The sequence below is a fragment of the Nelumbo lutea genome, chromosome 6, assembly GCF_056320005.1.
Source record: "Nelumbo lutea isolate HS-2025 chromosome 6, American lotus-T2T, whole genome shotgun sequence".
NCBI classification, from domain to species: domain Eukaryota; kingdom Viridiplantae; phylum Streptophyta; class Magnoliopsida; order Proteales; family Nelumbonaceae; genus Nelumbo; species Nelumbo lutea.
Genome location: NC_142689.1, coordinates 40,528,044 through 40,600,132, shown reverse-complemented (window position 1 = coordinate 40,600,132; position 72,089 = coordinate 40,528,044). Strand labels below are relative to the sequence as shown.

Here is a 72,089-nt window from a genome sequence, read left to right as displayed (position 1 = left end):
AAATAATATTTAAAATATAGTAATTTTTTATTTAAATTTAATTAATTTAAAGTTAGTACATAGTAATAAATATTTTTTTATATATTTATTTAGATATTTTAATATTTTTTTATTTAAAATATTTAGTCATTAAAATATTTAAATAATATTTAAAATTTATAATTTTTTTATTATTTTAAAACATTTAAATAATTTTGTTATTTAAATTTGAAATTATTATTTAGTTATTAACTTGAATAATCTATAAAATTATAGTTTATATTCTTATTACATAATTTCTCTATCTATACTATATTATATAGCGATATAGGCCATGTTAGCAGCCCTCTCCTTGATCAATTACCCCAATTCTGCCTTTTTCTTAATTCTCTTTCCTTCCTCCCTTTTCCCTTCCCAACCCCTTCATGTGGCCACGTGGCAGCTCTCTTCTCTTCACTAGAATCCCACTCCAACTCCCTCTCTCTCTTACGTTCCTAACCACTTAGTCGATCACCTCCTAAAATTTCTCCTAAGCTATATCTCCCAACTAAAATTCCTCCTAAAACACCTCTTAATCTATCTTACATAACCAATAAATCCATGTGGCACCACTATTCCCTATTTTCTCCAAAATTATATATTATTATCTTTAGTTCATATTTATCTCATAAATTATCTCTAATTCCTATTTATCCTGTCCCCCACTTTTCATTTATATCTATCTAAAGAAAGTTTGTTAAAAATTTTAATAATTATTTAAATATTGTAACAAAATTATGTAATAACTTTGAAGCATTTATTAAAAGCAAAAAAATAATTATAATAGATTTAATAATGTTCAAATTATTAATAATTTTATATTTTTTATGAAATTTATAATGAAATGATGTAATAACAATATAAGTTATAATTTTATGGATTAAAAGTTTTCAGTAATAAAATTATTTAAATAATATAAAATAAATAAATTAAAACATTATTTAAATATTTTAATAACTAAATACTTTAAATATAAATATTAAAATATCTAAATAATTATATAACAAAATATTTAATATTATGTAATAACTTTCAAATGAATAAAATTTAAATAATGCAAAATTTAAATATTTTATTATATTTATTTATTGTTTATTTATTATTTATTTATTTTATTTTCATTATAATTTTTCCAATAATTGTGTATTTTCACTACAAATAATTATTAGAGATTTAACTATTAATTTAGCTAAAATTTGGAGTCTTCATGAGGTGGGTTGGTTTGGTTGTAAATTGTTTGACCAACCAAAGTGACTTGGTCGTGTTAGGGAGTTGGTCACTCGAATGGACCGAGCATTAGTGAAAATCGACCAACTAGGGTTACATCAGTTTGGGTCGGTTTTTGATTTGGTCGGTCAATTCAAAAGATTTAAACTTAAAAAAATTAAATTTAAATTTTAAAAATTATAGTGGTATTATCAAAAAAAATAAATTAAAAGTTTTAAATTTACAATATAAAATATTTTATACTATGAAATATGAAAGTTTTCCCACTTCCTCATATTACAAAATTATATTTAAAATATATTATATCTATATCTATACCTATCTATCTATCTATCTATCTATTTATATCTACAATATAAATATATTATGTTTTATGAAAAAGGTTTGCAAAAGGTTTTAATTCCCGGGATCCATCCAAGTAGAGAGTACAACACTATACCTTGTAACCAAGAGAGAGGTCCTCTCTTGTCGAGTAGTGTTTGATCATTATGGGTTGAAAGGTTCAGTGTAAGGCCATTTAGGGCTTTTATACCTGATGGACTAATCTCACTTAAAAACCATAGTCCTTGGGCCTTCATAAGGTGGTTGGATTCAATGACCATTTAGTGTAAATGTGGGCCCATTAAGAGCCCATACTGATGGACTCAGGGGGTCGCTATGTACAACAGTGAATTCCGCCAAGCCTTGTAACAGAGGCTAGGTTGAACCCATATGCCTTTTGTGAGATCAATGTTAGGGTCCTACGCCATATATAGAGAGCCAAGTTAGCTAACAAATAAAAGGGAGGTGAGCCCACTTACTTAATGGGCCTAAGGCCCAAGACTAATATGATTAATCAGGGTGTCACATGACAGCTTAAGCAGTCATGTGACATGGGGTGAATATGGGTATGGATATCGGTTTGGATCAACAGATAAGAAAAGGAGATAAGCCTTACCACTTAAGGAGTTCAGATCCAAATAAAGATTTGGATTAGGAGAAGTTGATCCTTAAGACTCATAAATAGAGGGGGCGGATTGCTTCAGTTTAACCTTTCTTTCTTCTCTCAGTTCTCTCCCTCTGATCTTTCTGCCCTACCCTATTCGATTTCCAGTTTCTTGGATTGATCAAGATTGGATTTTGATTTTGATTTTTGCAAGAAAAATCAGATTTAATTCGTGCTCACCATCCCTTGCTTGATCCTTGCTAAAGGATTGCAGTTCTTGCTGAATGACGACATTGTTGAACCTTCTTCATCTGAAGTTGCGACATCTTCAGTGGAAGCGGGTTTTGGTTCCCTCTTTGGGCATGAACACCTTTGTTGGGAGCTACATGTGTGGATTCTGTATCAAGTATTGCTCTTCCATTCTTTTGGTTTCAGATCTAGTCCACTTTGGATCAAGAACGATCATTGAAAAATACAGTTTTTCTAAAACTAGGAATATGATTTCTGGAAAGGAGAAAATAAATTTTTGAAATTTTGCCCAACCACCCTACATGGTTCGGCCATCCATATGATGGATCTCCCTTCCTTTCAAAGTCCACTTTGACCTAGCATCCAAACAAGCCTAAATCCAAGTCCATCCTAACCTAGGGCCCAACATAAGCCTAAATCTAAACAAATTTTGATCCAAGTTGACCTTAACCTAGTGTCCAAGCAAGCCTAGACCCAAAGCCCATCCAAGCCTAGGGCTCAACCTAACCCCCAAACCCAAGCAAGCTTAGATCAAACCTACCCTAATTTAGAACCCCAATTTGGCCCAGGCCTTAGTAGACTTAGGCTCAACCCTACTTTAGCCTAGAACTAAAATGAAAACCTAGGCTAAACAAACTAAGGTTTAACTTCCCCTTAACCTAAGCCAAGCTAGATACAAGACCAAGGGAGGTTTGAGCCTAAAACCATGCCAACATAGAACCCAACTTAGTCCAAGGCCAAATTGGCATAGATCCATGACCCATGTCTTAGGATCCATGACATACGACCTATTAGGCCACTCCATAGGCCCACTTCTCTTGGTCACCCTTAGTGTTAGGCATTGAGTGCTTATTATGATTGTTGCAATCTATTGTTTGTGAATATGTGGTTTTTCATTATTTGACTCTTTGTGCATTCACTTGCATTGCATATCATACTAGATTGTTATAGACCCATATCCTATACATGAGGATTTGTACAAGTAGGCCACTAGGACCAATGTACCCTATGGACGCTTCGAAAGCCAAAAACTAGCCACCAACCTAAGAAGTCCACTTGTTCAGTGGGTGGATGTTTGAAGGTCAGCAGCCATGTTAGAACCTTGTGTCTATGTGTCACCCCCAACCCCATGCATGGCATCTTGTATGTCCACCCTAGCTTAGGTGTATAGCCACCTATGACCTTCTTCTTGTACGCAAATGTTTGTTTATCAAAAATGAAATAATCAAAAGAGGGAAAAGTCTAAAAAATGAGAGAAAACAAATAAGCATAAAAAGATAAAAAATGTAAAATGTATAAATAAAAGAGGAAAATCCAAAATAAAAAAAAAAGAAGAATAAAGTCATTATATGAATAAAAGAAAGAAACAAAAGGACAAAAAGATAAAAAGTCCAAAAAAATAAAAATGGAAAAGAATTATAAAGAAAACATAAAAAATAAAGGAAATTAAAAAGTAGTAAAAAAGAAGAAGAAAAAAGAAAAAAAAGGAGTCAAGCAAGAAAATGAACTGGGGGTGAAATGTCCTAACCAAAGACTGGAAGTTGAAAAAAACAAAAAAACAAAAAGAAAGAAGAAACAAAGAAGAAGAGAGAGGAGAATAAAGGATTCACAAGATGAATATGTCAAAAGTAAAAAAAAAAGAACCAAAGAAAGAAAATAGTGGTTTAAAATGGAAATTAAGAAAATGATGGATAAGAAACAATAAAAAAAAGAGAAGGAAAAATAAAGAAGAAAAAAAGAAATGAAGAATATATGCAAGGAAATGAGGAAAGAAAAAGAAAGAAGACAGGAAAAAAAAGAAAATGATGAAAAAGAAAAGATGATACACAAAAGAGAAGAAGATGAATAAATAAAGAGGAATACAAAGGGAAAACAAGGCAAAAAGAAATCATAGAGAAAGTATCCTTTATACAAACCTCATTTGTTACATGAAAAAACACTTATTCCTCTTCTTTCTTTCCTATTGCAGATGTTTCAAGATCTTTCAAAGTATCTTGGGTGTAATCACCATCTCAAAAAAATCATCAAAGAAAAAGGAGATAATATGTAGGATTTAGATAACAAACTTTGTTGGGAAAATGCAACGAGATTCTCAAAGATCGAGCTAGATTGGCTCCTACTAAAGGCAACCTTCTCATTATGGTACCCTAAGGCCATGGTATTCAACTTTTGCCCACATCAGATGTGTCTAGCATTAGAGGAAATCACATTCTTGCTACGTATGAGAATTCATGACAAAACAATTTTTACCATCACCCTACATTGGGATAAGATAGAGTTATCAGAATTCCTTGCATGTAGAAAGAACATGATAGAGATGCCAGATGCCAGATGAACAATTTGTTAGCTTGGGATATTTACTGTGAAGGAGCCATACTATTTACCCTAGAGAGAACCTAGAGAAAGCCTAGAAGGGTAGGAGGAATGTGCTTTTATGTGTAGTAGTAGGTCATTTATTTGCCCATCCTGATCAAAACTAAGTGCACCCCACATGGGTGTCAGTGTTACAACAGTTTGAGGAAACAAAGTGCACCATGGTTCCACTTATTCTAGCGCAGATCCTCTACAATCTCACACACTTACATACCAGACAAACTTGGCCATTCTAAGTGTCCCTTCAACTATCTTTGGCTGATATTGCATATCCTTATAGTAGTTTCCCTCTAGCAGTTAATCTAGTGGATGTCTTACTACATCTCTAACATGATAACTTCTCAACCTTAGCCAACCTGGGGTACCTCGAAGCAGCACCTTCAATGCATCACCTCTCTCTAAGAGTTTAACATCATCTGGAAGATTGGACTCCTTATTCAGACTGACTATGACCAGCCTCAATTGGCTAGTTACTTTTGTTACAACATCATGCTCACTAGATTGACAGGATTTGTGCCATACATACCCTTCCGAATACTTAAACATTTCGGCTATTAGCAAATGCTCCCCTTCATAGATGACATCAACAAGGATCACGATGACTTCGTAATTTTTTATAAGTGTGCAAAGACAAGGTACGATGGGCAATGGAGATCTGCTAGGAAAGAGTTTGCTTACCTAACAGCCACCACACTCCCCTTTTGTGATAGCACCTACCTCGATTGAATCCAAGGGGACGAAGTTAAATTCCTCCTTCCATTGCCAACAGAGTTTCCCACTCTTGTTAGGCCACCATCTTAAAGGACGTTGTGTTTCTTGCATAAAACAACCTCACATTGATTGTTTCATGCAAGCTACTATTGACTTGTCTAAGGGAGAGAGAGAGAGAGAGAGAGAGAGAGAGAGAGAGAGAGAGAGAGAGAGAGAGAGAATCATATTAGAGAATAGAATATTGCCAAACAAGCAGATAATGCCAGATCAATGGTCTGAACCATAGAGAAAAATAGAAAGAAGGCAGAGGTTGAGGTTCAAGTGCTCTTTAGGGAGGTAGAGAGGTTAGATTGTGGTTTGTAGGGGCAGTTGTAGGAGGTCCATACCCAGTCAATGACATATCAAAAAGAGTTTAACCACATGAGGTATCAAATGAACGAAATTTCTGTGAGGATTAGAAGATGGGATCCGCCTAAATATGGTTGAGAAAGATTACCAAGACTTGAGCACTGCTATTGATGACACAATGGACTAGATGCAAACCCACATTATGTAGTTTGAGACCTTTATCCGGGAGATGGGGATTTAGCCCCCACCACCAATTTGATATTTCTCTTATGTTTACTTTTGTTTAATATTAATAGAAGTTTCCACCCTCTTTTTGCTATGCGTATCATTGAAATAAGAGATAAGGAGGGTGAAAGGAGTACACAATTTAGGAATCATTGATTTTTAGGAGCTATGTTTATATCCTGATGCTAAGTTGCCAGAGAAGTTTAAAATCCCAGACTTCGAGAAGTACGATTGTAAAGGCTACCCCCAGACCCACCTAAAGATCTTTTGCACAGACATGTTCTAGTGCATGTTTAACCAAAAATTTCTTATACCAATGGTTTTAGAAGAGTTTGACCAGTAGCACTTGTACTTAGATTGCCTCAATGGATGTGGAAAAGAAAAAGAACTGGAAAAGTATCTCTGAAGCTTTCTTCGGCCATTTTTCTTACAACATGGAATTGCTACTTGATAAGTCAGATTTAGAATCAATGACTCAAAAGACTAGAGAGACCATTCTAAAATATGCCTACTATTGGACAGAAGTGGCTTCAAAAATTAAAGATCTCATGTCAAAAGAAGAGATGGTCAAGACTTTTATCAAGACACTAAGAAAGCCCTATTACACGCTGATGATTGGACAACCCATGAAGGACTTTAATGATGTGGTAAGAGGGGAAACAAAGATTGAAGAAGGGATCCGACAAAGAAGGTTAGATCCTTTGACACTACATGGACCCGAAAGTTCTCAGGCTCCAATTGGAGGTAAAAGGCCCCTCCTAAGCATAGTGAAGGAGAAACCCAAGCCATAATGACATTAGTAAACTTGCCTATAGAATGGCCCCCTCCTAAGTCCACTAGCAAGACTCACCTATAGAATGGTTGTATTCGTGCATGTTGTGATCTATGCCCCATCACCTCTACCACCACCTATGTAACATCCCACTCATGTACATCCCGCACAGCCTCACTCCCTTGCCTTACCCACACTCCTAGATTTTGCCCCTTTTAGTTAAGGAAGGTTACTTGAAGCTCTTGACTTGGAGCCCTCTCTAAAGCCGAAACTAAGATATTATGATAAAAATACTTACATTGTGTATCATTAGGGGCCTGGCCATGTTACAAATAATTGCATCCAACTTAAGTATGTCATATAGAAGTTAGTTGATGACACCTTAATTACCTTCCAAAAAGCTCCAAAACCATCAGTTGTATCTATTGGCATCACTCAAAACCCTATGCCCAACCATGCAGCCGGGCCTAGCAATTCAATCAATTTTATTGAGGAAAGTGAAGTGTTTTCATTGATCCCAATAGTCTCATCATTGTGCTTAAGGCACCATCAGTAAATCCTCCTTTTGTCAAACCCAGTTTCTTCTTTGATTACTATATGCACCCTGTGACCCAACAGGCCCTTTGTCATAACTCTCCCTAGCCCCGAAGAAATTTTCTACAGCCTTATACCATTGTCTCTACCTACCTGGCCTATTATTTGCCCCCAAGAAACCCATTTGTAATTCCATTCCCAATGTTAACTAAAGATAGTGCCAGTAGCGTCCCATGCAATTACCAAGTGCAACCGACAGTGGCCTATACCAAGAAAAGCGGGGAAGAGTGTTAGACTTTGCTTAGATCAGGAAGGATTCTACTAGTAAGGGAGTTTCCAGGAATTGATAAGGGAAAGGCCAAAGCTCGGGAGTCAGTAGAGGTAAAAAAAGAAGAAAAGCTCAGAAAGGCCATTGAGAAGTCCATATGCAATGTTGTGAAGCAGTTAGCAAAGATGTCTATTTGGATCTCTATATTAGAACTATTACTTACCTTAGAGATGAGAGATCCATCGTCAACAAGTCATGGATGTTTTCAAAGGGCCTATGTCCTCCCAAAAATAGAGCCTAGCAAGCTAGCCCAGATGGTGGACATGATCTTGCCCCTCGAGCGAACACCTTTATAGATGATGAGATTCCTATGGATAGAATGTTGCACAACTTGCTGCTATATATTACTGTGATCTGTTACAATGCGTGTTCTGACAGTGTTGATTGGCAATGGGTTAGGTTCGAATTTATGCACCCTGAGTACACTATAGCTATGTTTGGTTTGAAGGAAAACGTAGGGTAGGGAAGGGAAAGGTAAGGAGACCTTTACAACCTACCTTTCCCTACTTTTTCCTTCAAACCAAACATAGCCTATATGCATTAGGTTTGGGAGAAACTGACATTAAAAAGAAGCCCATGTCCACTTAGGCCTTTGACAATTTTGTGAGGCCTAATCTTAGAGATGCGTATCTACAATGTAACCATTGCCAAGGCCACTAATGAAGTCTAGTTTCAAGTGCTTGACATATAAGCATCATTTACCATGCTGTTGGGTAGGCCATGGTTACATGTGGCAGGTGTGGTCATGTCCTCCCTCCACCAGCATCTAAAGTTTATTTGCAAAGATGACTTGGTCAGTGCTTGGGGATAGCCAAATATCCTGACTTGGTCATAGTGCTTGGGGATAGCCAAATATCCCCAACCCATCATTCGGAAGTACAGAACATGGATGAGGCTTTAACTTTTTCTCGTATCAATTCAAAGAAGTGAATACTCTAGAAAAGGTCCAATGTTTGAAGGAAGCTAGAAGAACATTAGCCCCATCATTGAACATGATGGAAAAAATGATGTTCAATCTGGTAGGAGGTTTGGGAGCAAAGTAGGAAGGGAGGAAGGGCTTAGTAAATCTCAAAGATGCTATTTGTATATTCAAACTAGGGTATAGACCAGACAAACATGACCTATTTGGAAAGAAGAAGAAGAGGAAATAAGTGTCGTTGATCACACCCATTAAATTTGTAAAGGCCGAAAGGACCTGGTCCCAAAGCCCCAACCTGAACCTATCCCTATCCTAAACCTATCTATACTTTTCTTGGATGAAAAAAAATCTAGTAATGAAAAAGAGGTGGCTCCCCTACTCATCAAATTGGGCATTCTCTTGCCTATAGTCACAAAAGAAGGCAAAGGATTGCTTGACCTAGTCGTCTGGGATGCATCAGACATAGAGGATTGCATGGTTAGTTCAGGAATGAGGCACGATCTAGCATCATTTATCCTCCCCGGTTAGGGGTTTCTTAACTATTAGAGGACTAGGGTAGCCAATGATCCAAGTAGCCATCTAGCTTTTGGAGTATCGACCTAACAACTTGCATGATAGGCTGACCTTATCTGGAGTGACATGCTTATCGGTTTCGTGTCAAGTAGTAGCATGTCATCCACTTGGCGTGAATGAGCCCCGTCTGCATATGACTTGGAGAGACTGGGTGAGGATCACCGCAAGAATGGGAGGGACGCGCCCCGATGTAATAGGCCAATAAGGTCCGACGTCCCTAGATATCTTGGACACAAAATTTGAACCCCGATGCCTATAAAAGGGACTTGACCTCCTTTACAAGGTACACACAATTTAGTGCAAACACAACTATAGTTTTCTTGCTCTCTTGCTCTACTAGCTTGGCTGACTTAAAAATCGAAGTACTCACCCCATGTCTAAACCCCCAAACACTCTAATTCCCTCTCACTTCTATAAATTGGTACACCGACCTCAATACGCATCGTCTAATCTGTCCTCCACAATAGGGAAGTAGACGATTTTGCGCATCATCAATTTGCATCGTCTATGGGAAATATTAACAAAAAGCCAGTTCAGCCTCTCACCATACTAACCACTTCGAAAACAATGTCTACACCATCACCAAAAAAATGCTCAGAATGAAGGAACGCCCATTGGAGGAAAACTACCAATGGTTAAGCCATCTTTGATTTCTGTCAGGGTTGACCAAGACTAGTTCTAGGAGCTCATGCAGTACATCATGAACATGGGCCTATGCAAGCAGTCATAGGAGTAGCATCTCACTGCCCTTGATCCAATGTTGGTGTAGGCCCCCCTCAGAACTAGCAGTTGTCGATGATGCAACACCAAACACAGAACCAGATGGAGAACCTGACACAAGATGTCAGTCAAAATGTGAACAAGTTGGTTAGACCCCAAAGGACAAATGCTAGCTAGTCAACCTTTCGATGAAAGTAGGAAGAACCCAGACCTCTGATTTGTAGGATGCGATGTATGCCCTTCACGAGGAAACCAACAGACAGATCACCTCAGTAAGGACTAGTGACATCACATTGGCATCTAGGTCCAAGAGAAACAGGTGCAGAAGATGCCCCAGATGCGAGTCTGCCAAGAGATAGCACAATGCATGAGTAAAATACCCTAGATGTTCCTGGTGAAAGACTAGGAGGTCACCAGGTCCAACACTCCGATCATAGCCCCATTCTCTTGGGTCTTACCCCTCGCAGTCAAGATCCTTCAGGCCCCATGGCCCAAGGACTTCAAGGCTCCAACTCTAGGGACCTATAGTGGTTCCACCAACCTTGTCAACCATGTAGAGAGCTTCTAGGCTCTCATGCAATTACATAGAGCTACCGAAGCTAGCCTGTGCATGAACTTCCAAACTACTTTTCAAGGTATAGCTCGGATGTGGTACTCTACACTGGCTGTTGGCTCCATTCAAATGTGGAGGTAGTTCACAAACCTGTTCACCATGCACTTCACCACTAGCAAATTATGTCCCAAGTATGCCTCTAGCTTGATGAAAATCATCTAAGACCGCAATGAGTTGTTCAGAGACTATGTTTAGTGATTCAACTTAGACATGTTGCAAGTTCCAAACATTGACCCTGCCATTCAACTCACACAGCTTAGAGACTATCGGGGAGGAATTTCTTGATCAGGCTAGCTAGTACGTTAAGGTTGAAGAGGTAGTCAGATCCCAAAAAGACCTAATAGAAAGCAATAACAAGAGGCGGAGAGTAGAGGATGACGGATGAGGATCATATTAAAGGAAATAAGAACCAAGGTCGATAGGATCATAGGTCGTCCAGGCATTCTAGATCACCTATCCAATGTTCCCGATCACCTGCTCGGCATTTTGGGTTGTCGTCCTGGTGATCTCGGACTCCCTTGTTGAAATACTAGACTACACACCATTGAACATGAGGAGAAGGGAGATCCTGATGGAGATCAAGTCGGTTGGCTACTTGAAGTGACCACCTCATCTGAAGAACAACCTAGTCAACTAGAATCAAGACTGGTATTGCCATTTACATGGAGAACAAGGTCACGACAAGGAGAAATGTTTTAACCTCAAAGACAAAATTGAAGAGCTAATTCGCATAGGGAATCTAAGGCAATTCATAAAGAGAAGATCGAACTGCCAACCAGTGAAGGAAACAACCTAGGGACTAGCCCAGAGAGCAACAGAGACTATATATATATATATATATTTAATATTTTTTTGCAATACAAAAATAACAATAATTAATTTCAATTAGGGTTCATCAAAGTAATGAAACCAACCAACTCGACCTAAGTTGGTAAGCTTTCTAGTATTTTCGATCAGATTTGGTTTAGCAATTTCCCAATCTGGTTTTTAGTTTGATCATTTGTAAACTAATCAAAATCAAACAAACCTAACCATATAGATATTCATATAAATATATTTTGCAAAACAAATCTCAAACACAGTTGAAATCAATTGCCGGTAGTTTTGGTTTCCATTAGAGAAAGTGCAGTCCCCGATCATTCACTTTGTTCGACAAAGGGGTTGATCCTGTCACTAAGATCACCCACTCGAGTGAATTCTCAGACTGCTCCAACATACCTAGGTTTTGACCCCCTGCTAAGGATCTCACTGGTTGGTATATCAAAAACAGACCAATCCAACACCTAGTGCAGTACCATAATCGAGTCTAGGGGTTAGGTGTAACTTTCTAGTTTTGCCCACCAGCCTCCAAGGTCCAGGGCATAACTGGAAAATGGTCCGGATTTAGTGTTTTAAGCAGACACACACTACATGTGCTTCGGGTCTAACCCTAGCAGCTGAGACTACCTATCCCAACTAACTTGGCAGCACATTAGTATCAACCTTGGTAGGATAAACCTCCCTAGGTCTATCCAATGACTGAGAACATTCTAAACTAACACGAGTCTTATAAGTGTCCAGTTTAAGAGTAATTGCACAGAAGCATACCAGATATAACATGAATCAATTATGTACTTTTATTCATTTGCAATAAATGTATAATGTATATCAATTTGATTGAAGCTAAGGGCATACATTGTCTAACGTCTTCCACTTGCACTTAGGTCCAATCGGTTACAAGCCTTAGTCCCAAACTATCCATGTGTTTCTCAAACACTTTCTGTGTCACTAGCTTAGTCAATGGGTCAGCCACATTCTCCATTAATGCTACCTTCTGAATCTAGACATCCCCTCTACTAACAATCTCTCGTAGATCCAATGTTGTCACAAGCAGTGGAATGGTTGACATAGTAGGATTCTAAATTCCAGAATGAAAAACTTTATCCATTAGGTAGCCTCACTTACGACAATGTGCTTGGCTTGGGTCATGGAATATTTTTCTTACTATATAGGACCCCATCATAAAGATGTAATTAGATGTAGACTTTCTATCATTTGGGTATGACTAAAAATCGGTATTAGTATACCCTAAGATCTGTAGTGAACTACCATCGAATGCTAGACAAAACTCTTTTGTCTTTCGAAGGTTTTTGAGTATATTCTTTACAGCTGTTTAGTGCTCTTGTCCTGGGTCTGATTAGTATCTACTTACCACACTCACAGCCTAAGCAATGTTTGACAAAGTGCATAGCATGACATACATGATGCTCCCTACGACTGAGGCATAGGGAACCTCTCTTATGCCCTCAATCTCTTCAGGAGTCTTGGGAGACAAACCCTTAGAGAGAGTGACTCCATGTTTGAAAGGGGCAAATACCTTCTTAGAGTTCTCCATGTTGTATTTTTTGACAATCTTGTTAATGTAAGTAAATTGGGATAGCCCTATTATCCTTTTCGATCTATCTCTGTAGAGTTGAAGTTCCAAGATATATGAGGCTTCTCCAAGATCTTTCATAGAGAACTGCTACGAAAGCCATACCTTCACCAAAGTCAATATTACTACATCATTCACAATGAGTAGAATGTCATCTACATACAGAACCAAGAATGTCACATTATCTCCCACTGCCTTCCTGTAAACATAGGGCTCATCCGTACTTTGCTCAAAGTCAAACTATTTAATGGTAGAGTCAAATCGGATGTTCCAACTTCTAGAAGCTTGCTTAAGTCTATAAATGGATCGATGAAGTTTACACACCATGTGTTCCTGACCTGCAACAATGAAACCTTGCGGTTGCTACATATAAATATCTTCAATAAGATCTCCATTCAGGAACATAGTTTTGACATCCATTTGCCAAATCTCATAGTCATAGTGTATTGCTACAACTAGCAGGATTATGGATTTAAGCATGGCCATTGGCAAAAAGGTTTTATCACAATCAATTCCCTCTTTTTGAGTGTACCCCTTCGATACAAGATGAGCTTTATAGATCTCAATCTTCCCATCAAGGCCCTTCTTCTTCTTGTAGATCCATTTGCAACCAATTGCTTTCACCCTAGGGGAGGGGCTACGAGAGTTTAAACCTTTTTGGTTTCTATCGAGTCTATCTCAGGTTTCATGGCATCTACCCACTTCAAAGAATCTGTCCAACATAACTTCTGTATAAGTCAGGGATCTTCCTCACTAATCATGGCTTCCATCAAGTAACTTTCTTGATCATTACTGTAATGAACTGGGGGCCTAGAAGCCTGGGTAGATCTTCTAAGTTGGGTATTATTTGGAGCATGTAGGATATCTCCCACTATTCCTGAGCCTTCCTCATCAAGAACAATTTATTGAAGATGATTGTCCAAGATGTAATCTTATTCCAAGAAATAGGCATTTCGACTGCAAAACACCTTTTGCTCTCTTGGGTCATAGAATAAATATCCTACAGAGCTTTTGGGGTAGCCTATAAATAGGCAACGACTGGTATTGGGTTTCAATATGTCAATACTTGTTCTTTTAACATATACTGGACAACCCCAAATCTTTAAGTGTTTTACACTTAGTTTCTTACCAGTCCAAAGCTCATAGGGAGTCTTAGGAATAGATTTGGTTAGAACACAGGTCAGCACGTATATCGCAATTTCCAATGCATATCCTCAAAAGGATATAAGTAGTTATGAGTGGACAAGAAGTGAACAGACCATATCTAATAGAGTCTGGTTTCTCCTCTCTGATGCACCGTTTAATTATGGTGTAGCCAAAGGTGCTAACTATGATATAATTCTGTTGTCCTTTAAGTAGTCCCTGAATTCATTGAAGAGATATTTGTAGAAAAGGACAGGGGATATAGAGACCATTCTCAAGTTTTCTGTAAGTGAGGAATTTGTTATTCAGTTTAATAGTAATCGTATTACTAAACAAAATAGAATAACCATCCTTATACAGTTTTGAAACATAAATCAAATTTCTTCTTAAAGTAGGTACATAAATATAATATTTAAGCTTAACAATTTATTCTCTGAAAAATAAATCTACAATTCCTATGGTTGTAGCTACAACTGTTGTAGAAGTCCCCAAGTAAAGTGTTGCTTCATCTCACTCAGTCTTCTGCTTATTTTGAACCCCTGCAATGTATTACATACATGAGTAGAAGACCCGGAGTCAATACACCAAGATGTAGAAGTGACTAACATATTGGTATCTATGACAAGAGATTCAAAATTACCTTCTTTCTTCTTAGTCTCCAAATACTGAGGATAATTCCTCTTTCAATGTTTAGCCTTCCTCTTTTTCTTGCTTGACTTGCCACTTTTAACAAGCATGGCTATCGGCTTATCATTCTTTATCAGTTCTTCGACCCTCTACAACATATTGTTAAGTTCTTGAAGGCTAACTTTTAGTTTACTCATGTTATAGTTCATGATAAACTGATTGGAGGGAGGCAGAGAGTTTAAGATCGCATCAGTTTTAGTGTTGTCATCTAGCCTAAAACCAAGATCCTGTAGTTCGTTAATGTAGCCCAACATTTTTAAACAATGGTCATGGACCTATTGTCTCTCAGTCATCTATGTGGTCATCAACAATTTGAGGACCTTCTGTCGGGTAGAACGATTCTGCTCCTCATACATTGTCCTCAGACTATCCATGATATCCTTGGACACTTCAATCTTATCAAACTGTCTCTATATCGAATTGTCTAAAGATGCAATGATGTAACACCAGGCAAGAGAGCAATTTTCCTCCCATTCTTGATAGTCTTTCTTATGGGCCTCGGAAACCATGTCACCTAGGTGTTTCGGTGCACGGTTTTTGACAACCTTGTCCAATTTTTTGGATGTTAGAAACAACATAAGGTTACGAAACTAGTCAACATAATTAGGTCCCTTAAGATTATTGTCATCCAACAATTTGGTGAATTGTTCGTTTGCCATTTCTAATAAAAGACAACACAAATAATTAGTCCACGACATAAAATTGATTCATGTTATCCACATATAAAGGTCTTTTATCTATGTTCTATTTCCATTTCTTCTTCTTTAAAATTTTCATTTCCATTTGTTTTATCTCAGTGACAAAGACATGGTTATGTCTCTGAAAATGTGGGAAATCACATAGGTGCATGGAGCCAATTGTTTCAGTTACAAAACCCCACAACTTTCTATGAAGGATTTCATCAATTCATCAAATGAGCTTTCCCTTTGGCCTCTATCATACAAGGTTCATTGCCATTTTAGGTTAAACCTTTCTATCCAATAAGTGCTAATCCGTCATATTGTGGACCCCAAGGCACTATGAGAGATTCTTCCATTTTAGGATAAGCTCCTCCCACATTAGTCTATGGCGCCCCTATCATTTTATGAAGCAATCCAATAAACTAGATCAGCAAATGGATAGCCCAATTTTATGGTGCATCTCTTCATTGCCAATTTAGCCCATCTTCATGCTAATGATAGAAAGCTTTTAGAGAATTCATCATATGAAATTACCTATCACTTGCACTTATATTAACTGGAGGGAACAAATTAAAACATCTCTAGATCTGATTTAGGTCAAACCAAAGTAGCTTCCACTAACTTGCATAAGGTCAGATTCAAATGGGCCCAAAACGGGTAGGGTTTTGCATGGTTCCTCTTGGGGAGGAAGCTGATCTGGGGCCCATTGAGAAGGGAGATCATCCAATGATCTTTAGGGCACCATGGCAATGATGTGCGTTCAACCATAGTGTTCGTAGAGAGCCACTAACGATTAAACATGGGCCAAGTACTTATGGCCCATGTACAAAATCCATTCAACACATCACACACATTCACATGCATAAATTGATCAAATCAATTAAATAATTTATAAAATCCTAATTAATTAAAATTAACACATTATCAGCCCATTAAGGTCCATGTATCATCAATTAATATCACCTAGCTATATGGGCTAAACTACAAAAAGCAGTTCGGCCTATATAGTTGTTGTGTTGAAAATAGTTGATTCTACTTTAACTTAGCAAAACTGGGTTTTATAGGGGTGGGCTGAATTGCATCATGTGATGGGCCATCAAACCCTTGGCCCATAACTGAATTTGGGCCACCTAAAACATGACTCATGGGTTTGAGAATAGATCCCATCGAGCCATGAATTTGTTCCAACTAATTTGGATCAAACTAGGTCAATTCGGCCTAAGTTTGGTGTCCAATACATGATGCAATTATCAAGATTTTGATCCAAATTAATTACAACCAAGTATGAAATTCAAGAATGGCAAGAAAACACAAGAACTAGGACTGTAAGTGTGATGGTCCGAATCTGATCCGAACAAATTACAAAGCTGCAAGAAAAAGGTTAATCATAGATTGCAAATTTATTTTCTATAAAAATCTTCTTCTCCTCTGAGCACTCCATCAAATCTTCCAATGCAAAAAAATAGAAAGCCTAATTTTTCTATTAATTACATTAGTTCGTTCCTATACATTTTGTCAAAAAAAAATTATTTACAAACCAAAATTGAATAGAATAAAAAGCAGGGTAAGCAAATCTTGGCGCCATAAAAGAATTGGATCTCTATCACACAAACAACCCAAATATTCAAGAAATAATCATAGAACCATTCTAAAATTATTGTAGAACAATAAAGAATTAATTTCATATCAAATGCCCAAATTTGAGAACCGAATTCTCAAAAAACTTCTAATTTGCACAAATCGAGTAGAACAAATTTTGTCGATTTGTGTTGCTTCAAATCTAATCTAATTTGGTTTAAGACTTGAACCTATCTTTGATACCACTGAAAGGAAGGGAGATTCATCATATGGATGGTCGAACCATGTAGGGTGGATGGACGAAATTTTGAAAAAAAATTTCTCCCTTTCGGGAATCATATTCCCTAAAAATTTGCATTTTCAAGGATTGTTCTTAATCCAAACCAGACCAGATCTGAAACTGAAAGAATGAGAGAGCAATACCCGATACAGAATCCACACGTGCTGCTCCCAACATAGGTGTTCATGCCTAAAGAGGGTACCAAAACCCACTTCCACTAAAGATGGCGCAGCTTGAGATGAAGTAGGTTCAACAATGCAATCCTTCAGCAAGGATCAAGTAAGGGATGGTAAGCATGAATTAAATCTGATTTTTCTTACAAAAATCAGAATCAAGATCCAATCTTGATCAGTCTAAGAAACTGGAGATCGATTAGGGTAGAGTAGCAAGATCAGAGAGAGAAAACTGAGAGTAGAAAGAAAGGTTAAACTGAAGCAATCAGCCCCCTCTATTTATAAGCCTTAAGGATAAGATTCTCCTAATCCAATTAGGAGTTTCCAAATCCAAATCTTTATTTGGATCTAGGCTCCTTAAATGAGAAGGCTTATCCCCTTATCTTATCTATTGATCCAAACCCATATCCATACCCATATTCACCCCATGTCACATGACTGCTTAAGCTGCCATATGACACCTTGATTAATCATATTAACTTTGGGCCATAGGCCCATTAAGTAAGCGGGCTCACCTCCCCTTTTAATTGTTGGCTAACTTAGCTCTCTTTGTATGACATATGACCCTAACATTGATCTCACAAAAGGCATATGGATTCAACCTAGCCTCTGTTACAAGGCCAGGCCGAATTCACTGTTGTAGACAATGAACCCCTGAGTCCATCAGTATGGGCTCTTAATGGGCCCAACATTTATACTAAATGGTCCTTGAGTCCAACCACCTTATGAAGGCCTAAGGACTATGTTTCTTAAGTGAGATTAGTCCATCAGGTATAAAAGCCCTAAATGGTCTTACACTTAACCTCTCAGCCCATAATGATCAAACACTACCCGACAAGAGATGACCTCTCCCTTGGCTGCAAGGTACAATATTGCACTCTCTATTGGGATGGATCCCAAGAATTAAAACATCTTGCAAACCTTTTTCATAAAACATAATATATATATATATATATATATATATACATATAACTATATTTTGCAAAACAAATCTCAAACACAATTTAAATCGACTACTGGTAGTTTTGGTTTCCATCAAAGAGAGTGCAGTCCCCGATCATTCACTTTGTCTGTCAAAAGGGCTGATCTTGTCATTATGATCACCCACTCGAGTGAATTCTCAAACTGCCCCAACATACCCAAGTTTTGACCCCCACTAAAATAGCCCAATCCAACACGTAGTGCAGTACCATAATAAAGTCTAGGGGTTAGGTGTAACTTTTCAATTTTGCCCACCAACCTTCAAGGTCCTGGGCATAACTGGAAAATGGTCTGGGTTCAATGTTTCAAGCAAACACACACTACATGTGCTTCAGGTCTAACCTTAGCAGCTGAGACAACCTATCCCAACCGACTTGGCAGCACATTAGTGTCAACCTTACTAGGATAAACCTCCGCTGGTCTATCCAATGGCTGAGAACATTCTAAACTAATTCAAGTCTCATAAGTATTCAGTGTAAGGGTAATTACACAGAAACATACCAGATATAACATGAATCAATTATGTACTTTTATTCATTTACAATAAATGTCTAATGTACATCAATCTGATTGGATCTAAGGGTATACACTACCTAACAATCTTATATTTAAACTTGTTTAGATTTGGGGATAAGTTGGGGCCTAAGTTTGGATTGACTTGGGTTTGGACTTGCTTAAATTTTAGGCTAAGTTGATCCCTAGGCTAGGGTGGGCTTGGGTCTAGGTTTGCTTGGATTTTGGGCTAAGTTGGGCCCTTGTCTAGGGCTTGGGCGTAAACTGGTTTGGAGGCCTATGGTTTGTTAGGCTCTAATTAGAAATGGGTTTGGGCCTACGACCTCCTAACCTTGGATGAAATGGGCTAGTGATAGAATGGGCTTAGGTCTTAGTGAAGCACTAAGTGGAGATAGGTTTGGACCTAGATTCATTTGGCTTTGGGTTGGGCCTTAAATTGAATGGGGTCATCTTTGGGCTTATGTAGGCTCAGACCGAATTAGGTTTCTAGGTGGTAATGGGGTTGGGACTTGATCCCAATTAAGTGCTAAGGTGAAATAGGCTGGGGGCCTAAGCTTACTTGGGCTTGGCATAATTGAGGCTCCTAGGTTACAATAGTCTAGGCTTAGTTGGGTATTAAAGGAAATGGACTTGGGCCTAAGCCTCTTTGGCACTTCTATAGCTTGGCGATGGGCTGATATGGACTTAGGCCTAAGCTTTCTTAGCCTTGGACGAATTGGACTTAGGTTTCGCTCTTTCCATAGAACCCTTGTACCCCTTTGTTTCTTGGTTTTCTTACTCTTTTTCCATTTTTTTCTCTTTTTTTCTCTTTTTGTATTTTTATTTCCTTTTTTTGTTTTCTCATTCTTATTTTTTGGGAAATCCTAGGGAATGACTCTATACTTCTTGCACATTAATTATTTCCCTACTTCCTCCTTTGCCAACCTATTATCTTTTATGCTACAATCAACATTGAATTCAGCTCCTATCATGCAACCCTAACTTCCAAACATGGCCCAAAAGCATCATGAGCTAAGCATTCACATGGCCCATCATTTGACATTACTCATCCTCAAAGAGAAAATACATTTTAGACTCTTTTCATATCTTCCAAAACCAAAGACCGATCCTCAAAATTCTCTCTCTTTCTTCTCTTTTTTTAACAAATCTAATTTGAATTGACACCTCTTCTTTTATTTTATACATTTTGACCAAAAAGTTAGCTAACTAGTATCCTAACTTAGACTATTTATTTGTTTGAAGCATCCTAGTTAGCTAATTATTTTCTTGGGCCTAAATTATACCTAATGAATTATTCTTCCATCTTTGAACCTACATCCTCAAGTTTGATCAATCACCCTAGTGCAGAATTATTTTTCTTTATCATCTTCCTAACCTAGCTTAGATAACTACCTAAAGCTCTTATTCCCACTTCTTCAATTGTTCCTATATCTTATCTTTTTTTTTTTTTGTATTTTCTCTTTTGTGTGTTTTTTATATACATTTTTTTTGCTTCATTCTAATCTCCCTAGGTTGCACATTCTCTAGTTAATTTCAGCCTTAAACATGTCAAAATGGGTTTTCAAGGGAACTAATTTCAAATGTGTGACTAATTCAGTCCTACATGTCACTGTGTTTTCATGTTATCAATTTCACACACAAGATGGCATGTCACATTTCAGCACATATCAAATCCTATCTATTTTACCTTACTACATATGAACTTCAAATGGCGGTGTGTAAGCATGATTTCAGCACAAGAGCATTCAACGTAAACCATCATATCGTTCACATCAATTTGCAATTTAACATAGTCGTGTTCTTAGCCTACCCTAGATAACATGCCTTTTTATTCATAAATGACCATGCTAAATGCTTAGTAAGGGAATTCCAACAATTAAACTATCAAGAATTCAAGGCTCCAAGTACCAATGGAATGTCACATTCCTATTGACATGCAAACCTTAAACCATGCTTACTTAACATTTGGAAAAGAAAACCGAATACCATATAAACAAATCAAGCAATCTAAGTAAGCATACACATGCCATTTACATGATGAACATGAATCATGGTGAGGAATTGGGAACATCAAGTCACTATGGATTTGAAGTTGTGAATGTTAATGGAAAATCTCATTCCTATCAATACAAACATCCTTAAACCCATGTTGACTTGGTGCATGGAAAGTCTCACATCATACTAGCCAATCACATATTAAACAAGAATCCTTTGGGTAATAGATACTTACCTTTTAACAGCCCAAAACACTTGTAGCTAGCAATATGGGAAGAAATCCAAGATTCTCCAAATTAGAAACATAATATGCAAGTAGTTATTTATGATAAATTTCAAGTTGCTAATACCTTTTTGTCCTCTTTGCCTTTTCAATATGACTAGTCTCTTGGTTTCTTCTTGAAGGTTTCTTTTTGACTTTGTGCTTGGGAATGGTTTGAATGATAAAACTGTTAATAGGTGGCTGAATTAATTTACTTTTCAGGAGTGTTGTTGTTTTCGGATCCAAGGCTTGAATTATGTTTAGAATGCATGGGTATCCTCTTTCATCTAACCATGGTTGAATATTATACAGGTTAGTGGATGAATTTACTTGTAGGGATGTTAGCATGTTGTTATAATGCATGTGGACTGTTAATGAATAATTTGAACCACTCTTCCCCTTCTTCCTTTATCTTGAATGTGGGTTTAGAAAAAGAAGCATGACTCCCCCTCTTACTTTTTTTTTTTTTTACATGCAATGTTTCACAATGATAGGAATGCCAATGGGAAATCTGAGTTTTGCATTCTTGCATTTTGATAGGATGTAATTATGATAGCTTGTTTTGCTTGACTTTGAATGCATTTCAATGTGGGGATATTTGTTAGGATGAAGAATTATTTATTTTCATGTACAAATCTTTGATGTTGTTTTGAAACTAACTAGGGACTGCTAATAAAAATGGTATATACATAGTCACTCTTTAGCAAATGGGTTGAGTTTATGTTGTTTGGGAAGCCTCACTTGCATAAGCACTATCTTGTTTTATGAAAACCCACTAGTTCTTTTGCTTTTTTTTTTTTTTTTTCTTAAGAGGAACATTATGCTTCTTGAAGTATTCTAGGGGTGTCAACTTAGAGGAAAGAATTGCATATTAGTATTTTCCCTCCTCTTTTTTTGCATTTCATATTTGTGTTACCACTCACAACTCACATTTTTTTTGAGCATGCAATGAGGACACATTTTGAACTGTTAACAAGTGGCAACCTCTATACAAATGGAGTCATGATAGTTATGCATTGTCATGCATTATCAGTTATAAATAATTATCATAAACAATTATCATGCAATAAAGTAATGCATAATGCATATCATGATAATTATCATAAATGGAACCATGCATACAAAAATACATTGGAGACTAGTATCATCCTAATTAGAGCAATCATATAAACCAATTATCATATAGCTATTGTGATAATTCAATATGGTAGATGGAATCTTGAATAATCATGTAGTAAGCAAACTAAAATAGAGTAATTATCATATAAACAATTATTACTAGGGTAATTCTTTTATAATTATATAGGGTAATCATATATAGAATATTTATCATACACAATGTCAGTGCTGACTCAGCTATGTAATCTTTGCAAATTAGAGTGCTGACAACTAATTACCATAATGGGAGGTAGAGCCTAGAGCTCATAGAGTTTTAGATACGATTACTGCTGATAAATAAATATTTCTAACGTAAAAAGCTAAATACATAGAAACGATGCTGTAATATCGTTTCCTCCCCCCAGTTAGTCACACCATTGAGCCATCAACTTCACCACCATTAACTCATGTAGAGCTGGCTTGTCATCTTGCCAACCCCCTTTTCTACAACCATCTCTCTCTTTTCTTTTTAAAATTTACTAATTTATAGGCTTATTAGTGTGGTTTGGATGAATTATTTCAGCTTAAAAAAAAGAAGATTTTAGAATTATATTGCTGAGTATCTAAATGGGTAAGCATAAAAATAAAAATAAATGAAGTAAATAAGAAATGGGGTTTGGTAGTTTTACTTTGTATTGAAGTACCAAAAAGCCAACTCCATGTTTTTTGAAACCCTCCCTAACAATAAAAGCAATATATAGGGCCTAGTGGGTATAAGTTCCAAACTTCTAGTTGATTCAGTTTTGCCTTCGCTTGCTTGTAACTATGAATCATCTTTGTTGCTTACATGTTCTTTTTTATTGTTTATAAACCTAATTAATCCATATGCGTTAACTATTTTAACCTTTGGTGTGATTACAAATGGCTAGTGAGGAGGTTGGAGGTTCATCCTCCCAAGCGCCTAGGCCCTCTTGTAGAAAAAGAGGGCCAGGGAAGCGTGGCAACACAGTGTTGCCACATGTCCAGCAAAGGAAGAGAGATCAAGCTCCAACCGTGGATTTTGATCATTATGACTGGCCTGTTGGGGAAGTAAGGCAGTAATTGATGTCATACATAGGTATGCCAGTGAGAGATTGTTTTATAATCGTAATCTGCATCACTGATTGGCGGACAATAACTGATGAGTTAAGGAACAAATTCTATGACACTGTTAAAGAAAGTTCCACATTGTTTTTTTAGTTGATTATTGCTTTGTAGGAAAATTTTATTGTCCCAGATAAGATGGACAAAATAGATATCCTTGTTGCAGTCAGAAAGATGCATCAATGCTTTCAATGTCACATGAAGAAGAAATATTTTGATAAATATGCTCCTGATCGTGAGAAAGCATTCTCAGAGGAAATTCAACATCAAAGAAATATTGATCGTGATGATCTTCAACGCCTCTTTGACCATTGGAAAACGCCAAAGAGCAAGGTATAAGTTGAAAGTAATATTGGTAAGTCTTTTTAGGATATGGTAATTATATAATTTTTTGATTAATATCACTAAATTGCCTTTGTTATAGGCAAAGTGTGAAATGATGACCGAAGTGAAGTCACATCATATGGTCCCTCACCAGATGGATCGGAAACCCTATACTGTTCATCTCCATGAAATGGTGAGAAAGAAGGCTAAACAATATAACCCCACCTAGGAGAGAGGACCTATTCAGGAAGGCCCATACAAATTCCTAGGGGGAGTTTTGTGACCCTCGAACGAGGGACCTTGCTGTAACTATTTTTTTATTTTTATCCATTTAATCATTTTTGTTGTGGTTTTGTGATGGTCCATTTTAAATAAATATATTATTTGAAATTGTTGTAGGCAAAGATGAAAGCATGTGGATGAACAAGCAGAACAGGGCACCCAAGTCGAGCCCATTGGTGCCTATGATGCAGTGGTGATTTTGGCTAAAGATCATCCATTACATGTTTGTTGCTTAGGCTTCAGGGTGAACCCAAAGCGTGCTTTCAAAACTAATGGGTCCAAAAGCACCACTAGTAGTACAGCCACCTCATGCAATTCGGAGTTACACAAGGAAAACCAAATGCTTCGAATACAGGTGGGTGATCTTCAAGAAAAATAGCATGATTGGAATCCGTAATGGAGCTATTAGCGCACCATCAAGGACTAGATGCCTTGTTTCCCACTCATTTGGTCCAGGTATAATCTTGAAATTGATCCCTCTTCAAACTTGTACAGAAATTCTAAAAAAGAACAAGAATAATGAATCACTGAAATGTGTCCAGTTTTCTCTGTTGGCATCTAAAAATCATTTGGTGATGGAATAACATAATCTATGAACCAGCCAACATATTCATTGTATATGGTTGGGTTATTAATTAATCAGATGAGGGATTGTTCCAAGTCTTAAATAATTAGATTTGAGACTAGAGACTTAGAAAGGACTGAAGACAGATTTGAGACTTAGAAACTAGAGAAAGGGCTGATTTGAGTTGAAGATAGATTTGAGACTTAGAAACTAGAAACTTAGAAACTGTCTCCATACCGATAACTCTGTAGTTTGATGCCTTAAGAGCATCATTTCAGGGATATTTTAGGCCTTAGAATAGTCAAAATGTCCCATTTTCTAGTTAAATTCAATATTGTGACTTCTAAGGGTCTTTGCGCAAATCTTGGGGAAAACTGGGGAAGTTTCAAGGCTGAAATGCAATTTTTGGAAAAATGGTGTGAATTATAGCTGAGAGAGGGGGTGTTTTTTTTGAAAAATTGAGCACAAGAGGATGCCTCCTATCTACTAAACCCAGAATGGCGCCGCTCCTACTGTATTAGCATACTCACCTCTCCCTAGCAAACCCTAGAGCTCTCCTCCACTCATTCTTTTCATCTCTAACAAACCCTACCCACCCCTAACTGCTAAATCATCACCTTCCATCCCTTCCTAACATCTAATCTCCACCCTCCATTCTAGGGCACCCTCTTTGGAGTGCATTCTAACCCTAGGGCACCACCTAACTACTACTCCTCACCACCCACTCTTTTTAATCTCCACCTTTCAGCCCTATGCACCTAAATCTCCACCATCCAATTTTGGGCGCCCAAATCTTATCCCTACATAATATTGGGTGCCCTCTCCTTCTCTTCTCAGCCTTAGGATCACCTTAAAGCAATCCTAACCCTCCACTTTAAATCCTAGGGCACCCATATTTCTGCAAAAACCTAGCTGCCGCCCCCTCTTTTTCTCTAATCCCAGTTTTATCCACCATTCTCTATAAAAATGACCCCAAGGGCCCTGTAGAAGGGGTTGGTCAATTCACCCAGTACACAAGGCTAAAGTATCTTGAGGAGTTTAAGGGTTGTAGAAGAGAAGGACGCCCAGATCTTGTCAGGAGGGATTCCTTCAAACAGTTCAGCCAATCTGTAGCTACCGCCACTGGATCTGATCAGCCATCATTTTATTTTCTTTATTTTCTTTCATGCTATTTTTATTTCAGCAATCTTTTAGATTTAACTTCTGTTCATTTGTGTGTTTTGCATATCTGAATTCGTCTGGTTCAAGGCTAAGGTGTCTCGAGGGGTTCGAGGGCTGAAGAAGGGAAGGACGCCCAGATCTTGTCAAGAGGGGTTCCTGCAAACCGTCCAGCCAATCTACAACTACCGCCATTGGATCCGAATTTTGGATCACTTTTTATTTATTTCTTTTATTGATTTTAGTGTTCTTTTATTTCTGAATTTTGATTGTTGCCTTGTTTAATTCCAAACCTTTAATTTTAGCATTAATAAATTTTATTTTCTTGTTTTCTGCAATCCCCAATTCCATTTTCTTTTTATTTGTTCGGAATGAAAAAATAATAATTTTTCCCTCACTTCCCTGTGGGTTTGAACCCTTCCTCACCACGTACTACATTGTTTTTGGTCACGTGAGGATTGGAAAATTTTATAAATCTCTAAACTGGTGTTCCGAAGTGGTTAATGACACACTTCTGCCAACACCACATATCGGCCAAATAATTAGAATATTTGAGACTAAAGCATTTGTTCTGCAAATTATAGGCTGATATGAAGACAACTAGAAACTTAGAAACTAGAGAAAGCATAGATAAAATTCAACTTTTGATTTTATCTATTTTAGAAAGGATTAACTGAATTTGATAGTTGCTTTGCTAGCTATGGGACTAATCATTTTGTTCCACAACAGTCATATAAATACAAGCTAGAGATTGAGTGGTAGCTATTTTACTGGTCGGTATGAAGACAACTATTCAAATTCAGCTAATACCCCACTAAAATAACCTTAAACTTTTTATCAATTTTCTATTTCTGCCGTATTTTTTTATCAAACAATGCTGCTCTTTCCATTAATTGTATACCATATCAAATTGCTATAGAGTTAAAAAATTCAGGATGGCTAAATAGTCATAGGATGGTGCATGGAAGTGGATTAGCCTTTTAAAATTTAAACTAGGGTTCCAAATTAGAAGAGGAAGATTAGAAAAATAAAGGAAATTCCTTCAAAGTCTATTCAGCTTTACTTTCTCATAGAAATTAAAAAAGGAAAACTAAAAATAGTTAAGAACTGAACATGTCATTTATGGAATTCCTTGAGCCTAGTGCTTTGTAAGTTGTTTAAATTAATTGGATACCAATTTGTACCACTATCAATAGATAACAAGATGTGAGAAGTTCAGCTAAGATGGTTTAGCCAAGAAATGGACAACCATTGTCTACTTCAGTATGAACTGACATGCTGCAAGTCTTCTATGCTAATATATTAGAATCAAATGCTAAATTCTTCTATCCATGGTAATTCTTGACTTAGCTATCTACCTAGAACCCCTTTTACTACTTCAAATAAGTTACTCATTGTGAAAAAATAAAGTTGTTATTTCAACAATGGCTGGGAAGGTATATACATCATACTTCTGAATTATGACCCTCTCTTCGTAATTAATGCACAAGTTTTTTTTTTCCATGTAGGAGTAGGAACCAACATAATCGTTATGAAGTTCAAAAGAACCCAAGTTTGTTTATTTATAGTGACTTTAACATTTAGAAGAATAAGTTATTGTTTGAATTTAAAAAATATATATTTTGTGTAGAGTCATGGATTGGAAATCAATCCTACTTTAGGTGGAGATTATCTCTATACCTCTCATGATGCTTCACTAGTAAACCTTGTAAACCATCTCAACTTTATTTTTTGGCATGGAAATAATATTTTATTTTCATTGTCTTTTACAAGAGACCTAACAACTTGTATTACGAGCATCTCATGCACATAAAACAAGTCAGGAGAGGGAAGGATCATCTCATGTACATCAAACCAATCGAGAGAGGGAAGGATTATCTCATGTACATCAAACAAGTAGAGAGAGGGAAAGGAAGAATGTGAAGGGAAAGAAAATAGTTCTTTTTATATGATGTATATTTCTTTTTTTTTTTTGTTTTGAACATACAACTATCAAACATTTTCTTGTAAAAGAGATTGTTGGGATTAAAGATTATGAAATTTTAATATTTAATTTTATTTTTAAATTTTGAATTATGTATGAATGTGAATTCAAATTACAGGTTGATAAAAGTTTTATTGAGCTTATAAGTTGATAAAAATTTTATTGGACAAACTGCACAAATAGGTGATATGATGGATGGTTATTAAACCATTTATAAAACTTTTAGCGACATTTAATTAAATGTCACGAAAAGAAAAATCCACAATATATTGACATTTTAGACAAATGTCGCCAAAAGTGAGTTTGGGTGACATTTATAAATGTCGTTGAATGTAACACTTTTGGCGACATTTATAAATGTCATAGAAAGTGATACATTCGACAATGTTTATAAACGTCGTGAAAACTCTTTTATTCGCGACATTTGTCAAACATTGCCAATTGTTTTGCAAATGTCATGGAAAGTTTTCGCAACACAAATGATTGCAATCTTTGCGCACATGTCAACAAAATGTTTCTGTAACATTTGGGTGGCTTTTGGCAACGTTTAGGTAACATCACCAAAAAATGATTTTTTGTAGTGATTATTCCATATATAATAAATACATATGATAGTTGGTTATTATGATGACTATGTAGATAGTATATAGGGTACTTGTAGATAGATAAAAACTAATGAAATCATGATAATTATCATAAATCCCTTAAATAAAATAGCGAACTCATGGAACCATGATAGTTAATTTAACATGGTTACACTAAAATAATTATCTTATTCAGTTTTTATGATAATTAACATAATGTGTTTAAAATTCATGTTTGAGTATTTTTATTATCAAGTCGATTTCGTAAACATCAAATACCCACTATTATCCAAAATACACATTTGGTAACATTAAAAAAATAATGGTTTCATTGGAAAGTGTGTTTCAATTATGCTATGCATGCTGTCTGTGTAGAACAAAATAACATAAGATTCATACCCGATTCATCTAAAAATACATTATTGGAGGTGTTTTCATTCAAAATAAACAATGATAAAAAAAGAAAAAAAATCAAGAAAATATATGAAAATTATAAAATAGTGGAAATTGACATTCAGCCAATGTTTTAAGGAAAAAGACCAAGTAAAATAATGGGAAATCATAATTGGTTGTATATTACCATCATTACGAGCATAGATAAGTGAGAATAGGAAGAGAAATGTTGAGAAGATGTGATAAGGGTTTTAGATTCGATGGTGTATTTTTTATATTAAGACATTTTAAATAGGAAAAATGGGATAGAAATTACAAATAAGCACTTCTTCAAAACACAAGATGAAAGAAGTTACTCAGTTGTGGCTTTACCAATTGGGATTTTTCATAGAAAAAAAGCTTGTTTATGGATTTTTCACTAAACAAAAAATGGGGGTGCTTTTGGCTTATAAAAGGTAATAAGCGCTAGAAGCGCTTATTTTAAGTTGCACCAGATGTAGCCTTAAAGCCATAATAAATAAATAAATAAATAAATTTAAAAGAATAATAAAATAAAAGGATAAAATATAAATGAGAGAATTTAACTACTTAAGGTTGTGTTTGGTTTGAAGAAAAAGGGTAGAAAAAGTAATGAAGGAGTTAAGAAAATTGGAGATTCCTCTATACATGTAATGCAGTGGTAGTGGTGGTCTAGGCTTTAAACTTGAAGAGGTGAAGATTAAGATTTGGTCAAAGAAAGGTTTCAATAGAAATATGAATATGACATAAGTGAGGAAGGAATTAATGAGAAAAGATCTACCTCTCCATCAAGGGGACTGCTAGGTAGAGAAGAGAAAGGGGGTTCATTCGTGCATGGAATAAGATATTCCAAATATTCTCAAGGTAATTAACTCACATATCTAGGTTGATTTGATAGGAGACATGTGTTGGATTTTTTTGTGGGAATAAGTTTTCAGTTTGCATAGACCACAATGGCCTTCACCTCTATTATCTTACCACATGTCATGTACAAAACATTTTATATGTTTTACACGTCTATACAATAGTTTTGTTCTTTGTAGGCTTTATTTTTTTGCCACGGTTTGACAATGTACTTTTCTTTAGCCTAGTGTTTGTTTTTGTCTAGTGTCTAAATATCATGTTTTAAGAAAAATATTTGTAGTTTTTTGTGGATGAACAAGATGCCCTCAGTCAACTTCTAGTTAGTAGTCATAGTTATCTTGTGATGGAATCGTTGTAGTGATGTATCCATGATTATTCTATATTATCATAACTGTAATATATAAGTCTATTCCCTTATACTACAAGTAGGAGCAATAGATCCATTATTGTCATCTAAAGGAAAAGGGAAAAGGAAATTTAAAAATAAGAAAAAACTTAAAAACGTTGTTGAAAAATTATAAAAGCTTGTAAATATTATTGAATGTGGATATGGATTGTTTGATAGAGATGTTCTCTTCTAAAATGTTATGAGTTTGGAAGAAATATTTACCTCATTCTTGTTAAAGACATTTCCTTTCTTATTTGAGCACAAATTTCACTCCTTGATATTCTATGCAATGATGCTAGATTTAAGGAAGGATCAATTAATAATGAAACTATGAGGCATTTTTTTTATGTTAGTATGCCATTTTATACTTAATTGGTATAGGTCTATGAAGTGAACTTTAGTGAATTTTTTCTTATAATTTCACATAGTAATTTTAATATACATTTTTTACTAGTTTGAACTATGCTCCACGGGCAATTGGTTTGATTGACTATGGACATGATAATTTTGGTATATTGTATACATATTTTTATATATATTTTTACTAGATCATTTTGAAATGGAGATTATGTGAACAAATGGCTAAAGAAGAGCATATTTTTCATGTATAATTGATGTGAGACTTACGTCGTTAATTTTAGATTTCTTGGTGTGGATTCCATATGTTTTGGCCATGTATTTGTCAGAGTATTTAAAATATAATTGTCTCATTATTTTCCATCAAAGTTTGATTATTAAGGATCTCTTTGATTGCTAGAAAATTGGGCTGAGATAAGGAAAAATTATTTTCTCAATTATTCATAATGTGTTTGTCTATTAAAAAAAATCTTGTGAGAAAATCCATTTTCCAGTACTTGTTTTCTAAGAAAATTTACACGAGAAAATCATTCTAATAAATTGTTTAACTATAAACATGCATGTAATTTACTTTTCTGATGACATGGTGTGAGTATGATAACTTGCATTCCCAAAAGAATGACACATGCAAATAAACTTACTATGTGGCATAGTTGTGTTATTAAACTTCCTCAGTCATCAAAGAAAATATTTATGAATTCATAAAAATTTTTACTATGAGCTACAAGTGCTTTTTTATTTGGACTATATTCATTGTTCATTTATCAAAAATTTTACTAAGAGTTAGAAATGCTTCATTATTTGGATGTATTCATTCATCAAAAAATCGATTCATGCATTCATAAAAGATATGTTCATTCATAAAAAAATCTATACATGCATTCATAATAAATTTTACAAAGAGCTATAAATATTTCATTATTTGAACTTGTTCATTCATCAAAAAATCTATTCATGCATTCACCAAAGGTTTGTTCATTCATCAAAAAACCTGCTAATGCATTCATAAAAAAGTTATACTAGGGGATAAAAGTGTTTCATTATTTGGACTTATTCATTAATCAAAGAAGTTTATGTATTCATTCAATGTCACTTGTGGGCACCCAATTTATTTGGGGCTCATATCATGGCTGAATTTTAATGGAACCACCACCCATCTATATGAAATACATGGGAGTGATGGGCCTCTCATGTTAAAAATGCCAAAAATAGAATACTTTCGTACCCAAAGTAGGTACATCTAATGGGAGGAAGAGGGAAGGTATCAGGCACTCATTTCCCTTCACTTGTGTACAATGACATTCCCACTAACTCTTGGAGAAGACTCTCCTAATTCCACTGAAAATACAATTCATGACTAAATTGCAAAATTTGAAGATTGAATCTCATAGACCTTTTGAAATCTCCCTTTGAAGAAAAGATAGGGATCCCTCCTCCTCTTTTTGTTTTTTTTTTTTTTATTCAAATGGATTTTACACAATTAACATCATGACCAAATTGCAAAATTTGAAGATTGATTCTCATAGACCTTTCAAAATCTCCCTTTGAAGCAAAGATAGGGATCCCCCCCTCCTCTTTTTGTTTTTTTATTCAAATGGATTTTATACAATTAACATCTCTTTTAGAAACCCTAGAGAGTTCACATATTGGGCTTTTTTTTGGATGAGATGGGGGAGCCGCCTGGGTATTCTCGAAGTGCTCATTCTTTTGCTTCAATGGTTGTTGCCTTTGTGAACCCCTTTCCTGCTATTCTTGATCCACCAGTGGTGGATATTTTCATGAAGGTGCCTCCGATCAAGTGGGGAGAACCTGCTATGGTGTTCTCAAAAGAAGATATTGAGAAACCTCTCTCCCCTCTTCAATTCGCACTAGTTGGAAAATGTTCGTAAGGTCACCCTTCCCTTGCTGAAATTAGGGAATTTCTGATAAGTACTTTCAGAATTCCTAGGCATGTGCTTCTCAAATTTGAAAGTGAAGAGGAATATCTTAGGGTTTGGCTACGAGAGATGGTTTTTGTCAAGGATTATCTACTAAGATTTCTGAAATAGACACCTGGTTTGGAGTTAGGGTGGGAACCTTCGATGGTTCCTCTTTGGATCTATTGCCAAAGTTGTTGATTAATTTGTACAATGATAGATATCTGTGATCAATTGCGCAAGTAGTGGGAAGAGTCCTAAAAGTGGATCTGACAACAACTCGATTAACCAGAACTACGACGGCTAGGGTTTGTTTGGAAGTAGATCTGTTGAAAGAAAACCCTAGTCGTGTTTGGGTTGGGCTCGGCAAGGAGGACTTCTAAAAGAAAATAGTCTATGAGAACCTTCCCAAATACTGTACTTTCTGCTTCAAACATGATCACGGTGAGGGTTATTGCGAACTGAAACTGAAGAGATCTTCGAAAACTAAGGGAGAAGTCACTAAGACCAATACCACTTCAACTTCAAAGCTAGCAGAACATGAACAAGCCCCCAGAAAAAAAAAAAATTGTGAAGCAGGTTTACTAGGAAGTTCATAGAGCTCTTGCGATTATTACAGAAAGGGAAGTGATAGAAACTCCAATTACAAAGGAGGTCCAGATTCAACAAACTAAAATTCCTGTACAATTGGCGATTCCTACTAAAGGGGTGCACAAATCCTTTGCATCCAAAAATGACATTAGCTTGAAGCCTGTTTGGCCAATTAATCCGGAGACGGCCCCTTTCTCTTCTAGGAAGCCAGATAGGATATGGAGTCTAGAGGATATGCGAAAGTCCAAGATGGAATTGGTTGAAAGAATTTCTTGTTAGGGCACAAAATTGTCAACAATTCTAAATGCTGAGTTGCTCGACAAAATTACTGAAAGAATGGAAGGTTCTTTCTGCGCTCTCTATGAGGATGAAGCTAGGTTAGAGGTGGAGATGAATTGGACACAGGTGGTTCGCAAGAAAATGCCACGCAAAAAATGTGTAGAGCGAGAACAGACTAATTATCAGATCACAGACTTGCCAAGGTAAGATTACTTCTAGTTGTTCTCAACCAGTGGTCTCTTCTTGAATATCCAAGGGATTGCAAATGATCCCTCTATCACTCGTTTAAAAAAATTCTGCAAATTGCATAAATTAGGTGTGGTAGCAATGGCTGAATCCTATATAAATTAGAGGATGCATTCTAGAACATCAATATAGTTTGCATGCTAGAAAAAATAAGTTTGTGTACTATTCTCTTAAAATTTTATTTTAACTTTTTTATCTTGAATTTGGAATAAATGACGATCTATAAATCCAAGATTTTTAAAAATTAGAGGTTTTTAACTCAAATTTGGACACAAAACACCCTATCCCCCTTTCTCTTTCCCTCATTCTTACTTATATTCACCTAATATATGGATAACATATGAGAAAAAAATACATACAAGTACAACACATCAGGATTGGATTATTTTTGTTTTTCTTTCTTTTTTGCATCACTTGAGGCTTCATCCCATCCTGATTTCAAATTGGATTGGTGTTTTCCAATAGGAGTCTATCAATGATTTATTATTTTTCACTTTACACAACCCCTATTTCAGTTCTAAAATCTTTAGAAAAAAAATCCAAAGAGATTTTCTTTGGGATGGATTGGATGGTGAGAGGTACTTGCATCTTGTGGTTTGAAACAAACTTTGTTTACTAAAATTACAAGGGGGTAGGGCAACTAACCTCTTAAAGAAGTAAACAAAGCTAAGGTTGAATAATCCAAGGGAAACATGGACAAGAAAATCAATTTTGGTCCACAAGTGAGGTTAGATACTCTTATGGGGTTAGCATATGGAAGGGCACATATAAGCCAAATTAGATGATATGGAGTAACGTTATTTTCAAACCAGGTAAGGGTGATGAAATTACTTTTTTGGAGTGATAAATGGTTATAAAATCAACCTCTAGGAAATTCCTAGCAATTATTAATCAGTGCATCTTATGTAGAGATAAAGTTGAAGATGTTTCTCATCTCTTGATTTGGTGCCTAGTCTCATATCATATTTGGTGTTGTTCACTAGGTGATTTGCAATCTTTGGTTGTGGCTTGATGACCATCATAGGTTTTTAGTAGAAAGGAAAAGAGATTATGGTAGGTGCTAGCTAGTTGGGGCTCTGTGCTAGACAATTTAGTTGGAGTGTAAGAATAGGGCCTTCAATTAGGTGGGGGTAGAACTTGAGTGGTTAATTGGAAATGAATGAGTAATGGATTAGTAAAGAGGTGTTTGTAAATTAGTGGGAAAAGGATTTTGTAAATGAATGAGTAGTGGATATAGTTGGGGTGGCAAATGGGTGGGTTGGGTTGGGTTGGGTCAGGTACGGGTTGAATACCAACCCACCCATATTGACCCACCAACTCACCATGACTCATCATCAATCCTTGTTAAAGGGTCATAACCCATCCATATTGACCCTTAACCACCCTCACCATATTGACCCACTTACCCTCACCTATAAATACAAAAATGGGTTGGGATGGCCTATATACCCGAAATAATAATTTTTAAGAGGAACATCTCTCTCTCAAGATTGTCATGTGGTAGAAACGGGTTAGGTTGACCCGTATACTGAAAATAACAAATTTGTGAGAGGAACATCTCTCAAGACTGCCATGTAGCAGAAATAGGTCTGGGCAACCTATATACTTGAAAATAACAATTTTTTAGAGAATAATCTCTCTCAAGGATGCCACGTGAAAGAACCAAGTTGCATTAACACGTATACTAGGGGTGATCATTTCAGCCCGGCCTGGCCCCCATATATTTAAACTAACACATTTTGTGTATAATGTATACATGTTATTTTACATTATATTATATTATATATATATAAATATTATAACATGACATGTATAATTTATATTATATGTAACACTTTATATTATATATTGTATAAAATAAGTTTATACACATGTTTTGTCATTTAATATATAGATATGTAATGTTTTATATATGAGTGATATTGGCCCGGAATCAGGCCCGGCTCGGCCCTAGCCCGTATAGACCTGGGCTAGGGCTTATGTTTCAGGCCCGAAACTCCCGGCTCGGGCCTAAGCTATAGCCCTTATCAAAAGTGCAAAGCCCAGCCTGGCCCGACCCATAATTACCCCTAGCATATACCAAAAAAAAAAAACATTTTGAGAAGATCATCTCTCTTAAGACTACCACATGACAGAAATGGGTTGGGTTGACCTATATATTTGAAAAAACATTTTTGAGAGAATCATCTCTCTCAAGACTACCATGTGAAAAAAATCGGGTTAGGTCAACCCGTACACCTGAAAATGCAAAATGTGAAGATAAATGTAGAAAATGCAAAGAAAATGCTAAAAGATTGTAGAAAATTTAGAAAAATACAGAAAATACCAAAAATTATGAAAAATGTAGAAAAATACTAGAAAATTATAGGAAATGCATGAAAACACCAAAAAAATGCATAAAAGCACCCAAAAATTGTAGAAAATGCAAAAAAAATACCAAAATTACAGAAAATGTATAACTTTTATAAAAGCACTTCCGCAAAATTGCTTTTACGCTTTCATAATAGTACTTTTATAAAATTGCTTTTGTGTAAAAGTAATTTTGTAAAAGTGCTTTCATAAAAGTACTTTTATAAAAGTGCTTTTATGCTTCCATAAAAGTGTTTTCATAAAAGTACTTTCATAAATTGCTTTCGTGTAAGATTTCTTTTGTAAAAAGTACTTCTATAAAAGTACTTTCACAAAAGTGCTTTCGTGTAAAAGTACTTCTATAAAAATGTGTTCATGTAAAAGTACTTTTGTAAAAGTATTTTTCATAAAATTACGTTATAAAATTGCTTTTGTAAAAGTGTTTTTGTGTGAAATTGTATTTGAGCACAAAAGTTAATAAAATCTATTTTATTTCATTTATAATCATAAAATGAGATGTGACATGGTGGTTTGGATTTGTAATGAGATGTGTGTGCATTAAGAGACTTGAGTTCAAGTCACTTCAATTGTTGTATTTTTGAGATTTCGCAAGTATAGACCCAACCCATCCTCACCCACGCAACCCAATCCACCATGACCCTTTTCCACTAATCCTAATGGGTTACTTGACCCATATTGACCCACCAATGGAATGGGTGGGTTTCAAGGTGGGTGGATTGGGTGGATCAAATGGGTTGGAGTCAAGATTGCATCTTAGTCATAATGTTAAGTACACTTTCTGTAGAGTAGAGGCCTATATATTTCTCTTGTACCAAATTTGAGGAACTCTCTCCCTCCTTTTCAGTAATATATCACAATATTTTACCTTAATAATGGTCTATGGACTTCTTATGTCAGCTATTAGAATGACACCAAGTATGTATATACATTTGCTTGTTGGGCCCCCTTGCTCTCTAGAAAACTTTTTCAAAATGATATTTTTCATGTTGTAGACTTCAACCCTGATACTGGGCTATCTGTTGGAGCTATTGTTGGCATTGTTGTTGTTGCATGTGTTGTTCTAATATTGATTTTAGTACTCTTTAGATGAATGCTTACCTAGGAAGAAAGGACCTTAACAATGGTAAGAAAATTCATTTAAACTTGTATTTTATAGATCAACATAAATTAAAAAACCCAGTTCTCTTCATCACTTCTTTTTTTTTTTTGCCTTTTTGAACTTAACAAGGCCTTTATAGGGGAAATGTTCCATAGCTAATCCTTTTGAACTTAGTGGCATGCTATATTCTAAGATTTCTCATACTATGCAATTAACATTTTTTAGATGAAGATACTCTTGAACCAATAGGGTACATGGAAAAGGTTTGAGGATCCTTTGACTTTACTCATCCATGATAGTGTGTGGAGGGTCTAATCTGGAAAAACTAAAGGGAGTTTTTGGCTAGAATTTTGTCATATTTTTTACTATATGCCATTTGTTATTTTGAAGTGACTAATCTCTTCTACTTGTTCATATATAATGAATATACATCTCTTTTGCAACGTAAAGAATATGATGTATGACAATGCAATTTAAAAATGCCTACTTGCTGATTTAGAGTAGAACATAGGGTTGGAGCAGAGTGGGATCAAAGGATTTCTATCATATGAAAGTATGTTGATTGACTTGGGCATGGAGAGATTTATATGAACAATAACAAAGAGTTAATAACGAAATTCAAGAATCAAGCAAAGAATATGTCATCAAGTTCAAAAGATAATATAACAAATTTAAGAATGAAGAATGTTTTGAGTCAACCAGGGGTAGGGTTGGGTTGTTATTTTCTTTTGCATTCTCATATATCTGATTTTTTCTCCATTTGACCCTTCATTAATTAATCCTTGTTAAATAAATAAGGTTAAGAAATTTAACATATACTTGAATAAGCACTAACATCACAATATGTTGTGAAAGTGGCATATGACATTGCAAGACTTTAATTTGCCATGTTAAATATGATTTGAAGTGCCAAAGAGCAAAAGATTCTTAGAATGTAAACTTGTCTTGCATCACAATATTGTGCACATATATAAGATTTTTGTGTTGGATATCCAGGTCTAGAGAGGCTCTATAAATTATTTGACTGCAAACAAAAGCTAGGAAAATACCTAAATTTTAGTTGGACTTGAGGTATGCTGCATAGAAACTTCTTATACAATTTACTTAACTTTTATGTAGGCTCAATAAACCAAAGAGTGTGAATATGATACCAAAAAGGCGTGATACCGTAAAAACTAGTAACTAATCTATTGGTACCATAAAAATGATAATCACTCAACCATTATTTATCAAAATTCATGAGAGCAGAGGGTCTAATTGGTCAAAGTTCTTCCAATACCATTGTCATACCCTTCTAACATCAAAGCAATTGCCTAAAAAAAACATGAAACAATCCATAAATATTCTAAAACTCTATAAATGAAAAAAGAAAAATGAGAAAGTAACCTAGGCTCCTACTTTTACTTAACCTAGGCACAACAATAAATTTTTTGATATATGTCTTTCACAATATAGATTCTGAAACACTTAAAAAAGCATAAAAATTAAAAAAAAAAAAGATATTGTAGTAGAACAAAGAGTCAAATACTACTACTAAGACTTGAAGAGTCGAAATATAATGCAAGGAATAAAACATGGTAATTTCCATTACTAATCATATGATATCTCCAATTTGGACTTGACTTTCTTATATCAATTTAGCAGTTCAGATCTCATGATCTAGGCTGTCTAAAGGGTATCAAATGAAATTCCTAGAGGCTAAGAAAATGAATGTAGTTGACCATTATGTGGTAGCATAGAAAAAGAAAATATTCCCTAAAGTACAATGATGTGCTTCGAAACATAAGCCTAGTAAATTTATTAGGGCAAAAAATAATAGTAGAAAATGCAATATTTTTTTCATGCTATTGGTTTAGGTTGTTGTTCATGAAAGATTGAAGAAAATAAATTGTAGTATTTTTTATAGATTATATTTAACTTGTGCAAGAATTATTATTGATTTTACAAAGATTGGATGGAATAAAAACAAAAATAGAGAAAAGAAAACATGGTATCTAAAGTTGATTATCAAGGAATTTTATTTAAAAGAAACCATGAATCATAGACATCGTATTTGGAAACTAAATCACAATATGGCATCTTGACTAAAAAAATGTTAGTAACTAACAACAACCAAAATAGAATGAAAATACATGAGAAACAATGGGATAGAGAGAATAGGGGCATTACCTCAAGTTTGAAACAAACACATTCTTGGATTTCATACAGATCTACACAAACGAGGTGAAAATGTCAGATTTGGAAAACCATGTGTATTTGAAAGTTTTACAAAGGAAAATCATACATAGGGCAACCACAAAGAACAACAAAAACCCTAGTGCAACCAAATCTCATCAATGGCTTAAAATGAATGAAAAAATGAAAAAAAAGGACATGGATACATGTTCATGAAGAATGGGGTTTCAATTCGACAAAACCTTTGTCAAAGACAATAAAAGCAACAACTAAGCTTCCATATTAAGGGGAAAAAATGAAGATAGGGAAGAAGGAATAATGGACCAAAAAACCATAAAAGGGTAAAATAGAATCGTCAAAGTAAGTTGTTCATGGATCTTGTCTTACCTTTCAAAGAGATGGACAAAGAAGCTGTAGAAGATATGGCCACTGGGATGCACTTACAAGGTAGATGAGACTGCCAAGTTCTTGATTTAAAAAAGCTTGATAAATTTTCTCATACGTGTCTTAGCCTTCTCTTTTCCCTTTGGGGTCGCATTGTTTTGGTGCGATCTTGCTCACTTGTTTTTTGGATCCTACATCCCCCTCATTTCTCATCCCAAAACATTGTATATCAACAAACAAACACAGGAAAAGGGAATCATTTAAGAATATTCCTCTTTTCCCATGCCATTCCCAACAATCAAACAGACCTTACCTAATTTTCCATATGTTTTTTTTATTTTCTCTAACCAAACAAGGAAAAATTAATTTCCCTTATTTTTAATTGATTAACCAAATAATGGATAGAGAAATTTTTCCTTTTTCCTTTCTTTCCCTTCCCCTTATTTCCTTCAAACCAAACATAGCCGAAAGGACAATATATTTAATCACTCATCACACTTTCATTGCATATGAGGGTTTATTTACTCAGTTGTTTTGATTGATCAAAAACCACACGAGTGGGCCTGGGCCATTTGTCTAGACTTAGAACTTGATCAAGATCCTAGAACCCAAATGAGATAGGCATAGGCAATGGTATGAAATACGAATTGGGACTTGCTCCTCACACCAGCCATATAGCCACATCCCACTATGAATTGGGAACATCACCCATGAATAATAAGATAGGACTTAGGAGTGAGGAGATGTATGTTCCCAATGTGTGGTTGGGACAAGTTTAGATCTCCCACCCACTAGATCTCTACCCACCTCTACCACATAGCTTCATAGTCACACATGGAGAGCATCATGCACGAGGTGATGTTGGACAGGAGATCTGGAGTGGTTGGCACATGCCATAAGGTCGGTGTGAGGAGCATTATGAGAAGCAAATTCGGGCAACACAGGAATGGAATCTGCTCTTCACACAGGGGCGCCTCATAGGCACATCCACCGTGCATGTGCATTGGGAACATCCCGTGAATAATATATTTCCGATGCATGATAGGATGTGCGTGTGAGGTTGGTGTGAGGCGCCCTGCGTGAGTAGCAGATCCGGTCTCGACGACACAACTTACATTCCCAATTCGTTCGCTGGAAAAGGAAAAGAGCGGGAAAATACCCGATTTTCCAGGGTTAAAGCTTCGCATCGGCATTGTTCATTCTTCGATCCTCGGCTTTCTTCTTCTTTGTCAGGTGCACACAATCTTCTCTTCAACTCTCTTTTCTTCTTCTTTTTATTTTGAAATGCGGATTAGGGTTGCTTTTTTTTTCTCTTTATATCAACATTCTACTTGGTCTAAGACTCTGGTACGTGAAAAATTATTGCAGAACTGGCACATCAACTGTTTGTTAATTTTCCCGCTAAGATATCCATGGTTCATGATTTATAATGTTATACTTTTTTTTTTTTTTTTAAACCCGCACAAATTTACTAATCTCCCTTTCCGCGACTTCTTGTTTAGATTTGTCTATGGAGTTATGATTGGTCTGCACTTTTTATTCCGGATGCTTGATTAGTTTAGTAACTTAAAAGCTTCAATTTCTATTCTGAATGGATGATCTTTGTCGTTATTTTCTGCCTCTTTATATTTGATATCAAAATTTCAATTCTGCTTCTTTTTTGGTTACGTTTATTACTTCACATTTTGTTTCTAAGCACCCAGTCCAAACAACACAGATTGAGAACTTTTTGAAGAAATGGGTAAAGAGGGAACCCCACAAATTACCAAGAGAACGACCAGATCCTCCTCTTCCACTGCAGATTCCAGTAATGCAATTGCAACAAAAACAGTAAATGCTCCCCGTCCTCTGTCGATAATCAGTGATCTCACATTTGGAGAAGAGCCAATGAGCTTGGATGCTCTACTTTCTAGTTTTCCCGGTAGACGACTTCAGATTCTTGAGCTTTTGCAGTTGATAGGTCCCCTGAATTCTCCCATGTTTCCTCTTTTCATCTATGGTGGTGCTTCTACTGGGAAAAGCAGCGTCGTTCTTCAAGTTTTCAAGCATCTCAACCGACCTTTTGTTTATTCAAGCTGTCGTACTTGTTACAGTCCACGTATCTTGTTTGAATCCATGTTAAATCAGTTGTTGCTTCATAGGAGGAATGCAGACAATGGTTATTCCAGCATGAAACGCTGTGAAAGGCCTGCTGATTTTGTTAACTTTCTTCGAGAAGCCTTGACTGATGTAGTAAATAATCTCAAGGAGCCTATAAAGAAAGCAAGCTCAAAGGAGTTGTTGAAACCAGGACATGGGAGGATGATTTATTTGATTTTTGATCATTTGGAACTTATCCAAGAGTGGGACAAGAGTTCTGGCATTATACTTTTGTTGTTCAACCTCTTTGATATCCTGAAGATGTCTGAAGTGGGTCTGATATTTATCAGCAATGTATCCCCTGATGCCTATTACTCAAATACTGGTCATGTAGAACCCATTCCTGTTTACTTTCCAGATTACACAGAAGGCAATCTATGTCAGATATTCATGAGAAACCAGGCAAATCCCAAGCTTTTTTCCTCTTTTCTTGAGTAAGTAAACTTGTTTTTTCATTACATTCATTCTTGACTCATTTATTTATTTTTTTAGTTTTTTTTTTTTTTCTTTTGGTATTGCTTCACTAATATGTCTATGTTCTTGCAGTGTTGTTCTAAGGCCTTTTTGTAGAATGACTAGACGGGTTGATGAACTATCCGCCGCGTTTCCATTACTATTTAAAAAATATTGCGAACCTTTAAGTGATTTAGGTCTTGCTCCAACTGAAGACATGAAGAGGAAACTGTTCAGTCACCTCCAACCCCACATAGCACCTTCTCTCAATGAGATATTCAGGGTTCAATATGAATCTCTTGTTGATGTCAAGGCCAAGGAGAAAGTCAGGAGGAAGGGTAATATAAGAAAATTGGGAATTGAGGATGCTCTAGATGAGATTGATTTCCACATGTCTATATCCGCAAAATATCTTCTTATTTCTGCATTTCTTGCTTCAAGAAACCCAGCTACACTTGATGCGGCGCTGTTTGATTCAATGGGGGGTTCTGATAATAGAAAGCGTAAGAGAAAGTAAGTGTTCAGTCTGACATCATACAACCTGATTGTTGTTTACTGATAATAGGTCCTGTATGGTTGTAAGTGTCATATATGTTCAACCCCAAGTCAGGGTTCATGGACAATGACTATGTCAACTAATACTTAATGTTTTTTAGGGATTTTATAATTATTTGATTTTTCTTAGTTGCCTTTGCTTTGGCACATATTCCATTATAAGATGACATCTGTATCTGTTGTAAATGCTGTACCTATGAGCTTTTATTGACCTGGGTATTGAAGGCATATGAACTTAGTATTCTGGAATTTTGGTGTTGGATGTAAAGATTTTGTTGGTGCTATTTGTTTGTAAAGTTGTTTGTTGCTCATCAAGCTTTTCTAATCTCTACATGACATCTTATTTCTACTTCAAATGGTTTGTTCTTAGGGCTTCTCAAACATCAATGGAGAAGAAGGAAAACACAGAGAATGCATTGCTTATGAGAGGACCTGGAACTTTCCCTTTGGAGAGGTTATTAGCCATATTTCAGTGTCTCACATCAGTGGGAGAAGGTTCACTTGAGGAAGGGCAGAGAGAAGATGGTGGAGTTATGGCAGAAGATGGGGATGTTGGACTTATGTCTGATGTTCTATTGCAATTATCTACCCTCTGCAATGCTAATTTCATAATGAAAGGTGGAACCTGCCCATTAGAAGGTTCTACTAGGTACCGATCTACTGTGAGTGAAGAAATGGCTTTGAAGGTGATTCTCTCATTCTCCCATGTTGAAGTATAACCAAAATTTTATCAGCTTCTCATTGTTGAAGTATAAACAAAATTTTGTGAACTTAAAAGGCTGAAAATCTTCACCTCCCTAACTGTATTTATTTAAAACTGGCTATAGGTTGCAAGGAGCTTGAGGTTCCCTTTATCGAAGTACTTGTACAGACGTTGATATGCAAGGTGGTTACAAATTGTGATGTGTTTTTATTAGGTTAACTTTCAATGTTTCACTCCACCCATTGTCTATCAAGAAAAAATGGAAAAGGTGATGTACACTGTCCTAATACCATATTGAATTGGATTTGTGCAGCATTCTTTGGTGCTTCACTGACTTTTGCCATTCTTGATTGAAGGTAGTGCCAATTGATGCTGGTTAACATACTGAAATGGTACTGTACTTAAACCTCTTATCACTAGTTATCGATGGGTAAACCACTTCATATCGATAATTATCATTTTTAGAAATCTTAGTTGTCTGGTTATGAGCACCTCTGAGATTGGATATCGGGCTGTCTCTAACTTGGTATTTTTTTTTATCAATCTCTAGCTTGCAGTTGATGTGATGGATATCACGAAGAAGGTAAAAGATGCCAACCTACCAAAGGGTAAGAAAATAAAAGATATTTGCTCATGTTAAACACATTCTTAGCAGAATGCCACACATTAGTCATTACTAGCAATAGGATGTAACAAGATGAAGTTAAACTGATTTTGACTCAAGAATATTGTCCCAAGAATACTTCAGTTGTGGCTTTTGATAGGGTGCAGTTGTAGAATAGGATTTGTATATTCAACCCCAAATAGATGGTTCTAGGGTTTGTTGAGCTGAGTTGAGCAAAATATTGCCCCAAAAATATATAAAAACAAAATGTTAGAAGTCTACGTGACTAAAGAATCAGCTGAAAAAGAAGAATAAGAAAGTATAGAAGGTTGAGCACTTTTTTGGGATATAAGCCAAAGTGAAAAATATTAAACTTGTGAAGGCACAAAATATATGTAACATAATTTTACTGGCATATTAAGCAATCTGATAATAATTCAGATCTTTTAAATTGATCAAATCAATCTACTTGTTTCCTGTATATCTTTCAATGAGTAGTGTAATATGATTATTAACTGAATAAGGTAGGGGAAAAAGGGCACCACCCCTAGGTACAAAACTTTACATGGTTATTTACAATATTTCACCCAATGTTGTACTTGGCCTTGGAGATCAGCCCCTAACTGATTTCTAAAATGGTCAAAAGGGAGCAACCATGGAACTCTTTTTAAAATTAGACTCTGATGTAATATTTGGTGTATGCCGCAAGGGGCATTTTGGTCTTTTTCTTCCTCTTTTAAGTTGTATGGTCGCCCTAGTATATATAATAAAAATACTGGCGCCGCCAGTATGAGTTTGAGTTTTCTCTCAATCCCTTTCTCTCTTCTCCCCTTCTCTTCTCCCTCTCTCCTCTTCGCCCACTGCTCTGTTGATTGGAACATGGTATCAGAGTAGGACAGTGCTTTGTAAATCATCTCCTGCAAGTCGAAACTCTTTCCTGCTCCTCTGGACTGAGAAGTGGAAGAGACGCACACGAACTCCATTTGAAGATTGTTTGTTCTTGTCCTGCCCTTGCTTCTTGGACTGCAACTGATTCATACGACACCCAGAGACCAGTGGATGACTGACTGAATCTCCCTAAGAGGTCGGTGTTCTCTTCCTGCGTTTTTTGTTGTTCTTGGGTTGGAAACTATAGAGACCCTGGACTGAATACAAGCAGAAGCTTAAACCACCTTTTTTTAGTTCTTGGTGTTGAAACCAAGAACTGATTAAGTTATTCTGCTTGACCGAATGATATAAAGGGAGTTTATCCCTCTTCGTGGGCATGAAGACCCAATAATCTTCATGTTTGAGGAATCTTGGTAGACCATAAGTGACCTAGTTCGACTGACAGAAGGTAGCAACCTCTTTAAATGTTTTTCGTAGTTCGTATTGCCTTAAGAAGACACCTCTTAGGCCGGCGAAAATCTGAGATAGCAAGGACTGTGCTCTGTTTTTTAGCAGTTTTTTTGTATTTACCTAGTTGGGTAAGGACTGTAATCAGTTTGTGTCTGCTGCCTTCACTTGGCTCCAATAATTGTGAAGAGTTTGCAACTTCAGAAACTACCTCACATCAAGGAGGGATGTTTGGTGGGTATGAGACCCTGCACTTTCCTATGACCATTACCCTCTTGGACGGCAGAAACTACTTAGCTTGGTCCAAGGAGATGCGACTGTACATCACTGCCAGGGGTAAGGTTGGATATATAACTGGTAAGACAAAGGAACCTAAAGCTGGTACTGCTGAGTATGATAAGTGGGACCAGGAAAATTGCATGATAATGTCTTGGCTCTTGACTTCAATGCTGCCTTCTGTCAAGCAAAATTTCATGTGGGCTGAGACAGCAAAAGGAATTTGGGATCAAGCCAAGGCAACATACTCAGAACAGAGACACTATGCATGGATTTATTAGCTGCAGGCTGAATCTTCAACATGCAAGCAAGGAGAGAAGAGTTTATCAGCCTACTACTTTGCTCTCACATCTGTCTGGAAGGAATTAGATTACTACCAAACCATTGAATGGGAAAGTTAGAAAGATGCCAAGGCCTACAAACAGTTGGTCTCCCAGCAATGGGTGTTTGCTTTCCTTCTTGGCCTTAACCCCATGTATGAGCCTATCCGGGTATAGATTTTGGGCAGCAAGGATCTCTCGTCTGTCCAAGAGGTGTATGCTTTAGTTCAGTCTGAGGAGAGTAGGAGGTCTGCTATGAATCCTCCTGAGGGGGAGACCATAGCTTTAGCCGTAAGAAGTAATACCAATTCAGCTAGGAAGGGGGGAAATCATAAAAAGGTGGATGATAAAGATAAATTGTGGTGCACTTACTGCCAAAAGTCTAGACACACCCGTGAGACATGTTGGGAACTGCATGGAAAACCGAAATGGGCACAAGAATTCAACAAGAAATCAACAACAGAATAGAACAAGAAGCCAAATCAGAAGTTCACCTTTGCCAATCTTGCCTCACATGAGTCTCCGGATTGTCCCTCTAGTTCAAATCCCAAGGAACATATTATCAGCTCCTTTTGTGACCATTTGGAGCAGTATGGTAGGGCTATCAGACAAACAGATTCTAGACTTGCACCTTCTACCTCATTTGCTTCTTCCTCAGGTAACTTAACCTCTGCTTTTCATGTGACTACTGATCCCCCGGAGTCTCTGTCGATTATTGACTCTGATGCCTCCAACCATATGACTGGTAAGTCAACTTTGTTTAAATCATATACCCTTCTATTTGAAAAAGATAAAGTGAGACTTGCTAATGGATCCTTCTCCTCCATTGCTGGTCAATGATCTATATGTTTACCTTTTGGTCTCTCATTACAAAATGTTTTGCATGTCCCAAAGATGCCTATTAATTTGTTATCCATCAGTAGCATTACACATGCTTTGAACTATTCAATAATTTTCCTTCCAAACTCTTGTGTTTTTTAGGATTTGGCTTCCGGGAGGACGATTGGTTGAGGGAGCATGGTCGATGGCCTCTATGTGCTAGAGAATAAAGTTGGTCTTACAGTTTTAGAGTCTTTGAATCAGTCTAGTAATAGTCAAATTTTTTTGTGGCACCATCGGTTGGGTCATGTCTTTTAAGTCTTTGAAGTACTTATTTCCAGATTTATTTAAGTCTATTTCTGTCAACGATTTTCAGTGTCGAGTGTGTCAACTAAGCAAGCATTGTAGAACCTTGTTTCTTTTACGTAATAAAATATCGAATTTTCCTTTCCATATTGTGTACTTTGATGTTTGGGGACCTGTGAATGTTCCAATTGAGAATGCCTATAAGTACTTTATTTCTTTTATTGATGACTTTTCACGATTCACTTGGGTGTACCCTATGCACTCATGAGAAGTTCCTAAGCTTGTGAAAGATTTTCAACGAATGGTCTACACCCAATTTCAAATAGAGATTTGGGTCTTTCAATCAGACAATGCCAAGGAATACTTTCATGGAGATCTCTCCAACTTCTTTACGTCTTGTGGATCTATTCACAGGAGCTCATGTGCAAGGACTCCCCAACAAAATGAGGTTGTAGAGAGAAAAATCCTTCACATCTTAGAAGTTGCTTGAAGACTCTTGTTGCATATGCAAGTATCAAAAAGATTTTGGTTGGATGCTGTTATGACTGCCACATATTATCAATAGGATGCCCTCTCGGTTGTTGGAATATAGGTTCTCTCACCAGCTCCTCTTCCCCAAGGCTCCATTGTTTCCCATACCCATGCGTGTCTTTGGGTGCCAGTACTTCATCCATGATCTCTTCCCTACCCAGGGTAAACTTGATCCTAAGGCTATTATGTGTGTTTTTCTTGGATATCCCCTTTTTCAAAAGGGTTATCGTTGTTTTGATCCAGTCTCAAGGAAATATTTTGTCTCTATGGATGTCTCATTCTTTGAAAATGTTCCCTTCTTTTCTGTTTTCCCCCAGGGGGAGAATCTTGGTGAGGAGAAATAGAAATAGACTCCAGTCTTGTTGCCTTCCCCACCTGACTCTCCTCCATTTCGTGTTTTTTGGAGACAACGTTATAAAAGTCAAGGCCAACAGAGTTCAATAGCCAAGGGACAGCCTGAGACTATGCAACAATGCCTTTGGACTGCTAGGAGCTAAATCAATGCCCTCACCCAAGTACTGTTATTCTTATTGAAACTCTTGAACCCATTGACATTGACACTTCAAATTGCGATCTAGACCTTCCTATTGCAAAAAGGAAGGGGGGTTAGATCGTGCACTACACACCATCCTATGGCTCAATTCTTATCCTTTGAAAATGTCTCACCTTTATTTCGTGCTTTTCTATCTAAAATTGATAATGTCGTAATTCCTAAAAGTGTCACAAATGCTCTCCTTTCTCTTAAGTGGACAGAGGCTATGAAGGAAGAAATCAATGCCCTCCACAAAAATGGCACATGGGAGCTAGTGGATCTTCCCGAGGGAAAGGAACCTATAGGGTGCAAATGGGGTGTTCTCTGTAAGACACAAGGCAAATGGCACAGTTGAGAGATACAAGGCTAGATTGGTTGTAAAGGGTTTTACACAAGTGTATGGTGTTGACTATGTTGAGACTTTTGTGCCTGTAGAAAAAATGAATTCTATTCGGGTTCTTATCTCTTTGGCGGCAAACCTTGATTGGGAGCTTCATCAACTAGACATTAAAAATGCCTTCTTGAATGGGGATTTGGAAGAGGAAGTATACATAACTAAACCTCTTGGTTTTTGTGCTAAGGGTAAAGAGCAAAAAGTGTGCAAATTAAAGAAGTCCTTATACGACCTAAAACAATTACCAAGGGCTTGGTTTAGCAGATTTCACCAGGTAGTTCAACAAATGAGGTTTAGGCAACGCCAATCTGATCACACGCTCTTTGTTAAGAAGGAACAAGGGAAAACAGTTTGTGGATGATATTGTCATTACCGGTGACTAGGTCTCAAAGATACAAAGGTTAAAAATGTTCCTAGCTACACAGTTTGAGGTGAAGGATATAAGTCCATTGCGCTACTTCCTTGGAATTGAAGTGGCTCGCTCCCAACAGGGCATCTTCATCTCTCAAATGAAGTACACCCTAGATCTCCTGAAAGATACAGGAAAACTTGGTGCCAAACCTGCCGACACTCCTATAGATGTGAATCATAAACTTGGGGATTGTGGTGGTGAACTTTTGGAGGATCCAAAGCAATACCAAAGGCTTGTGGGGAGACTGCACTATTTATCCATGACTAGGCCTGACATAGCATATGCTGTGGGGGTTCTCAGCCAGTTTATGCATGCTCCTCAGGTAGCATATCTGGAAGCGGTATACAGGGTACTAAGATATCTATTGTTCAAGAAACATGGGCATATGAGAGTTGAGATTTACATTGATGTTGATTGGGTTGGCTTGGTAGATGACAGGAAATCCACGAGTGGTTACTGTACCTTTGTAGGGGGAAATCTTGTTACTTGGAAGAGTAGGAAACAGAGTGTGGTTGCCCGATCCAATGCAAAGGCGGAATATAAGCCCATGTCACATGGAGTTGCAGAGCTATTGTGGATCAAGAACCTTTTAAGTGAATTGGGTTTCCAAGCTAAAGACCTATGTCACTCTATTGTGACAACAAAGCAACTGTCAACATTGTTGCAAATCCAGTTCTCCATGATAGAACCAAGCATATTGAAGTTGATAAGCATTTTATCAGAGAGAAGCTTGAGAAAGGAGAAGTTTGCACCCCTTACATCAGCTCAAAGGAACAACTTGCAGATGTCTTTACTAAGGGATTGAATTCCTTGCGCCATTATGATCTATGAGACAAGTTAGGGATGATTGACATCTATGCCCCAACTTGAGGGGGAGTGATGTAATATTTGGTGTATGCCACAAGGGGCATTTTGGTCTTTTTCTTCTTCTTTAAGTTGTACGGTCGCCCTAGTATATATAATAAAAATACTGGCACCGCCAGTATGAGTTTGAGTTTTCTCTCAATCTCTTTCTCTCTTCTCCCTTTCTCTTCTCCTTCTCTCCTCTTCGCCCACTGCTTTGTTGATTGGAACAGACTCCATTGTATCAACAATCTCTTCTCCCAAGTAATCCTCCATGGATGTACTGTTCGTGTCAAAATATCTGCATATTTCTTTCCATGTACATGCCCCAAAATAGTGCAAAGGGTAAGAGGTTTCTACAACATCCTTCAACCAGTTCTATTTTTTTAAAATTCCATTTAGAAAGAAGGGCTACATAAACTTGGGGGCAGATTTTTTATCAAAAAAAAAAAACTTGGTTGTAGCTTTAGAGAATCAGTCAGTCCTTTGATTGACTTCCCTAAAGATGTGGTTGTAGCTAACTTGGAATCCTTGATTGTGTACCATGTCATGTCAGTCACTAGTAAGGTTCTCTAAATTCTAAGGGGAAATAATCTTTCCGACAGACATCATCACAATTGTATTGTTATTGGTCTCTTTGCCATCATATATCCTTCTCCCAATGCCCAAGCTTCAACCACATCAATTGATGTTACTCCTGTAAATTCTGTTGAATGTGTCTGTATACCTTGTTGATCTCTACCGATGCACATGTTTATTGAAGCATCAAAGTTGATTTTTAGGTCATGAGTTTTTTTTCGTGGCTTTCATTTGATCAGCATTTGCTTATTTCCATTGACCCTATAATCATTCGCACTTGTGTATTCACTAAATCTAGTCAACATTTGCTTTTCTATATTGAATTATTATTGGAGTCTGGATTAGTTTGTTCTCAAGGTAATCTTATTTGATTAAAAAAAAGAGTACGCCTCATTCCTTGTCATAATCCCCATAGCAAGAAGGATGCTCATTCTTAGTAGTCAATCGTACTTCTCTGAACGTGTTCATCATTCTTCATGCTCCACCAATCAATTATTCCATTGTCAGATTCTCTAGGGCCTGGGAAACTCAAGCTCACTGCCTTCCAAACATATCTTCCTATCATGCATTTTATAAATATATGGGCATCTTCAATATCTCCACGTATTATCTTGCATTCTGGGTCAATGTTTGTGCCTTGATCTCATTTTTTTGATTTGGAATTTTTTGGTTATTAGTTGCCACAAGAAAATCTGTATGTTAGATAACATTTGAGGCCCCATATTTTTTAATGAATTTACTTGTCATTCTGTTCGGAAGAACTAACTGCTACTTCGTTAGCTGATTTTGTTGTAAATTTGCCCTTCATATCAGCACCCCACCATATCAATCTTCTCAGATACGGTAATTGGCATAGCTTTGATTTCATTAATTATATTTTGTAGGAACCGTTGTTCTACAGCCTATAATCTCCGTGGTTTTGTGGAGGGTCAATTACTTCATTTACTTTGAGATCTAGATTGATACCCCCACCGGCTCACCCCCCTGTTTTAGGGTTGGATTCATGTCAGTGGAGGTTCTCTAGAGATCCAATTATCAGTTCAGAAATTGATTCTCTCCTGTACCTATTTCCCATTGAAGACTATTGATCAAAAGTTTAAAACAGATCTCTACTTCCTAGTATGCGTCGCCGTGCCCAAGTTATTACCAGATTTCTTCTCAACTTCAAATAGACTAGTTCCATTTAACTATATTTTTCCTAATGTGGCAAAACACACAATTTCCAACGCCTGACCCATTGACCCCTTGATATCAAGTCAAATGATTGATTATGAGAATTTTGTTGAACACTGCACTCTATTGACCCCCTTGTTTCCTGTAGTTTTTTTGGTGGAAAAAACATTCATCAAGCAAACAGGAAACAATACAAAAAACACCACAGCATGACAGCACCAAAGAAAAAAATAAACAGCAACAGAAAAACACTACAGACGAGAAAAACCAGTGGTCTCTTTGCAGACTTAAAAGGACGGATTCCGACCTGCTTTAGCAACAGCATGGGTAGCACAGTTGGCGGAAGTTCTGATCTGCTACTGACGGAGCGCGCCTAACACCATTCTCACTGTGCATCGCAGCTGTCCGTTCGGAACATCTTTCCATGAATGATAACATCGTGTACGGGAGATGTTCTCAACGCACGGCTGCGATGAGCTATGAGATTGGTGTGAGACGCAATTTGTGAGGAGCAGATCCGATCTCTCACGAGGGATCAACTGTAATCCGATCAAATCATTTAAACTGTTCACTAGAAACATAAACCGAATAAACTCACTCACATCTAATATTTTATGACCCATAAATGAGCCCGGATCTGCTGATCACAACACATCGCTGACCGCAGAATCATTGCCACATTCTTCATTAATGGAAGATGCTTCCAATGTGCGCGACTGCGGTGTTGTAGTCAGCGGATTTAAACTCCCTATAAATAGACGTACTTGGCAGATTTTACCTAATAACATCATTAAGGCATGATAGGCATCCTAAAATGGGAAGTGGTGATGGCGATATTACATGTAGGGTCATTTACTAAAACATCTAGTTTTATGAATTTACTAAAATCTATCTACTTGTGTTTTACTAAAACATCTCCTAGTTTTATTAATCCATCTTCTATTAGGTGAAAGTGGAAATTGCAGTCTTAACCCTCACATCCATTCAAATAAATTAATTAAAAGAAACTAAAAACAAATGTGCCATTTTGCCCTAGTAAAACAGGGACAATCATTCTATTTTTCTCTATTTGGTCAATTTTGTTTTTTATACAAAAAAGTTAGGGGTACTTTTGGAATAAAAAACCATGGATCTATACCCTTAAACATAGGCCTCTAAATAGAGCGAATTCGAATTGAATCAGGCCATGTTCGAATTCGATTCCGATTACAAAATAATTGATTCGAATTCGATCGGATATTCAGAAATTCCAATCGAATTCGATTTCGATTAAAATATCGATCATCCAAATCGATTCGAATTTGATTGATTCTATAAATATTAAAAATCCTAAATCTAGAAATTAGATTACACAAGAAGAAACTCCTTTGTTGTGACCTATGAGTAAAAAAGAAAAAGCCTTAAAAGACTAGAATAAGAAAAAATAAAAAAGAGATATAAAGAAGTAATAGGGAAAGCTGAGATTTGAATGGAAGAAGTTAGAAGAACGCCATGAAACTCATTTTTCTTTGACGAAACCCGGTGCTCTTTCCTTTTTTTTTTTTCTCCTCTACCTCTGAATCTATAATTGCAAATTTAAAATAGTAAAAATATAAAATGATAACACGACTACGACCAAGGGAGAGGGATATGAGACAGACATGGGGAGAAACATAGTTGCAGGTTAGAAGATGGGGAGAAGAAAAGTTAGTAAAAGTGAAAGGTTGCGGGTTAAGAGAAGAGGAGAAGAAAAGTCTTGTGAAACAGTGAAAATAAATGGACTGTGGGGAGAGGCTCGATGAAGACAGAGGGATTATGCATGTCTCAATGAAAAAAAAATAATATAAAAATCAATTGAATGTTGAATCATTTATTGTTTTTGTTAGTTTTCTGAAAGGGTTGTACATCTTTAATTGTCTTGATAATACTCTTACACCTTCATATTTAATGTATATGACACCAAATCTTATATTATAATATATTTATATCTATTTTATATTATAATATATATTATATCTATTTTATATTATAATATATATTATATTTATATTTAATCGAATTTGAATATTTATTGAATCAAATCAACTTATATTCGAATTTGATTCGATAAATTAATCGGTATTGAATCTTAATTCGAATTTGACCATTAAATTAATCGAATAATCCGAATTTGATTCGTTTACATTGGATATCAAATTCAAAATTGGATACTCGAATACCGTTTACACCCCTACTTAAACACCTTCCACTCGGTTTAGCTATAAGATAATTATTGTTTATTTTATTTATCTTTCGCCGGAAATGGTTGAAAATTAAGAAAAAATCGATTTTAACTTTGCCTATTTATGGGAGTTTTACAAAACTCATTTATACGAGGGGAAAATCTATGATTCCGGAAAGACATGGTTCTTGAAAGGCTTCGACCAATCATAACTCAATGAATTTTGATGAAAACCTACTTGATTGGTTACCACCTTTATGATCCTAGTTGAGTAGTTGTAAGTTTTTCCGAACCCCTATATTTGATATAAAAAGATGAACTAAAGGCAATTAATCAATAACTTTTTTTAATTACAAAGTACAAAATGCTGAAAAGTAGGGATGGCAACGGTCAATGAGTAGGGTATTCATGAAAATTGCCCATCCCATTTCCAAACACGTTGAAGTACCCTTGATCCCAAACCCGTTTAATTTTGGGGTAATAGCATATAAGGGCAATTTTTGGTGTTTAATATCAATAAACCCCAAATAGGCAAAGGTGGCGGTCATTCCTCTATCGGTTGCCGTGCCACCTTTGTCTCCACCCATCTCCGGCAATGTTGTCAGAGGTGGAGGTGGCGGCGTTGGACAGAGAAACCACCAGCCCTGTCGCCACCATCTCTGCCTCCAGCCACCTCCGGCAACGTTGCCAGAGGCGGAGACGACGGATGGCGGATAGCAGCTCTAGTGGCAAGAAGAAGAAGATGAACAATATTTTTGCCCTTTATTGATATTATTTTTAAAAAGTTAGCTTATTTTTGTTTTTTTAAATATATTACTTTTATTGATATTAAACCCCAAAAGTTGCCCTTATACTAGAAACCCTTTAATTTTTCCTCCCAATTTTCAAAATTCGTCCTTTCCCAAATCTATTAAACCCGTCTCATACGATTATCATTTGGCTTAGTTAGTTCCATTTAAGTCTACTTTAAATCAGTCCTCTATAAAACTAAGATGTTGTTAGAAGGATTTGAACCTAGGTTGCTTACTTGAATCTTATTCTAACCATTAGACCATTGCATGATATCTTATTAAATTAGCAATGAAAAGCAACCATATTATATCTACAAATACTCAGGTTCGAGCCATAATCAATCATCTCTAAATGTTTTTGCCTCTATAATTTCAATTATCTATTTATGCTCAGTTTGGAAGGAGTACAAATACAAATATATATAGTGCAAATACATACAAAATACAAGATTTTGTACTTTATAAATTTGTATTTGTACTCCTTCCAAACTGAGCCTTAAGAGATTTTTTTGGACGAATTTTTTTTATTATGACATATTACAATTATTTATTAAACTTAGTTTATTTAAAATTTTTTACTTTTTACATGATCATTAATGAGATTTATAATATTAGTTTGTTAAATTATGCATAGGCAACGTTTCCTTGGGATATTTTGATAATTTACACTTACCTTTTTTATGGTAAAATTACACTTTATACATTTTCTTATGTATAGAATTATTAGAGTTGTAGATTTTATATAATTGAGTTATTATTTTTGTACCCATGTGTATCTTTTTTTTTTTTTTTGTCATATCCATGCATATCCTAAGTGTATAGATATGTTTCTTTAAATTGCATGTTCAATATTTTTTGCATTTTTTGATACTTAGAACCTTGCACCCGGTTTTACATCACACAAGTAAAAAGTGATAGCCCTCTTAAAGTATCAAGTAGAAATGGTGTGGTAGGCCAATAGGGGTTTAACGAAATTGTGGGCATATTTTTTAAACCGAGCAGGCCCTTTGGTTTTTTCATTGTTCCAAAATCAAAGCCAAACTGAATCAATCGGTTAATTGAGTGGTTCTATTTTCAGTTTTTTTTATATTTGTAATATAATATTATAAATATATTTATACTGGTTGGATTGATTAACGACTGGTTTTTCTTATAGGTTATCCAAAAATCAAATTGGTATCTTCAGCTTTTAAAAAAATACCAAACAAAATCGAACTGACCAGTTTGATTAATCGGATTTTTTGGTTTGTTTTCGTTGATTTGGTAGGTTTTTGGCATTGATATCGTTGCTTTAGAGATGTTTTCTGAGAAAATGGTGTTGTATGCGTGAGGGTCTGTTGCACCATTTTCTCAGAAAATGACTCATTTTTTTGTTTGGCATCGATGTTGCCACATAGGCTGTTTTTTGGGAAAACAACACTGATTTTGTTTAGTACTAGTGTTGTATAACTGTTTTCAGCATTGGTCTATATTATCCAACGCCCAAGATGATGTCACATTGATGCCACATTGACGTGAAATGCCACGTCATTGCACGGGCTGTTTTCTAAGAAAATATTGAATTGGACTTTTCTTTAAACCACACTTTCCATATTTTCAAGGTGTGGTCTAGAGTAATGTTTTTTTCTCAAAAAACGATGCCAAATAAAATGCCATTTTTTGAAGAACTTTTTCTAATGTGGCATCGATGTGGCACCATTTTCTCGAAAAATGGCATCAAGGCCAAACATCGCCTTGGTTGAATTTTTTGGTTTTTGAACACCTATAGGCCAATGCTAAAGATGCCTATAATGGGATATAATGGCAAGGGTTTGAATACTCTCTCCATCCTCTTTACTATCCATATTATTTCTTATAAAACATATTTAATAATATATATGAAGTTTATAATTAGATTTGGATACTAGATAGATAGGGGTGGATTAGAGCCGAGTCGAGCCGAATAATACGAGGCTCGAGCTCGGCTCGCCACTGTTGTATAAGGCTCGAGCTCAAGCTCGGCTTGTGTAAAAAACTCATAAGCTTGAGATCGGTTTGGCTCGAGTTCAATTTCAAAAAAAAAAGTTTTATAAAAATAAAAAATTATATATAAAAATATTTTTTATTTGATATTTACAAATTAAGAATTATAGTATTTTTATTATATATATTATTTTCACGAGCTATTCGAGCTCGGCTCATTTATTAATCGAGCCTATAAATTGGGCTCAAAGCTCGATTGATATCGAGCCGAGCTCGAACATCTCGTGAATAGCTCAGATCGTGGCCACCCCTACATGTGGCCAAAACCCAAACCCTATATAATTTTGATAAACGGGTCTTAAGATCGGGGTGGATCAGGTGCCCTAAAATTCCCACATCTCATGTGAAAACTAAGGCCTTGATTGGTTTGTGGGAATAGGGGTATGGAATCTGAATCGAAATAGCCCGTTCCGATTCCAACTGTTTGATTCGGCAGAATTGGAATCCCATTCCCATTCCTGCTGGAATGGCATTCTCCATTTGAAGGAATGGTCATTCCTTGCCCCTCCCTTGGGAATGAAATCCCATTCCTGTTTGAACCAAACAGACTATAAGAATGGGCCATTCTGATTTCGATTTCGATTCCAACTACAAACCAAACGAACCCTAAGTATTAATCAAGAAATAGCCTTGGGACTCAAGAAATCTGCTTATGGGCAAACAGATACAAACCGTACAAGCGATTAAGCAAAAATGAGTGACCCATCAGACAAACACACCCCAAGACCATACAAGATCACATGAGCGACCCACATGCGCCCCTTTCAGCGTGAGCGTGCATTGGGAACATCTCCCATACTTTGTCATCAGGAGATGTTCCAAATACATGGTCGCCATGCAGTGGGTCAGGGCATACGTGCACAACGAGACATTCTCAACACATGACGAAAATCGAAAATAGTGTCGTTTGTTTGTGTTCCAACTGGTCCAGATCGGGCGGCGCTGGGAAACCAGGCTTCACAATTTTCTTTGACCTTTAGATGACCACAAAACTTTGACCTTCTAGAAGACCTTTCCCCCACCCCCACCCGATCTCAACCAACCTTCAGCTTCAAGATCGGAGCCTGTCCTAGTTTTACTTAAAAACAACAGAGACAACCACAAATTCGGAGATCGCGGCCCGTCGGTGATCGGTGACGAGTTACTGGCGAGAAGCTCCTGAAAAAACGCATCCTTTTGCTTTCTCGACGGCTTTCCGTTTTTCTTTTCATCGGAGGGGGTTTTCCTTTTTCGGTGCTTAGTTAGGGATGCCTCCTTTTGTAGACGACATTCTTCCTTCGTCGAATGTGTTCATCCAGAAGAAACCAGAATCGAGTATCATCACCATTGATGTCGGTGGGCAACTCTTCCAGACCACCAAACAAACCCTGGCCCAAGCTGGTTCCGGCTCACTCCTCTCGAAGCTTTCCAATCCCTCATCTCTTTCTCGGCCAGATGTTCCTTTCATAGACAGAGACCCTGAGATCTTTTCCATCCTTCTCTCCCTTCTCAGGACTGGTAATCTCCCTTCCAAAGCCAAGGCTTTTGATCTTCAGGACCTTATCTTTGAAGCCCAATTCTACGGCCTCGAGAACCTCCTTGTGTCCTCTCAATCCAATCCCTCTCAATTCGAAGCCTTCAATCTCGAAAAATCACTGATTTTGCCTCTCAATGGTAGGGATTCCCCCTCTGCCATCTCTACCACCCCTTATGGATCCGTTCACGTATCTCACGGTAGCAAAATCACGTCATTTGACTGGTCACTCCGTCGGAAATCCACGATCCTTACACAGTTCACCGCTATCGACTCCCTCCTTGCGCTTTCGCAGTCTGTCGCCGCGGCCGGTGCCACCGACTTCTCAGGCATGCAGATTCTGGACCTTGACAGGGGTTTTATTAGAGAAACCTTAAATTGGGAGAATTCGACCAAGTCCAGTTCCACGGTTCAGGCTATTGGTTCTTCTCCCGATTTTTTATTTACAAGCTTCGAGTCCGGCCGTCGAAACTCGAGTTCCATCATGGTTTTTGATATACATGGGAGTTTCTGTCCTGTCGTGGAAATTGCCCGCTGCGAAATCTATGGTGCTGAAATCGACTCCGCGATCCCGGCGACCAAACTGAGGTGGGTTTCGAGTCTCAATATGCTTATGGCATCGGGATCTCATGGAGGGCCTTCTGGGGTGTTGGGTAACATCAGATTGTGGGATATCAGGTCCGGCAATGTTGTTTGGGAACTGAAGGAGAAGATGGACTGTTTTTCTGATGTAACGGTCTCGGATGCTCTCTCTGCAATGTTTAAGGTCGGTGTGAATTCCGGCGAGGTGTTCTTTGCAGACATGAGGAAGCTTAATGCCGATAATCCATGGGTTTGCCTTGGTGATGCAAGAAAGGGGAACAGTGGGAAGAAAGAAGGTTTTGGCTGTAAGATTGAAAGCCATGGAAATCAGGTATTTTGCAGTAAAGGAGGGGATGTAGAGCTCTGGTCAGAGGTTCTAATGGGTTCTCCAACAAGTAGTGAAGATGGGTTGAGGGGGAGAGTTTTCAGGAGAAATTTAATGGGTAGAGTCAAGGACGTGGGAGGATGTAAGATAACAAACCTCGCATTTGGGGGTAACAGGATGATTGTTACAAGGAAGGATCAACAATCTGTTGAGGTTTGGCAGAGTTCAGTCAGGGGATTCTGAAATTATTTGTCTTGCTCTTGTATAGAATTCATTGTACAATAGAGAGAGAAAGATCGCAACAATGTAATGTTAAAAAAACTGTGCCAATTCTATCTATTCTGCAGCTGCAAGCTTTTTAGTTCTTTGGTCTGGTGGAGAAAGATACCTTATGCGTTTATTGCTCGATCTTTTTCTTTCTTATGGACTCCGTCTGGTTAGATCTAAAATCTCGTTCAAAACTCGGACGAAATTAAGAATGGTGCAATAAATTTGCGCTCATTTTGTACTCACCTTTTATTATTTGCAGGAAAAGGTTGAGAAAGAAAACGAAAGGAAAGATAGGCTTATAAACCTTGTATAAGTTTCTCTGTCTTTCCCTTCTTTTTCCTACCTTTTTCCTTCAGACCAAACATAACCTAATTAATTACAAATTACAATCAGGTTCTATGGCAATCTTCCTGGGCATACGTAAGAAAGGGTATGGATTATTGCCACTACTTTTGTCGTTGAATTCGATTTTAGGTATTTGATAAATTGATGTGGATTGATTTCAATTCAGTGGGCCATAGTTTTCTGTCAAATTTTTGTTAGGTTAAGCAGTTTTACCATGATACAGCAATTCATGGTTGGGAACAAAATCTCTGTATGATGGGTGATTAGCTAATTGAATCAATTGGGTCTAATTGAAGAGCCTTGACACAACATCTTGTGTGCATGATCATGCAGAATTCTGAAGTTTCAGTGTAAATTTCATGGAGTCCAAATATGCTGAGCGTAAATTCTGATTTAGTGTTGCTTTAGATTTTATTGTCTAAATTTGTTTGTGTGAAGTATAATGATGAGCTCTCTAATACAATATAGTTAAATTTTGAATCCACATAAAACAAAATAACATGAGTTTTTCTATGTTTAAAAACTAGAACCCCTTCTAACATGACCATCATTATCAATAAATGTCCCTGAACAAAGAGGTGTGGGATCAAATCCACATAATGTGGGATTTCCGTGGTAAGGTCAATGGATATCATGCACCCTCCTTTATTCTAGGGCCATCCCTTCCTCGTGTAATATGTAATATAAAAAAAGGGTTATTATCTAAAATTCATCATGACTTTTCTTAAATTTATCATGATTTTTTAAAATCTCTTAAGTACGGGTGTTGATGATGCGCAATTCACCCGATCCTAGCTATCAATGACTTTGCCTCTAATTAGAGCAACAGGGGGCCTGAAACGGAAAAGAAAGTGGGGAATTTCTGGGGAGGAATCCGGTGAGATTGCTCTGAAGCTCAAGTTAGTATTCTCTCAAAGGCAAGATAAAACTAGATGGCACAAAGTTCACATACCTTGTTCTTGGGGGGTAAGGAGCCTTTTATATCCACTTCGTGCACTCACTCCTAAACTTCTGTCTGGTCGGGTATGATTATCTCTGCGCTCCTACTAGTTCGGGTGTCATCACCTTTGTTGGGGCAAAACCGCCACTGCTCTCTTTGTCGGAGCCGTCTTTGCAACTGGAGATGGCGGTGGCAGGTGACTGTTGAAGTGTGGCTGTCAAGTGTCGAATCCCAAGTCAGTCAGGTGCGCCGCCCCTGGATACGGACTTCCTCGGTGTCAGGCATGGTACAGTTGTTCAGTTCGGCGTCCTGAAGGCGAAGCGCTAGAGTGGTGAGCGAGGTGAAGTCTTGAGTTCGGATAGAGGAGTGTCCCGAATTGCCATGGGGCAGGCCAGTTCGGGTTGTTGCCCCTTGTGTTTGTAAGGCTTAGGGCCTAAGGGAGAGCTCAGGCTCTTTGTGGGGAGTTTGGGCTCCTTGTAGGGGGTTTGGACTGCTGGTTCCTCCTTTCGGAGCTCGTGCCTTGGTCATGCTGTTGTGCCGAGCTATTGTCTTTGCCACGTGTTGAGTGATTATGAGGTCGGGTCAAATCTTCCTTCATCAATTGCCCCCCACTCGTCGTGCTAAGGGACTTGCCCTGTCGTGAGGAGTTCACGAGGTGGCGGGTGGATTTGTCCCGTACTTCGAACTGGTTTTGACTGATAGCGTGAACGGGAAACGCGCCAATCTTTCTAAAAATGCTGACAGATGTGACGGCGCATGCTTATTTCAAAATTCAAAAAGCGCACCGCTGGGAGACGTGACAACGGGCATCTTTTCAAATTTGAAAAAACGCGTTGTTGCCACCTTTAATGCGAGGAGATGTGCACTGGCATTCTTTCAGTTTTGGAAAGACGTGCGGCCAATCACGTCTCGGTCTCAGGAGACGTGCGGCCAGTCACGTCTCCGTCTCTGAGACGTGCGGTCAGCACGACTGCGGGCCATTGGATTGTCTTTGATCTGAGCCGTTGATTCTCGGCTACTGTGGGTATAAATAGTGGGGGACCCCCGTTGCTGTCATTATCCTGCATTTTGCTTCTTGAGCTCATGTCCCAGTTTCAGCTCGCGTCCAAGCCTCTAGCTCGCGTTCACGTTCCTGTAGTCCGTTTGCTTTTTTTCAGGTGAGTACTTTCCTGTAATCCTTATTCTCCTTCCAATGTCTAGCTCGGATAGCTCAGACAATTCTTCAAGGGGTCGGATGCAGGTTCTACGAACCGAGTTGCATCCCCCGACAGTCTTAGTGAACCTGAGGTAGAACTCGATGAAGAGTTCGAACCCGTAGGTCGAGTTGCCTCGGGTAGTTTGGCGTCCTCCTCTCGTCGAGGTCAGATGTTGGACAAGTTTGGGCCTTCGACCATGATGCTTGAGGGGCTTCATTCACTTATTACCCAGTTCAACTTGCCTAGGGAGTACACCTACTTCATACCCTTGGGCAGTTTCCCTTGGGAACACGGTCTTGATGAGATCGTGATATTCCGGGAGCAGCTCGTTGCTGGTTTGCACCTTCCTTTCCACCCCCTCATTGTCGAGGTAATGAACCACTTCGGCATTACTGTCGGCCAGTTTCACCCGAACTCCATTCGTAACTTGGTGGGGACAATCTCCCTATTTTGCGAACAGGTCTTGCATTTAGACCTGGAGATCTTCTCCTCCATTTTAATTCTTAAGAAGCAAGCGGGTCCCCTTCCCAGGCGTAGGCGGGCGTATTACCTTTCTCCTCACCCGGGTTTTAAGATTCTACACGAACTTCCCAACAAGGTCCCAGCATGGAAACGGGACTACTTCGGGGTGCGAAGTGCACTGAGGTGGCCGTTCCAAACTAGGTGGGGGATGGCTGCCCCTGACGCTTGATAAGGAGACGTCGAAGGGCCTTCGGCAATGGGCATGACTTGGGCTAAAATGCCATCATTATCTGACAGAGGCCAAGCTCATTTAGGTCGGTCTGAGTTCGAGTAGGTTCCTTACTCAGAGGTTTGTCTTTTGTTTTGCTCTGTTCTTTCATTTTTTTTTTCTTTTCTGATGCCGAGCTCTTTTTGCAGGTGTGATGGACTTGGAGAAGACTCGTGGTTGGCACCTATTTCACGGCATGAAGAGGAGGAAGCGAGTCACCAAGCGAACTCGCGCCGAGCTGCCCCGAGATGCGGAGCCCGAGGTACCAAACTACCCATCAATGGATCCGCCTAGGGAGCCTGAGATGGCCCCTCTAGTACATAAAGCGGTAGGCGCCCCTTATGTCGAGGCTACTTACACGGGGGCTCCCGCTTACTCTGAGCCTGCTTATATGTGAGCTGGGCCCTTAGGCTCGGGAGCCCAAGGCGTGTTCAGGAGCGTGTTGTCTTTGAACCATTCTCTTCAGAAGAGTAGGGAGGTCATCTATCCTGAGGAGGTCGCGGCATGGACCGAGCTTCCTTTGAATCAGGTAGCTTGTCGTGTTGCCACTCATGCCATGGTGGTAAGTCAGTTTTTTGTCGGGCTCTTTGTTTTTCATCTTTCTTGCTGTTCTTTTGATCATTTGTTCTTTCCTTTTGGTAGGTGAATTCTTCTATCCATGCCTTGACAGCCCAAGTGGAAAGGAGCTCGAGGCAGGTGCGAGCTGCCAAAGAGGCTTTCCATGCTGTCAAGGTGGCTTCCCGAGCTGCTGAGGCAACTTCTCGCACTGCACAGGCCAGACAGGCAAGGTCTCAGAGAGATGCCTAGGCCATGGGAGTTGTAGTTGTTAGACAGTCTTGTATGCCCTTAGCTTCAATCGGATTTGATGTACTTTTGTTATTTAATGGAAATAAATTAAAGTGCATGTTTGATTCATGTTGTTTGGTATAATTTTGTGTAAGACCTTAAAACTGGACACTTATAGAAACTTGTGTTAGTTTTAAATGTTCACAGCCATTGGATAAATCTGGGGAGATTTATCCTGCCAAGGCTGATACTGATGTGCCACCAAGTGTTGGGATGGCTTGTTTCGGCCATCAGGGTAAGACCCAAGGCATATATAGTATGGGATTGCTTGAACCCTTGAACTGGACCAGATTTCCAATATTGCCCTAGACATTGGAGACAGATGGGCAAAACTGGAAAGTTACACCTGACCCCTAGACTCGATTATGACACATCATTAGGTGTCGGATTGGGCCGTCTTTGATGTGTTAATCAGTGAAATCCTTAGTGGGAGTCAAAACCTGGACATGCTGTGGCAGTTTGAGAATTCATCTGAGTGAGTGGTCATAGTGACAGGATCAACCCCTTTGTCGGACAATGGTAATGATCGGGAATGCACTCTCTCTGATGGAAACCAAACTGCCGGTAGTTGATTTCAATCGTTGGAATTTTGTTTTGCAATATATATATATATATATATATATTATATGTATGATTTCAAAAGATTTGCAAAAGGTTTTAATTCCCGGGATCCATGTGAGTGGAGAGTGCGGCACTGTTCCTTGCAGCCGAGGGAAATGCCTTCTCTTGTCGGGCAGTGCTTGATCATTAAGGGCTGAGAGGTTGAGTGTAAGACCATTTAGGATAATACTTGATGGGCTAATCCTGCACTTGCCTACAGTCCCTAGGTTTTTATAAGATGGCTTGGCCCAGGGACCACTTAATGTAAGTGTTGGGCCCATAGGGTCCATGTGATGGGCTCAAGGGGGTCACTAAGTCTTTCAGTGAATTCGGCTGGGCCGAACCCATGTGGCTAGTGTGTAGATCAATGCTTGGGTTACACGCCATACAAAGAAGCCCAATTGGGCAGCATATTGGAAACTGGTTGAACACTGAACACTTAATGGGCCAAAAGCCCATTTGGAACTGGGCTAATATGATCACCTGTTCATGGGGCGAATCTGAGATTAATGTTGGTAAAAGGATTGGGTCTTTAGCCTTATCGACTCTAAGAGACCAAACTCAAAATAGATTTGAATCTGGTAACCTCCTGATAAGATCATGAGTTAACTAACTTAATCTGCAGATAGGATTAAGATTATCCCCTATCCAAATACTGATTTGGATTGGGATAACTCCCAAAATATTGGGAGGTTTCTTAATCAAGAAGAAAGAGGAGAAAACCCTAACAGGAATATTAGATTTCGAACTAGGGGTTTGAGTAAGCAAGAAAAACATCCTACAATTTGAGATCAGATCTCTCACAGACTCCAGAGAGAAGAGACTGTTCTGCACTCTTCGTCCCTGGACTTCTCCTCCTTCAGCCACCGCCACTCCCTATTGGAAGATTGGATCTTTGCAGCAACAGGAAGTCAAGAAAACAGTTCTTGACAACAGTCTTGCAAGAAAGACAAAAGGATTCGGTGTTTAAGGTTTCCAGAGGGTTCTTGTGAAAGATCCAGTGTGTAGGATGCACCCCGCTGGTTCCGTTCCATCCAGAGCTGTGTCATCTTCAGCAGGAGCGGATCTTGGTTTCTTCTTTGGGCGTGAACACCAACTTTGGGAGATATTATTTCTTTGGATCAGGTATAATCCTTCTTGTTTTCTTTTGGTTCAGATCTGGTTTGATTATGGTTCAAGTAGAATAATTGAATAATGTATTCTAAATTTAGGGAATATGATTCCCAGTTGGAAAAAGGTAGGAAATTTTTTTGAAATTCGCTCACCCATTCCGCACCCTTCATGGCATCCATTAGATGGATCCTACCATTCTTTCAGTAGTAAAGCACATGGCAGACCTAAGGCTGGATTTGCAACATCAGGTTGAATACCTTCAGGAGGATATTAGGGAGATGACACATATATTTTCTCAAGGTATTGAAGATGCCAAGAAGAAGGCCGTCGATGAATACATCGCCTCATTGCGCTTTGATGACCTGATGGTGGACTCGTATAGAAGGGGCTTTAAACTAAGCCGGTGGATGATCCGGAATACGTACCCTGAGCTTGATATTAGTGTCATATCCACTTTGCGCATTACTCAGGAGATGGCCGATGCCGCTGACGGTGAGCCAGATTCTGAGGGCGAGGCAGGAACTTCGAGTATTGTTGAAGTGCCTTCTGATGATGAAGAAGTGGCTCCGGGCCTATGAAATGTATATGTATATATATATATATATATATTTGAAATGTACACAAAGTATTTTGCAATGGAATGATTTTCTTTTGATTAAGTGTTGGTCGCTCTTTCCTCCGAATTGACCATATGCTGATGCCCCTATTAGTTTGTTATTGGCACTTTGCCTGAGCTTTTAGTTTGCATCTTTTGCCTTTGCTTGTCCATGCCGAGGTCCTTGTTAGTTTGGCGTCCTAGCCCATTGGCTCTGGTAGTGACCTAATCTACTTCGCTTGTTGATCTATAGGTAGTATCATCTCAAGTTAACGACGTTCCAAGATCGAGGTACTTGTTTGCCCTCTAAAGTTTTGAGCTCGTATGTCCCCCCGAGCACTCTCTTTACTCGGTAGGGCCCTTCCCAATTTGGTCCGAGTTTTCCCACACCAGGATCAGGTGCCATGATCTTACAGAGAACCAGGTCGCCAATGCGGAAGTTCCATTTTTTTACTCTGGTGTTGTAGTGCTGAGCTACCTTTTGCTGGTAAGCTGCGGCCTGGATGTATGCGAGGTCTCTTACCTCGCTCAGTAGGTCGATGTTGGTACGCAACTCATCTCGGTTTGTTTGATCATCGTATGCTTCTAGTCGTAGTGTAGGTATTTTGATCTCTGTCGGGAATACCGCTTCAGTGTCGTAGGTGAGGTTAAAGGGGGTTTCTCCTGTGACAGTTTTTTCTGTGGTTCGGTGAGCCCATAGAACACTTGGTAGCTCATTTGCCCACAACCCTTTAGCTCGATGTAGTCATGATTTTAGTCCGCGGAGGATAGCTCTGTTCATTACTTCTGTCTGACCGTTTGCCTGCGGGTGTGCAACTGATGTGAAGTTTTGCCGAATTCCCATATCTTGGCACCATTCCTGAAACTTGGTATCCTCGAACTGCTTTCCATTGTCAGAGATCAGTACCCTAGGTAACCCGAAGCGACATACTATGTTCTTCCAAAAGAAGTTATGTGCGTTTCAGGCTGTAACTGTTGCTAGAGGTTCAACTTCTATCCACTTTGTGAAGTAATCTACCGCCACCACTAGGAACTTTCTCCCACCTGTTGCTGGCAGGATTGGACCTAGGAGGTCGATGCCCCATTGCGCAAAGGGCCATGGACTGGTGAGGTACTTAAGGTCGACGGCAGGCTGATGGTGGATATTGGCATTTTCTGACACTTATCTTTGGCCAGTAGTACCCTTGTCAAAGTGCCTTTTGGGCGAGGGCCCTGCCTCCCAAGTGTCTACCGCACAGACCTTCATGAGTGTCGCGGAGTACGAGCTCAGCTTCGACAAGCCGTAAGCAACGCAGGTAGGGGAGTGTGTAGGATCATCAGTACAGTTGTTCGTCTATTATGATGTATTTGGCTGCCTGGCACTGCACCCTCCTGGCTGCATTGCGGTCCGTAGGGAGGGTTCCATCTAGCAAGAGGCTCGCGAGTGGGTCAATCCAGCTTGGCTCTACTTCAAGTACGAGAGCGACCCCCTCTGCCCCAGCGAGAATGCTAGGCTGAGGTAAGTCCTCTATGTACATGGTTCTCATGGTGTTGTGACTCGTGCTGGCTAACCGAGACAAGGTGTTGGCCTCAGTGTTCTCTGACCTTGGGATTTGCCTGATGAAGTGTGACTGGAAGTTGAGCAGAGCCTCCTTTACTTTTTCCAAGTAGGTGATCATAGTTAGCTCGTGTGCTTCGTATTCGCTAGTAACCTGGTTGACCACAAGCTGGGAATCACTATAGATAACTATGTTTTTTCTCTTACCTTTTGCGCTAGGTTCAGCCTGACTATCAATGCCTCATACTCCGCCTCGTTGTTGGATGCCGCGAACTCAAAGCGTAGTGCGCATTCCAATTTCATGCCTCCTGGGCCGCATAGCATTATTCCAGCCCTGCTGCTCTGTTAGTTCAAGGAGCCATCTACGTGATGGATCCAGGGCTCCTCATCCCAGTTTGCGTTTGGCCTAACCAGGAGAGATGCCACACTCGCTGCTACTTCACGGGGTTCAGACTCTATTGGCTTGGGAGCTCCGGGCTCACTCGAACTGGGGATCTCGGGCTCAACCTGCCTAGGGACTTCGAGGCTGAACGTCACTCGACAATAAAATCTGCCAAGGCTTGGGCCTTAATAGCAGTTCACAGCTTATACTAGAGGTCATACTCGCTGATCTTGATCGCCCACTTCGTCAGCTGACCTGAAACCTTGGGCTTGAGTAGGACTTGCCTTAGAGGTTTGTCAGTCAAGACGATGACAGTGTGAGCCTAGAAATATGGGCAGAGTTTCCAAGTTGCGGTTATCAGTGCGTATGCTAGCTTTTCTATCTGTGGGCATCTCGTCTCTTCTCCCTACATAATTTTACTAGCATAATAGATGGGCCGTTGGACCCGATCTACTTCTTTTATTAGTACTGAATTGACCACCTCATCGCTTGCCGAGAGGTACAGTTCTAAGACCTCGCCCTCCTCGGGCCTGGCTAAGACTGGCACACTAGCTAGGTAGCCTTTTAGCTCATCGAACGCTATCTGGCAGTCTCGGGTCCATTCGAACCCTTTGCCTTTGATTGCCTTAAAGAAAGGCAGACAGCAGTTTGCCGATTTGGACATGAAGTGGCTCAGAGCGGCTATGCGACCGTTTAACCTCTGAACCTCTTTTACTTTTTGGGGTGGTCTCATATCTAGGATGGCCTTTATCTTGTCTGGGTTGGCCTCAATACCGTGCCAGTTGACAATGTACCCTAGGAACTTACCCGAGGTGACACCGAAGACACATTTGTTTGGGTTCAGTTTCATGCTAAATTGATGCAGAATTTGGAAGACAGAATCTAAGTCTTGTATTAATTCCTGTGAAACCTGTGTTTTGACGACCATGTCGTCTACATAACATTCTATTTTCATACCAATTAAGGGCCGAAATAGCTTATTCACAAGTCTTTGGAAGGTCGCCCCAACATTCTTCAGTCTGAAGGGCATGACCTTGTAGTAGTACAGGCCGAACTCGATTATGAAGCTGGTTTTTTCTTCATCGGACTGGTCCATCCTGATTTGGTTGTAGCCCGAGTAGGTATTCAAGAAGCTTAGCAACTCATGCCTCGAGGTCACGTCCACTAGGCGGTCAATTATGGAGAGGGGGAAGTAGTCTTTTGGGCAAGCTCGGTTCAGGTCGGTGTAGTCGACGCACATGCGCCACTTGCCGTTTGCCTTTTTCACCAGCACTGGGTTGGCTACCCAACTTGGGTAATGAACTTCTCTTATGAAGTCTGCTACGAGGAGTTTTTCGACCTCCTCATCGACCGCCCTCCAGCGCTCCAGGGCTAAGTTGCGTTTCTTCTATCTAATGGGTCTGACTATAGGGTCGGTATTAAGTCTGTGAGTTATAAGGCTGGGGTTAATACCATATCGGCCGTGGACCATGCAAAAATATCTAAATTTTGAAGTAAGAAACTCACTAGTTTGGTTCGTAGAGGCTCCTTGACGGAAGCACCGATCTATAACGTTCGAGCTGGGTCCATAGACGAAGTCAGGATTGCGACCGTTTCCTTTGTGGGCGAAGCTCATTCCTCGCCTTGCTCCGTAGGCCGCTCCAGCTCGAGGTCGTCAGCCGCCTTGGTTTTTCCCTTCAGGGCGGCAACATAACACTTGCAGGACTCAAGCTGGTCGCCCCGCGCTACCCCCACATCGAAGTCTGTAGGGAACTTCATTGCCAAATAGTAAGTGGAGACCACTGCCCGTAGGACATGCGTAATTGGCCACCCTATTATGGCATTGTAGGGGGAGGGGGTCACGACCACCAGGAAATCGTGGTTGAGTCTCACCACACAAGGGGGGGGCTTGACTTCCTCTCCGCTGAAGCCTACCAGAGGAGTGTTCACGGGCTTCAATTCGCTTCTCTGCAACTGAAGCTGGTCAAATACCGACTTAAAGAGGATGTCTGCCGAGCTACTTGAATCCACAAGTACGTGCCTGACTTTGAAGTCGTTGATCCTTAGTTTTATGACAAGCGCGTCATCATGGGGGTAGTGGACACCTCGTGCATCGTCTTCCATGAAGAAGATTGGTTCTTCAGTCTTCGTCCTCTTTGGAGGGTTCTGTTTTTCTCGGGCTGCTTCGCGAACTGACGTCCGGGCCACCGCCGAAGTACAACCTGCTACCACCGAACCTCCCACTATTACATGGATGGTTCCTCGAACTGGCCTCTCTTCCGGAGGCTGTCTTTGCGATGGTTCGGTTGGCCTGCTGCTGGATTTGGGAGCATCCTTACAGTGCTCCCTTTGCCAGTCTATCTTATTATTATTATTATTATGCTGTACAAAATTTCTCAAGTACTTGCGATGGATGAGTCCCTCTATCTCGTCCTGGTGATTATTACAGTATTCGGTAATATGACTGCGATCTCTATGGAAACTACAGTACATATTTTTATTTCTCTCGTTTGGGTTCCCCTTTAGGCGAGGTGGCCATTTTACGTATGGGGCATCTTTGATCGTCATCAAGATCTCAGCCCACCTCGTGTTTAAGGGTGTGTAGTCCGTCCGAGCTGCTAAGGGAGCTCGGGACGGTTGGCTTGGCTTTGCCTCCCGGGTCGGGTTTTTTTTCTGCCATCTAGGTTGGAGGGCTCACCTTCTCTTTTCCTTTTCTCAACCCTGCCTTCGGTCCTTTGGTTGATCTCTTCCTTTGTTCTCATGAACTTATCCGCAAGCTTGAGGAATTCAGTCACGGTTGCGGGCTGGCTGGCTACCATGTGCCATTTGAACTCCTTGTGTGTTACTCCTCTCTTGGCCGCCGTGAGCTGTACCGCGGGGTCCAGTCGCGATATCTGCAAACACGCATCATTAAACCGCTTGATGTAGCCCTGGATGGACTCTCCTTCCCTCCGAACCACTCCAAAGATGCTTTCCTCAGTTCTGGGGCACCGCTTGCTGGTAACGAAGTGTGCGGTGAAGACCTGCATGAATTGGGTCCAGCTTCTTATTGACCCGGGGGCCAAGTTCCTATACTAGGTGCGGGCCACCCCTGTGAAAGTGGTGGTGAAGGCCACGCACATGCATGACTCACTGGCCCTTGCCAGGTGCATTTGGGATTGGAAGGCATCGACGTGGTCGCTGGGGTCGAAGGACCTATCATACTTGTCTAAAGGGGGGAGTTTGAAGTCTCTAGGCATGGGGACTACAATGAGTTCTTGTGAGAGAGGGGAAGGAACTGAGAGAATAGGGGCAGCTTTTACCTCATCCAATCTTGTCTCTTCTTTACCTCTGAGCTCGGGTAGGACACGGGTGGTAGTTCGGCGACTTCGCCGGCACCTTCGTTGCTGAGTGGGCCTGGTACTAGCGCTGCTAGCCTCTGTGTTGCCAAGCTCGATGGGCCCGGAATGTTGGTAGTCCATTGCTAGGGCGCTGAATCGGTTCTCTGTGAGCGGGAGCTAAGGCTTGGAGCATCGGGGATGAGGCCTGGTAGTTAGGGGGGGTTCTAAAGTTGGGAGGCTTCTCCTCGGTGATGGCGTCCACCCTAAGGGGAAGCCTTAACCAGCTTTGGAGCAGGGTGCTGAGGCGGAAGCTACGGTTGGTTCATAGACAGTTGGGGGAACTGCTGCTGATAGTGATATTGAGAGAGGTGGTGCAGTACTTGGTGCTGCTGGAGCTGATGCTATTGGAACTGCTGCATTTGGGCTTGCATTGCCCGAATGCACTGCATCAGGTCGTCAAACTAGCTCTGGCTAGTCGCCAGGGGAATAGCAGTTGATTCAGTAAAAGTTGTCTCGAGAGGGAGAGGAAGGGGGACGTTCATGGCGGGAAGGTTCACTGGAGCCATTGCTCGTGGTGCATTCAGGCTACGGATCCCATCGACCGGAAGGGGGATGGTGAACTGTCCGATGCACACCACGGGGACTTGAAGTTGTTCCCCGGGGGCGTTCATCTTCGTGCTACGTCTAGCATTTCTGGAAGAAGCCATGGGTGTTGGGGTTTTTTGGAAAAAAGGTGGTTATGAGAGTTTTAGAGGGAGGATTTTAGAAGTGTTTCCCATAGATGGCGCCAATTGATGGTGCGCAATCCGGCTGGTCCTACCTGTCAACAACCTTGCCTCTGACTAGAGCAACAAGGGGCCTGAAACGGAGAAGAAAGTGGGGAATCTTCGGGGAGGAACCCGGTGAGATTGCTCCGAAGCTCAAGTTAGTATTCTCTCAAAGGCAAGATAAACCAGATGGCGCAAAGTTCACATACCTTGTTCTTGGGGGGTAGGGAGCCTTTTATAACCACTTCGCGCACTCACTTCTAAATTCCTGTCAGGTTGGGTATTCTCATCGGGCTATGGAGTCCGAAGCCCCAAGCCATTACAGAGGCTTGAGATGTCGAAACTACAGAGGCTTCCCACACTTAGACAATATTCTCCAGTTCGGGGAGCCAAGAGGGGGTTGGTAGCGTGCTGACTCCGAGCTGTGCTCTCCGCAAGAGCAAGAAGGTCGTCTATCCTGCAGAGGTTTTGGCATGGGTTGACCTTCCTCTGGATCACATCGGTGCATGATCTACACCTCATGCTATAGTGGTAAGTCGAAGTGGTCTCCATTGTCTTTTTCTTTTATGCTGTATTATTCTCTTCTGCTGGGCTAACTTGTTTC

At 38.6% G+C, this 72,089-nt stretch overlaps 2 protein-coding genes and 1 long non-coding RNA gene across 8 annotated transcripts; all 3 read left to right on the top strand.

The window, feature by feature from the left end:
* The first annotated feature begins 23,653 nt into the window (after positions 1-23,653).
* Positions 23,654-26,148, top strand: LOC148848705 (uncharacterized). The gene is made up of 4 exons (XR_016101414.1): positions 23,654-23,814; positions 23,906-23,998; positions 24,205-24,543; positions 25,901-26,148. It is a non-coding gene; the product is annotated as an uncharacterized LOC148848705 (long non-coding RNA).
* Positions 26,149-40,310: 14,162 nt separating this feature from the next.
* Positions 40,311-51,381, top strand: ORC5 (origin recognition complex protein 5). 6 transcript variants are annotated; one of them, XR_016100334.1, is made up of 8 exons: positions 40,311-40,691; positions 41,176-42,031; positions 42,144-42,563; positions 42,976-43,291; positions 43,433-43,576; positions 43,665-43,700; positions 43,859-43,916; positions 51,144-51,381. XR_016100334.1 is itself a non-coding variant. In XM_088948320.1 (6 exons), the coding sequence occupies exons 2-5, from the start codon at positions 41,196-41,198 to the stop codon at positions 43,481-43,483; spliced, it is 1,623 nt and encodes a 540-aa protein (XP_088804446.1). In that variant the 5' UTR covers positions 40,519-40,691; positions 41,176-41,195; the 3' UTR covers positions 43,484-43,491; positions 43,622-43,790. The 6 variants fall into 6 exon arrangements, 1 of the variants encoding a protein (XP_088804446.1); XR_016100337.1 differs by having other exon boundaries at positions 43,665-43,738; XR_016100336.1 differs by lacking the exon at positions 51,144-51,381 and adding an exon at positions 46,825-47,113.
* A 5,737-nt stretch (positions 51,382-57,118) lies between these two features.
* On the top strand, positions 57,119-59,230 carry LOC148848703 (BTB/POZ domain with WD40/YVTN repeat-like protein). Its single transcript, XM_088947955.1, has one exon. It carries the CDS (start codon positions 57,693-57,695, stop codon positions 59,106-59,108), a length of 1,416 nt encoding a protein of 471 aa, XP_088804081.1. The 5' UTR covers positions 57,119-57,692; the 3' UTR covers positions 59,109-59,230.
* The last annotated feature ends 12,859 nt before the right edge of the window (positions 59,231-72,089 follow it).

Bases quoted from the DNA above. Each gene is read 5' to 3' on its own strand.
- LOC148848703 (XM_088947955.1), top strand. From the start codon at position 57,693: ATGCCTCCTTTTGTAGACGACATTCTTCCTTCGTCGAATGTGTTCATC.
- ORC5 (XM_088948320.1), top strand. From the start codon at position 41,196: ATGGGTAAAGAGGGAACCCCACAAATTACCAAGAGAACGACCAGATCC. The intron at 42,032-42,143 runs GTAAGTAAACTT...ATGTTCTTGCAG, and splicing joins CTTTTTTCCTCTTTTCTTGA to TGTTGTTCTAAGGCCTTTTT. The intron at 43,292-43,432 runs GTGATTCTCTCA...AACTGGCTATAG, and splicing joins GTGAAGAAATGGCTTTGAAG to GTTGCAAGGAGCTTGAGGTT.